The 61,966-nt window shown below is 43.5% G+C and overlaps 1 protein-coding gene across 1 annotated transcript; it reads left to right on the top strand.

Annotated features, from left to right (window-relative positions):
• The first annotated feature begins 1,944 nt into the window (after nucleotides 1–1,944).
• On the top strand, nucleotides 1,945–55,508 carry LOC138638181 (actin-like protein 6A). Its single transcript, XM_069727266.1, has 14 exons — nucleotides 1,945–2,079; nucleotides 11,410–11,486; nucleotides 12,092–12,230; nucleotides 25,759–25,859; nucleotides 34,449–34,546; nucleotides 36,271–36,365; nucleotides 43,796–43,902; nucleotides 43,992–44,081; nucleotides 44,168–44,229; nucleotides 44,306–44,420; nucleotides 45,444–45,524; nucleotides 45,845–45,937; nucleotides 46,063–46,152; nucleotides 55,104–55,508. The coding sequence occupies exons 1-14, from the start codon at nucleotides 2,070–2,072 to the stop codon at nucleotides 55,179–55,181; spliced, it is 1,236 nt and encodes a 411-aa protein (XP_069583367.1). The 5' UTR covers nucleotides 1,945–2,069; the 3' UTR covers nucleotides 55,182–55,508.
• The last annotated feature ends 6,458 nt before the right edge of the window (nucleotides 55,509–61,966 follow it).

Here is a 61,966-nt window from a genome sequence, read left to right as displayed (position 1 = left end):
GCACAGAGACAAGCCTGAAAATGTCTGGAAAAAGGCAAGTTGGAGTGATAATACCAAAATTGAACTTTTTGGCCACAACCATAAACGTTACATTTGGAGAGAGGTCAACAAGGCCTATAATTAAAGGAACACCATTCCTACTGTAAAGCACGGAGGTGGATCACTGATGTTTTGGGGATGTGTAAGCTACAAAGGCACAGGAAACTTGGTCAAAGTGGAAGGAAAAATGAAAGCAGCACGTTATCAGCAAATACTGGAGGCTAATTTGCAATCATCAGCTGCGTATGGGATGTACTTGGACGTTCCAACATGACAACGATCCAAAACACTAGGCCAAGTCGACCTGTCATTGGCTATAGACCTCAATATCATTGAGCCACTCTGGTAAAATTTCAAGCACGCAGTTTACGCTAGACAGCCCGGGAGTTTACTGGAACTGGAGGCTTTTTGCCAAGAAGAGTGGGCAGCTTTACCATCTGAGAAAATAAAAAACCTCATCCACAACTACCACAAAAGACTTCAAGCAGTCATTGATGTTAGGGGAAGCAATACACGGTATTAAGAAATGGGGTATGTGAACTTTTGATCACGGTTATTTGGATGTTTTGGGTTGTCATTATGATTTAAAGAGAGAAAACACAATAGTCTGATAATAAATGGCTTCACCCAACCACTAACCATGAGTGAGAAAAAGTTTTGGTGTTATCATTCATATTCTTTGAAAAAAGGCCAAGAAAGCAAACATTCTGCTGGGGTATGTAAACTTTTGAGCACAACTGTATACCACATGGTGAACGGCATAAAAAGTGAATGAATAAAATAAATTCTTAAACTGCTGTTGATGTCTTCATTCTGACTCGCAAAGATTGCAGTAAGGCTCGGCTCACATTTATTCTGCGCTTTACTCTGATCGCTTACACCGGGGTTTACATGTATATCTCTGAACTATGTGATTTAGACAAACCCCTAATGGAAAATTCACTGTAATGACACAGATGGAGGAACTCTGGTCTTGCCTGTGATACAGCGGTGTCCGTCTTTTTACACTTTTTTAGGCATGCACAAAAGCGCTGGCAATTTTTGCACCTTTGAAAAGATGGACACTGCTGTGCCAGACGTCGTCCAGAGTAACTCCGTTGCCTCGTTATAATGAATGGATCCCATGGGTATTTCATCTGATTGACAGATTTTTGAGAATTAGATGGAAATCCTGATGTATGTGCTCAGCATATAGCACAGGATAAATGTGAACTGATCCAAAATGTTCTGTACCCCAAAATGCCACCAATAAAAGTTTCAACTAAACCTACAAAAAAGACAAACCTCCAGTCAGGTCCATCATCTGTTAACCGAAATATAGGGGGTTTCCACGTTACTGGTAGAACAAAGGCTCTGTAAAAGTGTCATGGCTCATTGCATCCCAAAAGAAATCCATCAAAATTTGCACTCCTAAATACAAATGCCCCCTCCTTTCTGAGCCCCACAGTGTGCCTAAACCATAGCTAGTTGTCCCCATGCTTATCATTACTATAGCAAGGAGAGCCCGCTTAATTTACAGGTTCAACGTCTCCAGAAGCACAAGCTAGGCACAATGTATGGACATTATAATGTATTGTGAACTACAGTGGCATAATTGCAATTTTTCATTCTGCAACATTCACTATGTTTGACTCCATAGGTTTTCCAGAAACATAAAGTGAAATTTGTCAGAATTGAAAAATTTGACCAGGTCAGGAAAGTGAAAACAGGCCTGGGTGGTAAGGGGTTAAAAGTTTAGGGCAGACATGCTGAATATAGTCCGACTGCAGGGAGTGAAAAGAAGTTCAGAGCTAATAATTACATCATTGAAATATGTTTTTCTTCATCTATTAATAAATTACAGAGGTTCAAGGTCATTTTTCTTGATGACAAACTCTCTTGAAGTTCACATTATTCCTTGGGTCATGGGAATCTCCCTTTACTGTTATGGGCTAGGGCTACCTGTGATATATAATGGGTGACACACAGGTGTATGCAGGCGACTCACCTGTTCTCACACTGTACAGGAGGAAGGTTCTCTACAGCTAAAGATGAGTGGAGGTAAGAAATTGCGAAGGAGCAGCTTCTCTTTATAGGTAGCTATATAACCCACTGTCATAACTACTGTTTGAGGTATTCAGCCTTCTGATCAGCAGGTTTGTTTTTTGAGGAATAGCTGCTATGACAATTAATAAGGAAATCTGGTTGTTCATTAACGTCTACTCCTACATTTATTACACAAACCAAAATAATAGTCATAAATTAATGTAAAATACACTTCTCAACATTAAAATTTGAACACCAAGAAGCCATGGAATTATGCAAATCACAGGATTGATAGACATGTTAATAATCTGCAAATGATGAAAAAATGGAATAAAAATGTTCACATTTATTCAGAATTGAGTATGAGCGCCACACGCACAAATTTCCAAACTTGCACGCTTTGGCTGCTAGCAATGAGGTTATGAATGGTCTTCTCAGGAGTATTCTGCCACGCTGACTGCAGTTGGGTACACAAATCATCAATATCTGTTGCTGGCAGTTCTCTTTCCAATTGCCGACCTATGACATCTCAGATGTGCTCAATGGGAGACAGGTGGCTGCACGGTTGGGCCCCTGTCCTGCGCTTCCCTTATTCTTATTGAGGTCGGTTGACACAAGGTGAAGTTTTAATTCTAGAGACATGATAGGGCCGTCCTGATTGGGTACGCCTTGTTGTGGTGGGGTAACTCTTACACCTTTTGATCAAAATAGTGTTAACTAAGTACACTTTGTTATGTACATGTACTATTACTAATTACTGTACTTACAATAGGGTATATGGTCATTTTGTATTCTTTTCTTGGGTTTTGTCTGTGAAATCGCCACAGTGTGTGAATGTGCTGTTGCACATATACCAACTTATGCTCAGGCTTATTTCTTTGGTTTCAATGGGAGTCAAGTCTAGAAACGATGCAGACCGTGGTAGCATGTTTAGACTATGCTCTTCACTGTAGCACGAGAAATATGTGGCCTGGGGATATGTAACGCTGAGATGTTTGTATATCTGGAATGAAAACTGTAGAATTTCAGCTGCCGTACATTATGCCTGACCATACCATAATCCCAGGAATATAGGATTGGAGTGACGTTCCCTTATCAATGGCTGTTCATGGCATTGCCACATAGGCGAAACAAGATGTTTTGAATTTTTTTTCTTCCATTTTTTCATTATTTGCATATCACTAACATGTCTATCGATCCTGTGACCTCCATAAATTCGCAGCTTTTCTTGGTTTTACAATTAAAATGTTGGGGAGTGTATTTATCAGCTTTATGCCTTAAATTATGAACCTCTTTAAATTACTGAATTTGCCCAACATTCATGACGATGACTTCTACTCAATAATAATAATAATTTTTATTTATATAGCGCCAACATATTCCGCAGTACTTTACAATTAATAATAATAACAATCTTTATTTTTATATAGCGCTAACATATTCCGCAGCGCTTTACATTTTGCACACATTATCATCACTGTCCCCGATGGGGCTCACAATCTAAATTCCCTATCAGTATGTCTTTGGAATGTGGGAGGAAACCGGAGTGCCCGGAGGAAACCCACGCAAACACGGAGAGAACATGCAAACTCTTTGCAGATGTTGTCCTTGGTGGGGTTTGAACCCAGGACTCCAGCGCTGCAAGGCTAACCACTGCGCCACCGTGCCGCCCAATTAAGCGGGGACATGTACAGACAATAAATTCAATACAAGACAATTTAAACAGTGACATTAGGGGTGAGGTCCCTGCTCGCAAGCTTACAATCTACAAGGAAATGGGGGGACACAATAGGTGAAAAGTGCTTGTTATTTCAGGTCTGGCAATTATAATAAATAGGGATTTTCATATAAAGCTGCATGAGCCGGTCATCAGCCCGTGTGTTTAAGTGCAATAGTCAAGTATCAAGTGCAGTTATCGTGTGTATGGAGGGTGTGGAGGCAGATGAATAGTAGGGTGCATATTCAGAATGATATTTGGAAGGAGGGAACAGGGCAAAGTTAGTTTACTGAGTAGTTGATGTGGGAGGCTTGTTTTAAGAGATGGATTTTCAAAGCGCGCTTGAATGGTTCATTATCATATACTTGTAGATTGTGAACCTTCGCGGGCAGGGTCCTCCCTCCTCCTGTACCAGTTATGACTTGTATTGTTTAAGATTATTGTACTTGTTTTTATTATCTATACCCCTCCTCACATGTAAAGCGCCATGGAATAAATGGCGCTATAACAATAAATAATAATAATAATTGTAGTTTTGTGCTTGGAAAACATGACCCATGCACATCGGCTGATGTCCCATTCCAATGACCTGACTGCAACAACAAGTGACAGGCTTCAACGCTCATGTGACTGAAGAATATAATATCATCGCTTCCTATCCATGCAGAGAACATCAGAGTGGCCTACACTAAGGTCATGGAGCTGTTGAGCATAGCTTCTTATGTGATTTTATAACATTTCCTATATTTTGACCATTTTCTTTTTGTAAGACGAGCCATCCATTTAAGCTAGCCATACACATAACATCAGGAGTTAGTTTGTCAGCAAACATGGTGTTGCCTATGGCACTATATACTGACAATAATACCTAAACCTCAACAGAAACCTGATAGAACACCTATGTTTGATTCAAGTTCTTGGGGGAAGTTCTTCCAGAAAAATGTATAACAGAATTTCCCTCTCCAACCTTAAGGTACCTTCACACTAAACGATATCGCTAGCGATCCGTGACGTTGCAGCGTCCTGGCTAGCGATATCGTTCAGTTTGACACGCAGCAGCGATCAGAATCCTGCTGTGATGTCGTTGGTCGGGGCTAGAAGGCCAGAACTTTATTTGGTCGCTGGCTCTCCCGCTGACATCGCTGAATCGGCGTGTGTGACGCCGATTCAGCGATGTCTTCGCTGGTAACCAGGGTAAACATCGGGTTACTAAGCGCAGGGCCGCGCTTAGTAACCCGATGTTTACCCTGGTTACCATCCTAAGAGACGTCACCGCTCTGCTTTCCGGCCGCTGTGCTCACAGCCAGTACAGAGAAGCAGAGCGCCGGGGACAGACAACGGAAGGTAAGTATGAAGCGTTTGTTTTTTTTACTTTTAGGATGGTAACCAGGGTAAACATCGGGTTACTAAGCGCAGCCCTGCGCTTAGTTACCCGATGTTTACCCTGGTTACCGGCATCGTTGGTCGCTGGAGAGCGGTCTGTGTGACAGCTCTCCAGCGACCAAACAGCGACGCTGCAGCGATCCGGATCGTTGTCTGGATCACTGCAGCGTCGTTTAGTGTGAAGGTACCTTTAGCTGAAAACCTGCGTACTTAACTAATACAGGGATGTATGTTAATGTGGGAGATTGGGAAGATAACTATTAGCTGAACATTAGATATCACTTTTACCTACTTTAACTTGGACAAAGCTAATGATGCAAAGGCCAAGTTCACACCACTGTATTTTCGGTCCAAGTGCTGTCCGTGGAAAAAATAAACTTTGCAGAGACAGCACTATTCCAATGTTATTCAATAGGGCTTGTAAGACTCATGCTGGTGTGGTAGTTGGAGGCAGGTATATCTCGCCCAGGTGTTTGTCCTATGTGAATTAGGCCACTCAGTATCTTCAGGGTGCTAATGGGTTAATGATTGCAGGAATAAAAGATGACCAGCTGGGGGTTTTCAGCGTCTGCCTGGGGCACACAGATTGCCTGCCTGTGTGAGACAAACGTGAGTGAAGAGCTCTGCTCAAGAATTGTGTGATGTTAGCTGGGTGGGAGAAGCCCCCCCGGTTGTTGAGATAGCAACGTATTTGTTTAGTTAGTGCCGGACAGGCTAGGATTTATTTTTATGTTTTGTTTTGTTCATGTTGCTTTCACGTTAATAAATCTGACCTGAGGTCAGCCTGCTCAGAAACCTGCTGTACGCCTCAGATTCAATGCACAAACCACGTGACCTTTGACCCCAGCAAAGGCGATCCCAGAGTGTTTTGTCACATTGTGGTGGAGAATGCGGGCATACCGTGGCACAGGCGACAGCATGGAAGACGTGGTGAAAGCCTTAGTACAGTCCACTGCCGTACAGCAGCAGGCCACTGCCGCACAGCACGAAGCTAATCGCTTGATGGCCGCACAGCTGAAGGAGTTAGTGGACATGACGGTTGCAGACCGACAACTTCTCCAACAGGTGGCGCAGCGCCTGGTGAGCATGCCTGACGCTGACCCGGAAGCAGAGTCCAGAAGGATCCATGTGAGTCGATACTGGCAAAAGCTGACTGCAGAAGATGACGTCGAGGCATACCTGACAACGTTTGAGCGGACGGCGTTGAGAGAGAAGTGGCCGAAGGCACGATGGGCCGACTTGATTGCCCCGTTTCTCTCCGGCGAGGCCCAAAAAGCTTACCATGATTTGGACCCGGAGGTCGCTCAGGACTTTGAGAAACTGAAAGCTGAGATTCTGGCCCGGCTGGGTGTGACGACGGCTGTCCGGGCACAGAGGGTACATCAGTGGACATACCTGCAAGATAAACCGGCGCGGTCTCAGATGTTCGACCTGATCTACTTAACAAAGAAATGGCTGCAACCCGAGGTACTGACAATACCCAAAATAATCCAGCGGGTTGTCCTGGACAAGTACCTGAGAGTACTACCCCCAGCGCTGAAAAGGTGGGTAAGCCAAGGAAATCCCACGACAGCGGATCAACTTGTGGAGTTGGTTGAGCGTTATTCCGTGGCAGAAGGACTTCCCGACGACACCGCCAACCCCCGGTCTGTGCCTCCTCCTCGTGGAACCGGTAAGACTGTTCCAGGGACCACGGGTGAAGGAAAATCGCTTAAAACTGTGGGGGAGGAGTCCGGGACTGCTCGCACTCCGAGACCAAGAGTATTGGACGGTGGTCTCAGTAGGGGACCTGTTAGGTGTTTCCGCTGCCATGAGAAGGGTCATGTTTCTGCGAACTGTCCTGTTACCGCTGAACCCATGCAGTGCGACGTTATAGACTCTAGAAAACGCATGTCTTTGGTTACACAGCTAGTGAGTGTGAATGCGGGTCAAAATGATACAGTGAAACACCTGTGTGAATTATCTGTTGATGGGAAAAATGTTGTGGCATTACTAGACTCCGGAAGTGTGGTGACTCTGGTGAAAGCTAGTCTGGTGGCACTTCCGTCTGGTCTGTCTGACAAGTTTTCTGTGACATGTGTGCATGGTGACACCCGCTCGTACTTAACAGCGGTCATATGGATTTCTACTCCCTATGGGTCAGTGCAGCACAAAGTGGGACTCGTTCCCGCATTGTTACAGGATGTAATCCTGGGCAGGGATTTTCCCTATTTCTGGCAGTTGTGGGAGAATCAGTTGCTCCTTCACGGTAGCTGTACCCGTGAATCTTCTCCCATGCCATCTGGAGGTCCCGAGTCCCTAGAGGAGACCCCACAGGAAGATGTTGCTGGGGAGGTTAGTGAATCTAACCTTCAGTACCCCTTCTCCGTCATGGCGGGGGAAACGGAGGAAACTGAGGAACCTCAGCGAGAGGCGGAGGCAGACAGCCATCCGGCACCCTGCCTGCCAGATTTGGGAGTCCAGGTGGATGACTTCCACAGCGAGCAAATGAAAGATCCTACCCTGACTCCGGCTAGGAAAAATGTAAAAATGATAGATGGGGTACCCGTAGAACCTGACACTAGGCTAGCGTACCCGTATATGGTTCTTGAAAATGATTTGCTCTACCAGGTAGAAAAAAAAGGGGAAGACACAGTGCAACGGTTAGTGGTACCCAAACCTTATCGGCGGAAGGTACTGGATTTGGCCCACGGACATATAATGGGGGGACATCTGGGGGTACAGAAAACCACAGAAAGGATATTGCATTGTTTTGTGTGGCCTGGAATACATTATGATGTGCGTAACTATTGTGAGTCCTGTCCAGAGTGCCAAATCGCGGCCCCTAAATCTCAGTTCCGTAGCCCTTTGGTACCCCTTCCTATCATCGGGGTCCCTTTTGAGAGAATTGGGATGGATTTGGTTGGGCCCCTTCCCCGATCCGCACGTGGGCACCAACATATCCTTGTCATCGTAGACTATGCCACTCGTTACCCGGAAGCCGTCCCTTTGCGTAACACAGCTACCAAGATGATCGCCAAGGAATTGGTACAAGTGTTTAGTCGGGTGGGAATTCCAAAACAGATACTCACCGACCAGGGGACTCCCTTTATGTCGAGGGTAATGAAGGAGCTCTGCAGGCTCTTACAAATAGACCCATTGCGTACGTCTGTCTATCACCCTCAAACAGATGGCCTGGTTGAGCGCTTCAACAAAACCTTAAAACAGATGCTCCGGAAGGCGATAGACAAAGGTGGGAAGAACTGGGATTACTTGATACCCTATTTGCTGTTTGCCATTAGGGAAGTTCCCCAGTCTTCCACAGGGTTTTCGCCTTTCGAACTGTTGTACGCCCGTCGTCCCCGGGGACTGCTGGACGTCGCAAAAGAAACCTGGGAAGGTCAAGTCACTCCCTTTAAAACGGTGATCGACCATGTAACACAAATGCAGGATCGTATTGCCGCTGTCATGCCCATTGTTAGGGACCATATGTTACAGGCCCAGGGAGCCCAGAGGCAAAGTTATGATAGAGGCACTAAGGTCCGTACATTTGCACCCGGCGATAGGGTGTTGGTCCTAATCCCTACGGTGGATAGTAAATTCCTGGCGAAATGGCAGGGCCCATTTGAGGTCCGAGAAAGAGTTGGTGAAGTGAACTATAAAGTGTACCAGCCGGGTAAGAGAAAACCGGAACAGATTTATCATGTGAATCTGAAAAAATCCTGGAAAGACCGCTCTGCCCTAACGGCGGATCTGCCCCGTCCGGTTTGTTCACCTACTGTACCGGAGGTGCAGGTTGCCGAGACTCTCTCAGAACGACAAAAATCTGAGGTTAAGCAATTTTTGTTACAGAACCGACAGTTTTTCTCCGAAAAACCTGGCCGGACTAAGTTGGTGAAACATGAGATTGTCACAGAGCCTGGCGTCACTGTTCATGTGAAGCCCTACCGGATTCCGGATGCCCGCCGTGAAGCCGTCTCCCGGGAAGTGATGGCAATGTTGGACTTAGGAGTCATTGAGGAGTCGCACAGCGCCTGGTCCAGTCCAATTGTGTTGATACCTAAACCGGATGGCTCCATCCGGTTTTGTAATGACTTTAGGAAACTGAATGCAGTTTCTAAATTTGATGCGTACCCTATGCCCCGGGTCGATGAGTTGATCGACCGGCTTGGTAAAGCCCGATACATTACGACCCTGGATTTAACAAAGGGGTACTGGCAGATTCCTCTGGCCGAGGCGGCCAGAGAGAAGACGGCATTTGCTACACCGGAAGGTCTGTTCCAGTATGTCTATATGCCGTTTGGACTTCACGGAGCTCCCGCAATGTTCCAGAGATTGATGGATCGAGTCTTGAGGCCTCACAGACAGTACGCTTCTGCCTACCTGGATGACATCGTAATTTACAGCATGGACTGGGAAACTCATCTCCAGAAGGTACAAGCGGTGATTGATGACTTGCGAGATGCAGGTTTAACGGCAAACCCCAAGAAATGCCACATCGGGCTTGAAGAAGCCCGATACTTGGGCTACGTGATTGGCCGAGGAGTGGTTAAACCCCAGATCGACAAAATACAGGCAATTCAGGGCTGGCCACAACCAGTGAACAAAAAACAAGTACAGGCTTTCCTGGGGATTGCCGGCTATTATCGCCGGTTCATACCCAATTTTGCAGCCATGGCTACTCCCTTGACGGATCTTACCAAGGGGAAGGGTTCCGTCATGGTAAAATGGACCTCAGCTGCTGAAGAGGCCTTCCACAGCCTGAAACGGGCTTTGTGCTCTCAGCCCGTACTAGTGACTCCTGATTTCAGCAGCGAGTTTGTGGTACAAACTGATGCCTCTGATACTGGTGTCGGAGCTGTACTTTCCCAGGTGAGGGACGGAGTCGAACACCCGGTCCTCTATCTCAGTCGGAAACTGAATGTACATGAGCAGAGGTATGCGGTGGTTGAAAAAGAGTGCCTAGCCATTAAATGGGCTCTCGACTCCCTCAAGTATTACCTGGCCAGTAGGAAGTTTAGGCTGGTCACAGACCATGCCCCTCTCAAGTGGATGCACCTCCACAAAGACCGTAATAGTCGGGTAACCCGGTGGTTCCTTGCCCTGCAGGCTTACTCTTTTACGGTGGAGCACCGACCTGGGGTGCAGATGGGGAACGCCGATGCCCTATCCCGAGTGCACTGTTTCAAAAGTGTTCTTGCTCGACCGGAGTGGTCTGAGCAAGGGGGGGGGGGATATGTAAGACTCATGCTGGTGTGGTAGTTGGAGGCAGGTATATCTCGCCCAGGTGTTTGTCCTATGTGAATTAGGCCACTCAGTATCTTCAGGGTGCTAATGGGTTAATGATTGCAGGAATAAAAGATGACCAGCTGGGGGTTTTCAGCGTCTGCCTGGGGCACACAGATTGCCTGCCTGTGTGAGACAAACGTGAGTGAAGAGCTCTGCTCAAGAATTGTGTGATGTTAGCTGGGTGGGAGAAGCCCCCCCAGTTGTTGAGATAGCAACGTATTTGTTTAGTTAGTGCCGGACAGGCTAGGATTTATTTTTATGTTTTGTTTTGTTCATGTTGCTTTCACGTTAATAAATCTGACCTGAGGTCAGCCTGCTCAGAAACCTGCTGTACGCCTCAGATTCAATGCACAAACCACGTGACCTTTGACCCCAGCAAAGGCGATCCCAGAGTGTTTTGTCACAGGCTGTTCAGATTTATAGTTTTTTTTCACAAGGACAGAATGTCAGCATAACAATAATGTCACAATGCAGTATTCTCTTCCATATTTCAGATAAGATTCACTTATTCAAGTCTATGGATACGCAAAAAAAAAAATAGGACATAGGAAACTATTTTGGTCTTGTAAATTTTATTTACTGAAAATGAAAAAAAAAGATGCCATATGAATGACAATTCAGATGAAAAATCTTATTTTTTTCTGGATGAAAGTCAAAAACTTTTTAGACACTCATGTCAACTTTGCCTAAACAAAAGTGCATACAGGTGAAGAAGGTGTCAGCTAAAACTAAACAGTGCTATCTACACTCCACGGGTTGTGTGTGCTACTGCTCCTCAGCCCCATTAAGGGTGATGGAGATGATCTGCCAAAATTTCCTATCTGGGGCAACATAAATGGGATCATTTTGAATTGAGTGGCATTATTGGGGAAACTATGGTTCTTAGAGCTTAAATTAGGGATCAATCAAAGCTATAAATTATAAACGTAATACATAATATGATCCAAGTGAGGTTTCTGTGCAATTCTATATTCTAGATGAGGTGGAATCCTTGGTCTTTGATATTGGTTCATTTTCAGTACGTGTTGGCTATGCGAGAGAGGACCATCCTGAGGTGAGACATTTGTGTGAACCACTTCATTACTACAAGTTGATTATTTCCAGTAACATAGTTGTATAGTAAGAATGATTTACATGCTATTAAGAGGAAATGTATTCTACAATAATACATCTACAAAGAGCTGACAAAATAACAGGTAAGAATTATGCTGTTCTAGCAAAACACTGAGAAATAATGAAATTAAACCTAGAATATGAAAATATGACATCCAATGGGAGAACAATGTAGTATAGTCATTAGAAAATATCAGATATAGATCATAGAATGATAGAGTTGGAAGGGACCGCAAGGGTCATCTGTCCAACCCCCTGCTCAATGCAGGATTCACTAAACCATCTAAGACAGATGTCTGTCCAGCCTCTGTTTGAAGACTTCCATTGAAGAAGCACTCACCACTTATCGTGGCAGCCTCCTCCAGTTGTTGATCACCCTCACTGTCAAAACGTTTTTATAATATCTATCCTCTATCTTCTCCCTTTCAGTTTCATTCCATTGCTACTCGTGTTTCCATGTGCATATGAGAATAATGATGATCCCTCTACACTGTGACATTCCTGATGTAAAGCATGTCATTAATTATTGCCTTACAACTATTTCAGGTAGAGTTTCCTACATCAGTTGGTGCCGTAAATGATGCACAAGATGGGAGCGCACCATCGACATATTACATAGAGCCTAACATTCATGACATACCCCTGGAGAACATGGAAGCCATTACACCAATAAAGGATGCAATGAGTAAGTTGTCTCTCTCTTAAAGGTGTACGTTTTCCATTATGTACAGATTATACATGTTTCTATTTTATGTAATATGTTAGGTATACTGAGAAATAAAAAGATGCTTCTGAAGACATCTAGAACAGGTGCACCATGTTCTTGGTATTCTGACAAAATAGCTGCTAAAACGAAGTCACGTTTCATTAAAATAGAATTCATGAAAACCTCAACAGACATGCATCTAGTAGCAGGTGTATGTAATTTCTGATTTTTTTCATTGTGAGATCAGTTCTCATTTTCCACATTTTTGAGGGTAATAAAAACCCTGTCTCTTATGCTTCATTCAGTGGTCTGTATATCATGGCCCAAGAGCAGGCCATGATTATCAAACTGGCAACAAATCTTCTGACCCAAATTAAACAGACTCAAAAGACACATATAAAGGCTGTTGGGTTCGGATGAAAACCCAAAATCATTATCTCAGTAAATTAGAATACTTTATAACACCAGCTTCAAAAATCATTTTAAAATCCGAAATGTTGGCCTACTGAAATGTATGTTCAGTAAATGCACTCAATAATTGGTTGGGGCTTCTTTTGCATCAATTACTGCAACAATGCGGCGTGGCATGGAGATGATTAGCCTGTGGCACTGCTGAGGTGTTATGGAAGCCCAGGTTGCTTTGATAGCAGCCTTCAGCTCTTCTGCATTGTTGGATCTGGTGTCTCATCTTCCGCTTGACAATAACCCATAGATTCACTATGGGGTTGAGGTCAGGAGAGTTTGCTGGCCAATCAAGCACTGTGATACTGTTGTTTTTAAACCAGGTATTGGTACTTTTGGCAGTGTGAACTGGTGCCAAGACCTGTTGGAGAGTGAAATTTCCATCTCCAATAAACTTGTTGGCAGAGGGAAGCATGAAGTGCTCTAAAATTTCCTGGTTGACGGCTGCCCTGACTTTGGTCTTGATAAAACACAGTGGAACTACACCAGCAGCTGACATGGCTCTTAAAACCATCACTGATTGTGGAAACTTCACACTAGACCTCAACATCTTGGACTGTTTGCCTCTCCACTCTTCCTCCAGATTCTGAGACCTTGATTTAAAAATGAAAGGCAAACTTTACTTTCATCTGAAAACAACACCTTGGATCACTGAGCAACAGTCCAGTTCTTTTTCTCCTTGGCCCAGGTAAGATGCTTCTGTCATTGTTTATTGGTCATGAGTGGCTTGACTCAAGGAATGCGACACTTGTAGCCCATGTCCTGGATACATTTGTGTGTGGTGGCTCTTGAAGCAATGACTCCAGCAGCAGTCCACTCCTTCCACTCCTTGTGAATCTCTCCCAAATTTTTGAATGGCCTTTTCTTAACAATCCTTTCAAGGCTGCGGTCATCCCACCTTTTTCTACTGCGCTTTTTCCTTCCACTCAACTTTCCATTAGTATGCTTGGATGCAGCACTCTGTGAACAGCCAGCTTCTTTAGCAATGACCTTTTGTGGCTTACGTCCTTGTGGAGTGTGTCAACGACTGCCTTCTGGACATCTGTCAAGTCAGCAGTCTTCCCCATGATTGTGGAGCCTTTCGTGCACAGCGTATCATCTGCATGCGCAAAGCATGCAAAAGCATGCTTACGCCTGTGCATCATCTTGCGCATGACACAAACAAAAACGCTACATGTGCGTGCGTTTAACTGCGATTTGGCATGCATTTGTGTGTTATGCGCATGGTGGTGACGCCCAAGAGACCGGGATACCCAGCACCGGACCAATGGGGTCTGTCTCTTGAGGGGGATGTCACGGGTGGCTTGACCCGGTGCTGTGGCCTCAGGCAATGCACAGTGTAAGGGGTATCGTGAGGAGACAGGCACTTACTTGATCAGCAGCAGGTTCTCCCAGCGGCGATGATCCCGATCCTGGATAGATGGCTATTGTCCAAATGAAAGACTGAGGCACTGAAACGTTTAACCAGTTTACTTTAACATAAAAGGATTTACAACCAGTCCTGTCACCGGAGTCTGTATGGGAACTCTGAGTTACTTTGACCCTGCCGGGGTCTTCGCCTCTTATTGTACGCAGTTTCTGTGTGGCCCTGCTGCTGTATGTGAACTGGCTGCCGGCCCAATCTGTCCCCTCCGGGTCCTGGTTCGACGGGCAACCCGAGTCCTTTTATCGGCTTACCCCCTCCAGGAGTACCGCTGAACTCTGTGTCTGTTGCTGCGTCCGGCGCTAGTGAAGCTGATATCACCTCACGTTTTTCCGGTTGCTGTATTATATATAATGAATACAGCCACGGATCCGGTATCCGTCTTTGCGCCTGTTCTGGGTAGTGATTAATGCTACCCGGTTCTCACAATGTCCTTTTTCTCTGTCCCTCTTCTCCTCAGGCCGGTGATTTGGGCCTGGAAACCGTCATAGGGCTGTTAGAAATTCAGCTGTGTGACCTCTCACTTTCAGCTCCTTAGCCCAACTGCCAGTTCTTCTCTCAGACCAGAATGGATCAAAGGGAGTCTCTGGAGCTCCCCCTTCTGGCCGGAGGTGGTAGTGCAGTCTTGCTATTTTAGTATTTGTACTTACTGTCAGTAACTATTTTTGTGGCAAATACCCCTAGGGGTGCCACATTCCCCCTTAGTTAAGAACAGTACTCCGGGACTGTGGGACAATAACATTTTGAAATAACAATTAATATGTACAGAGTCTTAAAAATGAAAAGTTACAAAAACCACTCAAGGAAACAAAAATAGAGTTCTGTAAAAAGTCACTTCAAATAGCGTCCATTAACACAGTTCTACCCTTGAAGGTACTCAATATAAAGTCTAAAGAAAGTTCAAAAAGAGCAAAAAGCAAAGTTCAAAAAGCAGTCTTTCCGGAGCTTTGATTTAGTGCCTCCGGGCGGATAACAAGTTCAAGAATATGCAAGAAGTTCATACAGACAAGTCTCTGTAGGTACTGGGCTTAAACGTTGCAGACTGATAACAATGACTATACTACATTTTCTGTTTAACTATATACGGCATAACATATATACAATTCACATTATGAGCTTTATAGTTGGTAATCTGCATACCTGGCCGGTAATTGACCCTGGGTACTATGCTGTGATCTACGTAATAGCGGTATCTCTTCATGTGGAATACTACTGTCTACTGCGGATGTAGTATCTGCCCGCTCTGCTAAAGATAATTCCATAACTATGGAGTTGGCAAGTCCACCGTGAATGGGATTACTCTTTTCAGGAATCTGTTCTTCCTGGCCTGGAACCTCCTGTAGTACGGGGTCAGCCTCTTCCTGTCTTGGGACTTCTGGTATTGGGTTCGGTGTTGGATAAAAGGCCACCATGGGAACCACTACTGCACCATGGTATGTTAGTAGGGTTTTGGGAAAGTCTCCTATACAGGTGTGATACACTTCCTCTTCTTTTTCCTTTACTGGTTGAACCTGTATGGGTTGAATAACTTCTGGTTCTGGCTGGACAACGTCTGGCTCTTTCAATGCTTCCGGACATAATTTAAGATTGTCTCTTGACACTAGTACAGATGTTAAGCCTCCGTTTTTGCTAATGAGACACATTTTAGGATTATCCACTCTTGTTGGTAAAACTGTGTAGGGTACGGCTTCCCACTGATTGTCCAGTTTATTGGTTCGACGATTTCTCTTGAGCACTTGGTCACCCGGTCTTAATGGGGTCGCTAGAGCATTCTGGTTGAAAGTTCGCTCTTGTCTTTCTCTAGTTTGCTGAAGGCTTCTTTCCACACTCTCTTGCACTTGGCGATACTGCTTTTGCCGTATGATATCCCAATTGGAGTCTTGAACTTCTGCGTCTGGTTTCAGAATTCCCATTTCTAGATCGATTGGTAATTGGCCGGGTCTTGCACGCATAAGATAAGCTGGGGTGCAGTTGGTGGAGCTCACCGGGACATGATTATACAGATCCACCAAGTCAGGCAATTTCTCTGGCCATTGATTCCTTTCTGTCTCAGGTAAAGTCTTTAGTAGGTCTATTACAATATGGTTCATCTTCTCGCATAAGCCGTTTGTTTGTGGATGATAGGCCGTCGTCCTGATCTTTTTGCAACCATACATATTACAGAATTCTCTGAAGATCTCTGATTCAAAGGCTGTACCTTGGTCGGTGAGAACCTGTTCCGGATATCCATGGGGTCTACAAAAGTACGTTTGGAACGCTTTGGCTGCTGTTTTTGCTGTCAGATCTTTTACGGGTACTACTACCAAGAAGCGTGAATAATGGTCCACGATGGTCAAGGCATAGACAAGACATAGCCGGACCGGCTTGGTATTAACTTCACGTGGTCTATGGCTACAAGTTCAAGTGGTTGTTTGGTGATTATGGGCTGCAGTGGTGCTCTTTGGTTCTTTTGATCGTTTCTTCTGAGGTTGCACGGGCCACAATTTCTGCACCACTGTTCGATTGATTTTCTCATCCCGACCCAATAAAATCTTTCTCTTAGAAGTACTTCTAACTTTTTCCAACCAAAGTGACCAGCACCATTATGGTAAGCTTCGAGGACCATCTTCACATCTTGTTTAGGCACGATAATCTGCCAAACCAATTCATGTGTTTTCGGATTGGTGTACCTTCTATAGAGCTTCCCTTGATACAGGAACATTTTGCCTCTCTCTTTCCAGAGTTGATGCGTCTCTTCTGGGGCATCCTCATCGGGATATGCACTTTGCTCAGTTAACAGTTCCTTCACCAACTTCACAGCCGGATTGCTGTCTTGGGTGTCAGCCCATCTATGGTGTGCTAACGGATTAAAATTCACCTCTTGTTGTTTCTGATAGGTACTTGACTGATGATGTTTTGCCTTGGGATGATGGAAGGCTGGTAGTTCAATTTCTTCAAGCTCCCCCGTTTCTTCTTCTACATCTCTCAAGTGTGGCATCCGGGATAGGGCATCGGCATTTCCATTCTTGCGACCTGCTCGATACTTGAAGTTGTAATTAGATAACCGGGCTATCCATCGCTGTTCTAACGCACCTAATTTGGCTGTGTCCAGGTGGGTCAACGGATTGTTGTCAGTATAGACAATAAATTCTGCAGCGGCCAGATAGTGTTTGAAACGTTCCGTCACAGCCCAAACTACTGCCAGTAGTTCCAATTTGAAGGAGCTATAATTTTCTGGATTTCTTTCAGTAGGCCGGAGCTTTCTACTTGCAAAGGCGATGACTGTCTCCCGACATTCTTGCGTTTGTGACAGCACCGCTCCTAGTCCCACATTACTGGCATCGGTGTAGAGGATGAAAGGTTGATGGTAATCTGGGTATGCCAGAACCTCCTCTCCGGTTAGTGCCTTCTTTAGTTGTTCAAAGGAGTCTTCCCTTTCGTCGTTCCACTGGAAAGGAGGGTTTCGGTTTGAAGGTTTCTTCGTCTGCCCTACCAAGGCGTCTTGCAAGGGTGCTGCCAACTTGGTAAATCCTTTTATAAATCTGCGATAGTAACCCACCAATCCCAGGAATTGCCTCACTTCTTTTGCGCTGGTAGGTCTCGGCCAATCCCTTATGGGGGTTATTTTCTCGGGATCCGGTGCTACTCCCTCCGAACTCACGATGTGTCCCAGGTACTGTACCTTTGGCTTGAGAAGGTGACATTTGGATGGCTTGATTTTCATGCCATACCTGGATAAGGCTTCGAACACTTCTGCCAAGTCTTTTAAGTGTTGTTCGTAAGTCTTTGAGTAGACGATCACATCATCTAGGTACAGGAGGACGGTCTCGAAGTTCTTGTGTCCGAGGCAGCATTCCATCAGCCGCTGGAAGGTACCGGATGCATTGCAGAGTCCGAACGGCATGCGATTAAATTCACTTAGACCCATTGGTGTGGTGAATGCCGTCTTTTCCTTATCTCTCTCAGCCACAGGGACTTGCCAATACCCACTTGTTAAGTCTAAGGTGGAAAAATAATTAGCGGATTTCAAAGCAGTCAAGGACTCTTCTATCCTAGGCAAAGGGTAGGCATCTTTATGGGTGATGTTATTAATCTGCCGGTAGTCTACGCACATTCTCATAGTTCCATCTTTTTTTTTGACAATCACTAGAGGGGCCGCCCAGGGGCTACAGCTGTCTCTTATTACCCCGGCCTGTTTCATTTCCCTCAGCATATCTTTTGCACATTGATAGTGAGCGGGCGGCATGGGTCTATATCTTTCTTTTATTGGGGGATGGTCACCTGTGTGGGATTGTGTGTTCTACCCCTTCTATCCGTCCGAAGTCCAATGGGTGTTTACTGAACACTTGTTCATATTCCGTCACTAGCCTATACACCCCTTGTTTTTGATGGGTAGGTGTTGAATTTATGCCCACGTGTAGCTGTTGGCACCAATCCTCCATTTCTCCATCTGAGCCATTGCCTTCCACCTGACAGGTTGGTTCTAAGGGCTCAATGGTTGTGATGGCATTGTTGTCAACAGTATATAGCTTTGCCATTGTAGCATACCTTGGCAAAGTGACCTCTTCCTCTCCACAGTTCAAAAGTCGTACCGGCACTCGTCCCCGGTGTACCTCGATTATCCCTCGTGCTGTGAGTATAGTGGGCCTGCTGTCGGTGTACACTGGTTCTATTAAGGCTTGATAATCTCGTCCCTTAGTACCAATGGCTGCCCTACACCATACCAGCATTTCTGTTTTTGGTGGGATTACAATAGACGTTGGATCACTTACCCTCACACTGCCGATTTCTCCACCTGCAACTTCTACCTGTTGCCTTAACATCAATACTTTTATTTCCCTCCGGAGAACTCTCTGCTGGCAGGATTGGGCAGTTTCAGCAATTTGCTGTAAGACAGAAATGACTTCGGAAAAGCAGTTCTCTAACACATTCATTCCTATCAATACAGTTGGTTCACAGTTCCGCCGGTCAACATCAACAACAATTATACCCTGTTTCTTCAATTCTACTTTACCAATCTTTATGGTCATCTCCCTGAATCCTAGTTTCGGTACCAACTTACCATTACTGGCCCATATATCTAGTTCAACATCAGAGGGCCCTTTATCAATATCTGCATCAGCCCAGTACCTCTTATAAAGGATATACGGTATAGATGAAATCTGGGAACCTGTGTCCAGCAAAGCGTTGAGGGGCATTCCGTCCAGCACGATAGGGATAATGGGTCGTCCTCCGATGTACCTGTCGTGCCAGGGTGTTGGGCCTTGAAAGTTCATTCCTGCGAAGCGGCCCGCATTCCCAGGAGATTCCCGTTTAAATCACAATCTCGTGCAAAGTGGCCTGGCTGCTGGCAACGGCGGCAAATGGGCTGTCCATCCGGTTGGTAGCGGTCGCGGGGTCGTCCTCTCCATGTCGGGTATCTCCGGGGTCTCATCCATGGAACACCTTCTCTACGGTTTGACAACTCCATCTTGGGTCCTCTCATCTCCTGCATGGTTTTAGCCATTGAAGCAACAAAATCAGTTAAAGAGTCAAGCTTTTGTTGAAGAGCCTCATTAGTACTGGGCCCCAGGGGCTTAGCAATGGCCCCGGACATAGCTGATGTCACTGGTACTCCATGTTGTTGAGGAGCCTCTGCCATGAGTTGCGCAGGCTCCTGATCCCGAGGTGCCTCTGCCAGCTGGAGACGTATAACGCTCTCCTTTAATTGGGCAAATGTCAATTTAGGGTTCTTAAAAACAAGCATGCTCACATGCCCCCGGTGAGAAGGGGTGTAGAGTCCCTCAATAAATTGATCTCTTAGCAGTTTATCCGCTCCGGTGTTAAAAATGGGTTCAGCCAGTGTAAGTGATTTAAGGGCTTCCTGCAGGTTTAAGGCAAAGTCTCTCATGCCCTCATTAACTTTTTGTTTGCAATTAAAGAATCGTACTTTAGCTTTGCTGCTGGCAGTGGTTTCAAATGTAGCTTTTAATCCAGCAAATATGCGTTCAACAGTGCCTTTTAGATCAGCTGCCCATGCTGTGACTTCTCGCTTAGCATGGCCATTTAACTACATCATCAGGAGACTAACACGCTGAACTTCACCCACAGGGAACATGTCAAAATGGGCCAGCATCTTTTCTCTGAAATCGTCAAGGGTATTAGGCTCACCTTCATACATTGGAAGCCATGGGCCACCCGGGGTATATGGCATCAGCACCGGCATGATGGGCGCCACTCCTTGCACCGCTGCGCTACCGGACTCTCTATCGACACTCTGTCTTTCAGCTGCATTAGCGTCGCCGGGTGCTGCGGCGTCTCCGTGCTGCGACATACTGTGCCCCCTTAGTTATTCCAGACCCTTCCGGTCCTCCGCTTCCGTCGGGATAGTGTAGATTCGTTCCGCTGTGCAGCAGGATCGATTTTCCCCTTGCTCTGATGTCAGAGCGCTCAGCTTAATGCCGCCCACAATGACACGCCCCCTGCTGCTCCCACCCACCGCGCTCTGTAATGGCGGATTCTGAAGTTTTTCAGTTAGACTGGGGCTCAGGTGATGGCGTAGCTCAATTAACAGTCTCGCGCCTAACGGTTATGAAGTGATTACCTCAGGGGATGGCGGCCATCTTTACTCCATTATAACCAATGGGGAAAAGTCACTTTCAATAGTTTTCAATGGGGAATGGATTTTTCTTTAATAAAGTCAATTTTCAAGATTTTTCATCCAAGTTTTCACAGTTTTGGGCTCCAATCACGGCACACAATACCCGGTATACGGGCTGGCTAGATCCTGTTCGTGACGCCAAATTGTGACGCCCAAGAGACCGGGATACCCAGCACCGGACCAATGGGGTCTGTCTCTTGAGGGGGATGTCACGGGTGGCTTGACCCAGTGCTGTGGCCTCAGGCAATGCACAGTGTAAGGGGTATCGTGAGGAGACAGGCACTTACTTGATCAGCAGCAGGTTCTCCCAGCGGCGATGATCCCGATCCTGGATAGATGGCTATTGTCCAAATGAAAGACTGAGGCACTGAAACGTTTAACCAGTTTACTTTAACATAAAAGGATTTACAACCAGTCCTGTCACCGGAGTCTGTATGGGAACTCTGAGTTACTTTGACCCTGCCGGGGTCTTCGCCTCTTATTGTACGCAGTTTCTGTGTGGCCCTGCTGCTGTATGTGAACTGGCTGCCGGCCCAATCTGTCCCCTCCGGGTCCTGGTTCGACGGGCAACCCGAGTCCTTTTATCGGTTTACCCCCTCCAGGAGTACCGCTGAACTCTGTGTCTGTTGCTGCGTCCGGCCCTAGTGAAGCTGATATCACCTCACGTTTTTCCGGTTGCTGTATTATATATAATGAATACAGCCACGGATCCGGTATCCGTCTTTGCGCCTGTTCTGGGTAGTGATTAATGCTACCCGGTTCTCACAATGTCCTTTTTCTCTGTCCCTCTTCTCCTCAGGCCGGTGATTTGGGCCTGGAAACCGTCATAGGGCTGTTAGAAATTCAGCTGTGTGACCTCTCACTTTCAGCTCCTTAGCCCAACTGCCATTTCTTCTCTCAGACCAGAATGGATTAAGGGGAGTCTCTGGAGCTCCCCCTTCTGGCCGGAGGTGGTAGTGCAGTTTTGCTATTTTAGTATTTGTGTCTAGTGTCAGTAACTATTTTTGTGGCAAATACCCCTAGGGGTGCCACAGGTGACATCATTTTCCTTGCATACCAATGTTTTCCCATAGACAGTAATGCTTTTTTTTTAACGTAATCATCCACAATCGTCTGCATGCAAACGCATCCGCAAGCGAACGCATGCAAAAGCATGTAGCTGCGTACACCATGTTAAAGATACTGTATGTACGCATGACACATGTGGATGTATGCGGATCATACGCTGCGCACAGAAACGCTAATGTGAACCCGGCCTAAGGGACCTTTTTAAATGCTTAGGAAGCCTTTGCAGGTGTTTTTTTGTTAATTATTCTAATTTACTGAGATAATGATTTTTGGGTTTTCATTGGCTGTAAGCCATAATCATCATCGCTATTTACAGAAATAAACACTTGAAATAGATTGCTCTGTAATAACTCTATATAATATATGAGATTAACTTTTTGTATTGAAGAACTGAAATAAATTAACTTTTTGATGATATTATAATTTTGTGAGGAGCGTATATATATATATAATACATATATATATATATAAAAATATATATATAATATATATATATAAAATATATATATATGTAATATATATATATGTCTCTCTCTCTCTCTCTCTCTCTCTCTATATATATATAATCTTCTGCAGCTTGTAGCAGAAATTTTTCTGAAAGGGGATAACCCCTCTAAGCTAGCAGGTATACATCTAAGTGGAGATATAAAATCTGTATGCAGTCAGCTCCCAACAGTTTGGGTTTAATTAAGGTAAGGACGGGTTTTGGACTCATAAAATATGGAGCTTCTGTTCCTATAACGGTTTATTCTGAAACTGCTCAATACTGAATTTTGTACCTTGTTAGAAATAAAAATGGTGGCAACTGTTCTACCCCTTATTTATAGATATCACAGCACATACAAACTTGGATCTTCCTAAGTTCTCACTCAATACTTTTTCATGTACTGTATGTTTGAAGTTTCATCAGTGTTTGTCCAGTGATATTCATGCATGGAAAAAATAAATACATAAATTGATGTCATCTATGTGTCCGTGATTTTTCATCGTCACGCTAATAAAACTGACATGTCTCCATGATTCTTTTTGCGAATGGAGAGTTCTTGAAAAAATATGGACATGAGAACAGTTCCAAAGACTATAAGAGGTTCATGAGAGAACATGTACGTGAAAAACATACATCTAAATGAGGCCGAACACAGCTTTTAGTTTAGTTATCACTCATACCTACATACAAAACATCTCTTGTGTTTTCTCCTTCTTCTGCAACTTCCTACCTCTTTACATCCAGGAATCAGTCCCCAAATTACTTCAAGCACTCATTCAAAGCTTTCCTCTTCCACTGGATTTTCACTGAACCGCGATGCCCCTGGCTATCTGGTTGTGAAGGGGCCACAGTACTGATAGAGCCTTCATTCTCAGAATCAGTGGGGGTCCTTTTCATAAAATCATGACATACTGTATCCTACCAATATGGCATCACTTTAGAAGTTGGTGATACCTCATTACGTTATTTTATGATACTTTCGTTGGTTAACCAAAGGATAAAATGGTTGCTTGTATGACATTATGGCACAGCTAGTCAATAATTAGGCTATGATCACACACTGCGTTTTTGCTGTAAATTAGAAGTTGCTTTTTAAAGTACTAGCAAAAGTTATGAGATTTCAGAAAACTGCTGCATTTTTAAAAATTACAGCATGTCAATTCTTTTAGCGATTTTGTAGTGTTTTTTTCACCCATAGACAGCAAAGACTAGGTGCAAAAAAACATTGTCTTCAGTTTTTGCAGCATTTTTAGTGAAAAAAAAGCAGGTACAGCAGGATGTGAAACACATTTCATTTTTGTGATTTTTTTTTTTAAAGTTTAAACAATAATGTCTTGGTGTCCTCACCTGAGCATGGCTGTTAGGATTAGCACAGTTTAATTAAATTAGTGATATGTGTAAAAGTAAACATTGCCTGATCAATTTATGAAATTGAACAATATCTAACCAACTCAAGGGCTGACCAATGTGTAAAAGTAAACCATGCCCAACCATGTCAATGCTTTGGCAATGCATGCAAAGGATGGTTTGGTCTCCCCGAGGCCAATCATCTGTGCCTTTATAGCCTTTTTACTAGGCACTGCTCCTAATAGCCAGATTCCTACTCCACACTGATGAGGGGAAAAAACCCCGAAACAGCTGTCTGTGGATGGATACCATGCTTGGCATAGGTGGCCTTCATTTATAGGATGCTGCCCTTCCCGTGGTTGTTCCTTCCCGGGGAAAGGCCTGGCTATTCACTGCTTGCGTCGAGAAACACGTGATGGTGTCTCCGCAGCTTCTTTGCATGCATCTGCATATTTCCCATAAGGGATGGGGGCAGTGTTCTGGAATCACTGCGTTGAGAAACACGTGATGGTGTCTCCGCGGTGTTGGATGGTTTGGTCTCCCCGAGGCCAATCATCTGTGCCTTTATAGCCTTTTTACTAGGCACTGCTCCTAATAGCGAGATTCCTACTCCACACTGATGAGGGGAAAAAACCCCGAAACAGCTGTCTGTGGATGGATACCATGCTTGGCATAGGTGGCTTTCCTTTATAGGATGCTGCCCTTCCCGTGGTTGTTCCTTCCCGGGGAAAGGCCTGGCTATTCACTGCTTGCGTCGAGAAACACGTGATGGTGTCTCCGCAGCTTCTTTGCATGCATCTGCATATTTCCCATAAGGGATGGGGGCACTGTTCTGGAATCACTGCGTTGAGAAACACGTGATGGTGTCTCCGCGGTGTTGGATGGTTTGGTCTCCCCGAGGCCAATCATCTGTGCCTTTATAGCCTTTTTACTAGGCACTGCTCCTAATAGCCAGATTCCTACTCCACACTGATGAGGGGCAAAAACCCCGAAACAGCTGTCTGTGGATGGATACCATGCTTGGCATAGGTGGCTTTCCTTTATAGGATGCTGCCCTTCCCGTGGTTGTTCCTTCCCGGGGAAAGGCCTGGCTATTCACTGCTTGCGTCGAGAAACACGTGATGGTGTCTCCGCAGCTTCTTTGCATGCATCTGCATATTTCCCATAAGGGATGGGGGCAGTGTTCTGGAATCACTGCGTTGAGAAACACGTGATGGTGTCTCCGCGGTGTTGGATGGTTTGGTCTCCCCGAGGCCAATCATCTGTGCCTTTAATGCTTTGGCAATGTCTCAGGTAAACTATTCCCTACCAATTCAGCTCCCTCTGCTGTTTTTCATTTGTAATTGTGCATTTTTTAATGAAAGCATATTAACTATTTTTTCAGACATCAAATTTTTTTCCCCTAAATAATTTGATCAAATTTCCCTTTTTTCCAAAAATGTTTTATGGAGACACAGATGTCTTTCATTGGTGACCTAACACCTTGTATTGTTCATGCTTGTATGATGGAAGCAAAGCTGAAATTTGGGATCCTGAAAAACGCAGCAAAAGTGCAGTAACAATAGCAGTAAAACCTGCCTTTTGTCTGCAGCTCTTTTACTGCCAAGAGATCAGGTTTTGACTGCAGAAAAAAGCAACTAAAAAGTAATGTGTGAATGTAGCCTTTAACAGTTAATACAAGAAAACAAGTTGCATTCCGACAAACAATTCCTACATGGGCATAGAAGTTTTACTCTTTAGCAACTGGTTATAAATTGTGTCAGGAGGCTCCATTTAAGGCATAGATGAGACACCTACAAGATCAAGATTGCAGCGTTTACCATATATGGCAGGCAATGGCGCATAACGAAACCGGTTATATGACTTCTTTACTTACATGTTAAGAATTAGGACCGGATAACGCCTCCATTGGGAGAGATTACTTTTTTTATCTTTAACCGCAGAATAGGTAACTATTTATACAACCTACTATCAATTCTTTTATGACTTTGCCAGTAATATAAGTAGGAGCAATTCATTGTAACTGCCTGAGTGATTTCATAATTTTATTTTTAAAGGCATATTTTAATATCTAACCTAAATTTCTATTTGCTTTCTTTAGTTGATGACTGGGATGCTTTCCAGGCAATTTTAGATCACACATATGAAAAGTGTATCAAGTCCAAATCTAATCTACATAGGGTAATGATGTCTGAACCCACCGTAAGTAATTACTATTCAATCACAAAAAGTAATAACAGTATTAATATGCCTCTAGAAATAAATAAGCTCAAAACATTACTCTACTTTCTGTGTTACCTATGGATTTCATAGGTCCAAATAAAAGCCAGCTTTGTAAATGTTATATGAGGACGGGTGTACAATGCCTGGTACATTTTTGCAGATTGAAGGAAAATGGCACATCCACAAATCTCATTAAGAAAAATGAATTCTTTATTGATTTTCCATAAGTATTAGAGAAAAAAGATTAAAACTCACATGGCATAGTCTGAAAATTCACTGATGAATTTCTGGTGTCTCAGCGCTCTCTTTAATAGTGTGAATCAGAGTATCATGGGAAAATATTTATGCAAAATCAATAAAAAGCAAGAACTTAAAAAACAAAATGAGCATTTACCCTGTAATAAATAAATGAGTAAACAATAATAGTACATGTAAATAACATTGGGAACTTAGTTACACCTATTTTGATAAAAAAAAGGCATAAAGGTCATCCTACCGCGACAAGGTGTACTCAATCGGGACTGTCCTCTCCCGTCTTTAGAACTAAAACCTTACCATGTGTCAGTGACCTCAATATAGATAAGGGAAGAGCAGGACAGGGGTCTGGCTATTCAGACACCTGCCCATGGGAAGCTATATACAGTTAGGGCCAGAAATATTTGGACAGTGACACAAGTTTTGTTATTTTAGCTGTTTACAAAAACATGTTCAGAAATACAATTATATATATAATATGGGCTGAAAGTGCACACTCCCAGCTGCAATATGATAGTTTACACATCCAAATCGGAGAAAGGGTTTAGGAATCATAGCTCTGTAATGCATAGTGTCCTCTTTTTCAAGGGACCAAAAGTAATTGGACAATGGACTCTAAGGGCTGCAATTAACTCTGAAGGCGTCTCCCTCGTTAACCTGTAATCAATGAAGTAGTTAAAAGGTCAGGGGTGGATTCCAGGTGTGTGGTTTTGCATTTGGAAGCTGTTGCTGTGAGCAGACAACATGCGGTCAAAGGAACTCTCAATTGAGGTGAAGCAGAACATCCTGAGGCTGAAAAAAAAGAAAAAAATCCATCAGAGAGATAGCAGACATGCTTGGAGTAGCAAAATCAACAGTTGGGTACATTCTGAGAAAAAAGGAATTGACTGGTGAGCTTGGGAACTCAAAAAGGCCTGGGCGTCCACGGATGACAACAGTGGTGGATGATCGCCGCATACTTAATTTGGTGAAGAAGAACCCGTTCACAACATCAACTGAAGTCCAGAACACTCTCAGTGAAGTAGGTGTATCTGTCTCTAAGTCAACAGTAAAGAGAAGACTCCATGACAGTAAATACAAAGGGTTCACATCTAGATGCAAACCATTCATCAATAACAAAAATAGACAGGCCAGAGTTAAATTTGCAGAAAAACACCTCAAGAAGCCAGCTCAGTTCTGGAAAAGTATTCTATGGACAGATGAGACAAAGATCAACCTGTACCAGAATGATGGGAAGAAAAAAGTTTGGAGAAGAAAGGGAACGGCACATGATCCAAGGCACACCACATCCTCTGTAAAACATGGTGGAGGCAACGTGATGGCATGGGCATGCATGGCTTTCAATGGCACTGGGTCACTTGTGTTTATTGATGACATAAGAGCAGACAAGAGTAGCCGGATGAATTCTGAAGTGTACCGGGATATACTTTCAGCCCAGATTCAGCCAAATGCTGCAAAGTTTATTGGACGGCGCTTCATAGTACAGATGGACAATGACCCCAAGCATACAGCCAAAGCTACCCAGGAGTTCATGAGTGCCAAAAAGTGGAACATTCTGCAATGGCCAAGTCAATCTCCAGATCTAAACCCAATTGAGCATGCATTTCACTTGCTCAAATCCAGACTTAAGACGGAAAGACCCACAAACAAGCAAGACCTGAAGGCTGCGGATGTAAAGGCCTGGCAAAGCATTAAGAAGGAGGAAACCCAGCGTTTGGTGATGTCCATGGGTTCCAGACTTAAGGCAGTGATTGCCTCCAAAGGATTTGCAACAAAATATTGAAAATAAAAATATTTTGTTTGGGTTATGTTTATTTGTCCAATTACTTTTGACCTCCTAAAATGTGGAGTGTTTGTAAAGAAATGTGTACAATTCCTACATTTTCTATCAGATATTTTTGTTCAACCCTTCAAATTAAACGTTACAATCTGCACTTGAATTCTGTTGAAGAGGTTTCATTTCAAATCCAATGTGGTGGCATGCAGAGCCCAACTCGCGAAAATTGTGTCACTGTCCAAATATTTCTGGCCCTAACTGTACATGAATAAATAAAATGTATAGCTCAAAAAGGGGGTCCACACCCCTGTTTGTACAAAGTACAAGAATAGCCCCAATTGGGTATACCTGGGCATGGGCATTGCATCTATATAGCTGAAACAAGGTAAGGCTTTATTACTAGAGACTGGATAGGACCATCTCAATTTGTGTACCTTGGAACGGTGGGATGGCTTTTTTGCTTATTTTAAAAAAAATCAAAATAGTGTTAACTAAGTACCCTATGCTATTTACATGTACTATTACTATTTACTTACTACAGGGTATAAGCTAATTTTTTTCTTAGGGTGTGTGTGTAAAGCACATGTAGCACAAAAACCTGATTTAAGCAATAGGTCATTTTCCAATTATAGTTTGCCTTTAATCCCTTTACGACCTTTGACGTATCCATATGTGCAGGTCGGCTGGTACTCATTACAATACAAAGTGACTAGCACACTCCAGGGTGTTGTGATGCAAAAAAGTGGGGATTTATTACATACAGTAAATCACAAACGTTTCGGTCGATACTGGACCTTCATCAGTGTGCAACTGACGGTGAGTCAGAATAATAGGTGGCGCTGAGGCTTAAAAGAGCTGTCAGTACGCCGGGACACTAGGGATAAATGCGGTATCCACCGCTAACAGAGTGTGGCTGGTACTCATTGACCTTGGACGTATGGATATGTCATGGTGATTTAGCATGCACAAAAGCTGTGCGAGCACAAGCACTGCCTGGTATCAGCTGATTCTGACAGCTAACTCTTGGCACTCAGTGCTGGAGAGGGGACCGCACCGCTTCCGGCACTTTTACCCCCTAAATACTGCGATCGCAACATTTAGCAGGCATGCAGAAGAAGAAGGGAGCCTGCATCGTCATAACTGGGGCCAATCATTTTCATGGTGACCCGATGTCATCATGACGACATCCTGATCACCAGGCACTAACAAGTGCATGATCTAACTTGTGTCTGCAGAGATGACAGGTTATAAGCACTGCAATGCTCGTGCATTGCAATGCTTTATAACAGCTATCAGCCTGCGGAAAGTGAAAGTCCCATAGAGGGATTTAGTTAAAAAAAAAAAAAAACATTGTAAAACTATTCACAAAATACCCGACTTGTAAAACTGTCCCACCAATTAACCCCTTTAGTGAACACCATTAAAGAAAAAAAAAACAAGGGAAAAAAAGTGATGCTTTTTCATCATACTGCAGAACAAAAAGTATAATAAAGCGTGATGACCTTCTAGGGGGCATTCAGAGCAGAATTTCAATATTTGCAGATGACACTAAACTCTGCAGGGTAATCAATACAGGGGAGGACAATTTTATATTTCAGGATGATTTATGTAAACTAGAAGCTTGGGCTGATAAATGGCAAATGAGCTTTAATGGGGATAAATGTAAGGTCATGCACTTGGGTAGAAGTAATAAGATGTGTAACTATGTGCTTAATTCTAAAACTCTGGGCAAAACCGTCAATGAAAAAGACCTGGGTGTATGGGTGGATGACAAACTCATATTCAGTGGCCAGTGTCAGGCAGCTGCTACAAAGGCAAATAAAATAATGGGATGCATTAAAAGAGGCATAGATGCTCATGAGGAGAACATAATTTTACCTCTATACAAGTCATTAGTTCGACCACACTTAAAATACTGTGCACAGTTCTGGTCTCCGGTGTATAAGAAAGACATAGCTGAACTGGAGCGGGTGCAGAGAAGAGCGACCAAGGTTATTAGAGGACTGGGGGGTCTGCAATACCAAGATAGGTTATTACACTTGGGGCTATTTAGTTTGGAAAAACGAAGACTAAGGGGTGATCTTATGTTAATGTATAAATATATGAGGGGACAGTACAAAGACCTTTCTGATGATCTTTTTAATCATAGACCTGAGACAGGGACAAGGGGGCATCCTCTACATTTGGAGAAAAAAAGGTTTAAGCATAATAACAGACGCGGATTCTTTACTGTAAGAGCAGTGAGACTATGGAACTCTCTGCTGTATGATGTTGTAATGAGTGATTCATTACTTAAATTTAAGAGGGGCCTGGATACCTTTCTGGAAAAGTATAATGTTACAGGTTATATACACTAGATTCCTTGATAGAGCGTTGATCTAGGGAACTAGTCTGATTGCCGTATGTGGAGTTGGGAAGGAATTTTTTTTCCCCCAAAGTGGAGCATACTATTTGCCACATGTTTTTTTTTGCCTTCCTCTGGATCAACATGATAGGGCATGTTAGGTTAGGCTATGGGTTGAACTAGATGGACTTATAGTCTTCCTTCAACCTTAATAACTATGTTACTATGTAAAAAGACAAATGTAAATAAAAATGGTATCACTGAAAACGTCATCTTGTCCCGCAAAAAAAAGCAGCCATACAGCTCAATCAGCAGAAAGATAAGTTATAGTGCTCAGAAAAAAGTGATGCAGAAATATTAGTTTTTTTTTAAAGTTTTTATTGCGTAAAAGCGCCAAAACACAAAATGTAAATGTGGTATTGCTGTAATCGTACTGACCTGAAGAATAAAGTTATTTTATCAATTTTACCATATGCGGAACAGCATAGAAAAAACCTGCAAAAACAATTCCTGAATTGCTGGTGTTTGTTCATTCTGCCTTCAAAAAATTGGAATAAAAAGCGATCAAAAAATGTCATGTTCCCGAAAATTGTACCAGTAAAAACATCGGCTCATCTCGCAAAAAAACAAGCCATCACATGACTCTGTCGGTAGAAATATGGAGAATTATATTTTATAACTATATTATATAAATCTTGCTTTTGCAAAAAAAGGGTATCTTAGTGTGTGACAGCAGCCAAACACAAAATCCAGATATAAATCTGGTATCGCTGTTATCACACCGACCCGAAGAATAAAGTTGTCTAATCACTTATACCGCATGAGGAATGGTGTAAAAAATAATTAAAATCAGTTCTTCACCTACTGTTGATTTGTTCATCTGCCTCTCAAAGATCGCAGTAAGGCACAACACATAGTTATCCTGCGCTCTACACTGAGTGCTTACATCAGGGTATCCATGTAAATTTCAGACAGAACCCACAAAGGAAGATTCCCTATAATGAGGCAGATGGAGGCACTGTGAACACTGTCTGGTCTCTCATCCGGCGATGTCCGTCTTTTTAGGCATGTATAAAAGTGCTATCAGCCTCAGTTTTGTGCACCTCTGAATAGAAGTACAATGATGAACAGAGGCCAGACGGAGTCCAGAGTAACTCTGCTGCATCATAACAGTGAATGGATCCCTCAAGGGTTTCATCTGTCACGTCACTCAGAGATTTAGATGGAAGCCCCAATGTAAGTGGTCAGCATAGAGCGCCGAATAAATGTTATCCCAAATGTTATGTCAAATGTTACTAACAAAAGCTTCAAATCAGTTCACAAAAAAGTAAGTCCCAACTCAGGTCCATCATCTGTCAATGGAAATATATGTCTCCTTAACTCCCCCTTTCCCACCAAAAAAAATCCAGTGAACTCTGCATTCCCAAATCCAAATACGTCTCTCCCTTCTGAGCCCCACAGTGTGCCTAAACCACATTTAGCATTCACGTTTGGTATTTCTGTAGAGATGAGAACCCATTTAATTTATGGGTGCGTGATTCCAGAAGTATAAGCTGAGCACAATGTATGGGTACTGCAGCATACAGGTCACTACAACAGCAGTTTGCAATTTTTACTCAGCAACATCCACTGCTGCTTGTTTCTGGAAAACACATATGGAGTCAAAATCGTCCCTACACCTGTAGATAAATTCCCAAAGGGGTATAATTTTCAAAATGGGATCACTTGAAAGGGGATTCTGCTCTTCTAGCACTTAGGGGCTCTGTGTATGGGGTCCGCAAACTATTCTAGGAAAATTTGGGCTCCAGGAGGCAAATAGCGCTCCATCCCTCCTGAGTCTCACCATATGGCTATGGCCATATGTGGCTCCACCGTACAGCCACATATGGGGTATGTCTACATTCAGCAGAAATTGTGGGACAAATTTTGGTGCCATTTTTGCCTATTTTACCTTGTGAAAATGTAAAATCTGTGGCTAAAACTAAATTGTGGTGGTAAAAAATAATTAAAATTCTGTGACACACCTATTGTGTCAATATGATCACTGCACCCCATAGATTAAATCATTGAGAATTGTAATTTGTAAAATGGGGTCACCTATTGGGGGGGTCTAGTTTCCAAAATCGTGTCACTTTTTGGATGTTTCCACTGTTTTGGCACATCAGGGACTCTCCAACCATAACATGACACCTGCAGACCATTCCATCAAAATCTACGTTCCAAAATGTCACTCGTTCCTTTCTGTGGCCTGTTGTGTGCCCAAACAATAGTTTTCCTTCACATATGGGGTGTCAGTAAACTAAGGGGAAATTTTACAACACATTTTGGGGTCCATTATCTCCGGTTACCCTTGTGAAAATGCAAAATTTGGTGCTAAAAGAATATTCTTGTGGGAAAAATTAGATTTTTTATGTTTTTATTTTCACAGCTCAACGTCATAAACTTCTGTGACGTACCTGGGGGTTCACGGTGCTCACCACACATATAGATACGTTCCCTGAGGGGTCAAGTTTCCAAAATGATGGTACAACTTGTGGGGGTTTCCACTGTTTAGACACATCAGGGGCTCTCCAAACGCGACACAGCGTCCGTTAATTATTCCAGCAAATTTTGCATTCAAAAAGTCTAATGGTGCTCCGTCCCTTCTGAGCCTCGACGTGCACCCAAACAGTAGTTTTCCCTCACATCTGGGGTATTGGTGTACTCATCTAAATAACATTTTTGTAGGGAAAATATAACATTACCCACAGGACATAATCTAGAGCAGCATTTCCCCACAATTATAGAACAAAAAAAATATTTCTATGACATAAAATGGAACACATCTGAGCATTACACTCACCATAGAGAAAGCAAAGTGCCTGCCTGTAACCCAAGATTTGTGTAACTGATGGTGGCTGATGTGCCCAGACCTTTGGATAGGTAAAAACATTCATGCAGTAAGACTGATACAGCTGTCACCACAAAAATAAAGCATATTCACAGATCCATTTCTATTTTTTCGTCCAGCAGAAATAGCATGTTTTTCTTGCATGTTGCAACTATTTTGCTCCTATTTTGTATCCACTTTCTTTTCATCTGTTTCCTTCTTAAGAACAGATGCGAGATCAAATGCCTAAATTATTACTTTCCGTTGGCACAGCAATGAATCTCTTTATAAATGAATAAATGGATAAAAATGAATGTCTTCTGCTTTTCATCCAATTCAATAAATCCCCACCGACTTGAATAGCAGAATCTGATCCGCAAACACAAATGAAAATAAAACTCGTAGAGTTTAATGGAACGTACAAATCAGTCAGTTAAAAACAAAAACACACCAAAAACAGATTTTAATTGTTTCATTAAACTCTGTGGATCAGTGTGCTGTCTTGTTTAAAAAATGCACTGTGTGCGGATGATAAATCCGATGTGTGAACGTGCCCTTAGCAGACCACAGATGGTATAAAACAATGACAGTACAATGACAGCTTAGGTGCTGTATGACTAAAATGCAAAAACTGTTTGAGGCTGTAGGACGCTGTGTGATGAGTGTATGTGTACACAGCATTATTTAGACGCCGTCACAGTCGCTTCAGGAAAACAGCAAAAAAATTGCATGTCACTTCTTTTAACCACTTTAAGGTTTTCGAATTCTGAAGCTGAAAAAATAAGTGACACAACGAGGAACATGTGCAATCAATGTCGCTTTAACATTGCTGTGTATTCTTTTAATTTTATGGGATGCTTTATGGGGGATTCCGGTCAGAATACACCATTGGGGTTTGTGATGTGTGCACATACCCTAAGGCCACGTTCACACATTCAGTATTTCACATCGGTATTTGTAAACCAAAACCAGGAGTGGAACAATCAGAGAAAAGGTAGAACAGAAACACGTCACCACTTCTGTATTTTTCACTCACTCCTGGTTTTGGCTTGCAATTATTGAAGTAAAATACTGACCAAATACTGAGCATGTGAACGTGGCCTCAGGGTTTTTTCCTTTTTTTTTAAATCAGAAACTCTCCAAAAAACACAAGGAGTACAAAAGCCGTGAGTTTTGTTTGGAGAATTTTTTTGTTCTCAGAAAAACAAAAACAAAGTGTGAACCCTCCCTAATGTTGACTTCTATGGGTGCCAGGACAGTAGCTAAAATATTTTCTAAAGTTTGATTTTATGTTGGGTGAAATATTTTAATTTTCTTTTGCAGTGGAATACAAGAGAAAAAAGGGAGAGACTGACAGAGCTGATGTTTGAGCACTACAATATTCCATCATTTTTCCTCTGTAAATCTGCAGTTCTTAGCACGTATCCTTGTTAAGTACTGAATCGTGAATAATTTATATGTCCTACACTATTAACATGTGCAGGATGTTTACTAATGATCTGTAATTACAAAATTGTGTGTGATTTTGTCATTTATTTTTCTTGATTGCTTCCAGAAATAAAAAGTAAGACCTGTTTATTTGGGTTTTCCCTCGACTTACAGGGCATTAGAGGTAGGGGTGTAGATGATTAGAAAAACACTGCTGCTTTCTTCCAGGATCAGCAGCATACATGTCCAAGGTCAAGGTTTTATATTGCAACTCAACTCAATTCACTTAGATCTTCCTGAATTACAAATGTTTTTGTGGTTCACTTTTTTGTGCATTTTTCCCCTTAATATTGCAAGTAAACAATGAAGTGGTACATTGACTATTGACAGCAGGGTACATCTAGAGTGAAAAGTCTAGAAAATGTAACATACCATAATTGCAAAAAGGTAACAACAAGATAGCGCTCGTGACTACAGTTAATGGGTACCTGTCAGAAAAAAAAAGAAACAAAGAAAACAGTATTTACCTACAGACATAGAGGTAATCTGCAGACAATTACCCTTTAAAACAGTTTAGCAGTGTACTTAGAAATGTAGCTGCAGGGAGAAAATGAAGTTACATTTCCCCCTGCAGCTACTCATTTCTATTTATCAAGGCAGCTTATAGGCTAGTAACCAGTCAGCACTTTCTAACTGTGCGTGCTATAATCACTCCCTGCAGTGATGTCAGTCAAGGAGCAGGTGTTTACCGCAAATCAGTGTGTAGAGAGCACTGACTGCTCACTGCCCCAGCGCTGCCCTGATGTCTGGAAGAATGTGGCTGCAGGGAGATTATAACTTTATTTTCTCTCTGTAGCCACACTTCCAGTTAGACAGCTGCACATTTTTAAAATGATATTTACTTGCAGGTTTATGCCACGGCTGCAGGAAAATATTGTTTTGCATCCCACCACCACAAGGTGCACCCAATCGGGAAGGTCCTATCCTGTCTCTAGTATTAAAACCTCACCGTGTGTCAGCCAATCTCAATGTAGATAAGGGCAGAGCAAAGCAGGGGCATGTGTGTGAACAGTTGGGCTCCTGTCCTGCTCTATACTCACCATGTGTCAGCCCTTATCTACATTGAGATTGGCTGATACATGGCTGACACATGGTGAGGTTTTACTAGAGACAGGATAGGACCATCCCGATTGGGTGCAGTGGGATGGCTTTTACGATTTTTTGATCAAAATAGTACCCTATTTTATTTATATGCACTATTACTATTTACATAGTACAGGGTACATGCTTGTTTAGTTTTATTTTTTGCTTAAATCAAACCTGTCAGCAAAAAACATGTAAAACAGTATTTTCCTGCAGCCATAGCAGAAACCTGCAAGTAAATATCATTTTTAAAATGTACAGCTATCTGGTTGAAAGTGCGGCTGCAGGGAGAAAATAAAGTTGTAATCTCCCTGCAGCCACATGCTTCCAGACATTAGAGCAGACACCGTTAAACATCATCCCAGTATACACTGTGATGTCCAGGAACTACAGGACTCCTGACCTGAACCCAGTAGCCTCATATAAGCCTATGAGACAGTTGCGTTTCGTTCAGGAAATCACAGTGCGTCCTCAGGTCGGGTTTCCTGGACTGCTAAATTATACCTTACTCTTCATTAAGAAATCATTGCTAAATGTTCTTTGAGAAACTTTGCTTCTTGACTGCTGCAATTAGATTTTCTAACGGGCGATCTACTGCTTTGATCTTGGATAGTGGTGCCACATATACTACAGCTACACCGGTTCTTGATGGACGAGTAATTCAACAAGGTAAAATAGATTCTGGCATAAGAAATGTTACTTGTATAGTAATAAACCATAACTAGCCTTCTTTGTATTGGGAGGAGTGCTCTAATATAGCATTCAGAACTGGTCTGTAAGCAGCAGCCATACTGTCCTTATATTTATTTAATCTATTGCTCTTTTTATCAAACCTACACCAAAAGCAAAGATTTGCAAGACTTTTGGAGCATAAAACTTTGTGTTCGTCTTTCACCTTAATATTAAATACAAGGTGTGGGTCTGAAAATAAATTAAAGGATTATTACAATTTTCCGAGAATGGCGCCTTTATGTGTGCTGTTCCCGGGGAGAGGTGGTCGGAATTTCCAATATATTATAATTCCGACCACCTCTTTAATAAAAGCTGCAGGCATCAGGACAGCAGTTTCAAGTCAGAAGCAGGTGTTCTGAAGATATGCCATAAGTGTACAGGTTGCACTCAATATTCATTTCTCCTCCTTTTCTTGTGCCACCTATTGGAAGTAGCAATCCTAACAGTCAATTTCGATCTTTAACGATCCTTGTCACATGACTTAGGATAAAAGCCAAACCAGAATCTCAATTTGCAAATTGAGATTCTGGTTTGGCTTTTATCCTAAGTCATGTGACAAGGCTCGTTAAAGGGTTGACATTGATTGATAGGATTGCTACTTCCAATAGGTGGCACTAGAGTTCTAGTCCTCTTCCTCTCTGAAGAGACAATTTGCATATTTCCCAGAGGAGCATTGCGGCTTTAAGTCTCCTCATCTCGATATGCTTAACATGTCACTCTCCGCAAGGAGAAACGATACTTCTTGGATCCTCCTTTTCTTCAAAGAGGTATAACTTTTTTTAATCTTTTTAGTCAAAGGGTAAAAAAAATTAAATGAAAATATATAAGTGCACTATAATTCTTATGGTGTTCATTTTGTGGTAAAAATGACAAGGAAATAATGATTCTCCATGTCAGTATGATTTCAATGATACCAAACTTGTACAGTTGTTTATTTCAGTGGCTTCAAAAACTTCAGAACTTTGGTTTGTGTCACTGTTTTCAGAGACATCGCTTTGTTTTTTTATTTTTCAGTCGATGGAGTTCTGTCAAAGCTTGTTTTTTTTTTGCGGGTCAAGTGTAACATTTTCTTGGCATCATTTTTGAGTACATACTACTTTTATTGTTTATTATTGCATTTTTTTTGTTGATGGGGTGTTGACCAAAAAAAGTCAGTTTTGATTTTTTTTAAGATATTTTCCCTACAGGTTTATCAATTTTATGGACTTTTATGGACGTGGCAATACCAAATATGTCTATTTTTTTATTATTAACTGAAGAAAACATGAGTTTAGAAGCAAAGTTTTTTTTTTTTTCATTAATCACTTCTTAGTTCCCATAAAAGCCTTGAACCTGCTGGCTACGATTCATAGAAGTGCACAACATGACAGTGACAGGGTTGTCCGCAGACCATGGTTGTGGAAAAATGGAGGAGGAATAATGGAAGGATGGAACTGACACCCAAGCTGGATTGCATGGCTTAAATACCACTGTCAGTGATTGCCAGCAAGTATCTAAGATATTAACAGCAGCTATTGGAGCTCAGCTCCGATTGCGACTGTTACAGGTAGATGCTGGCTATGTAATGGCTTATTCACACGTCAGTATGTTGCATCAGCATTTGTACCTCAAAACCTGGGGTGGAACATACAAACATAAATAATAATGGGTAATGGGAGATTAGTCTGGAGATAAATGGAGGACAAAAATTATGGATGGCTTTGTAGGTCAATGTTAATAGTTTGAACTGGATACATTGGGGAAATGGGAGCCAATTAAGGGAACTTTAGAGCAGAGATGCAGAGGAATGGCGAACCAAGAGATGGATTAGTTGAGCAGCAGAGTTAAGGACGGACTGGAAGGATGGCCTGGAGAGGTGCGAGAGTGCTAGCAGGGAGGCCACAGAGGAGGATACTGCAGAAGTCAAGGCGGGAGGGTGTGCACTAACATTTTTGTAGAGTAATGGTTGAGGAAAAGACGGATTCTGGAAATATTTTTGAGTTGAAAGTGGCAAGAGCTTGGATGTGCGGATTGAAGGACAGGGCAGAGTTGAGGATTACTCCAAAGCAGTGGACTTGTGGTACAGGGGAAAGCATGATATAATTTATTGTGATAGATATATCAAGTAGGGGAGTTAGGTGAGATGGAGGAAAGATGATAAGGCCAGATTTATCCACATTGAGGAAGTGTGGGGAGATTGAGGATATGGCTGATAGACACTTAGGGATTTTGGATAGCAGAGAGATGACGTCTAGGCCAGAGATGTATATCTGAGTAGCATTAGTGTGTAGATGGGACTTTAAGTTCTCCCAGGCCAAAGGTATACATTGAGAAAAGTAAGGGTCCCAGAACAGAGCCTTGAAGGACATCAACAGAAAGAAGGTGGGATGAGGAGGTACTGTGAGAGCAGGAGATGCTAAGCGTGCGGTTGTAGAGGTACAGATAAGTCCATATATATTTGGACAGAGACAACATTTTTCTAATTTTGGTTATAGACATTACCACAATGAATTTTAAACAAAACAATTCAGATACAGTTGAAGTTTAGACTTTCAGCTGTCATTTGAGGGTATACACATTAAAATTGGATGAAGGGTTTAGGAGTTTCAGCTCCTTAACATGTGCCACCCTGTTTTAAGGGACCAAAAGTAATTGGACAGATTAAATCATTTTAAATAAAATGTTCATTTCTAGTACTTGGTTGAAAACCCTTTGTTGGCAATGACTGCCTGAAGTCTTGAACTCATGAACATCACCAGACGCTGTGTTTGCTCCTTTTTGATGCTCTGCCAGGCCTTCACTGTGGTGGTTTTCAGTTGCTGTTTGTTTGTGGGCCTTTCTGTCTGAAGTTTAGTCTTTAACAGGTGAAATGCATGCTCAATTGGGTTGAGATCAGGTGACTGACTTGGCGATTCAAGAATATTCCACTTCTTTGCCTTAATAAAGTGCTGGGTTCCTTTGGCTTTATGTTTTGGGTCATTGTCCATCTGTAGTATGAAACGACGACCAATCAGTTTGGATGCATTTGGCTGGATCTGAGCACACAGTATGGCTCTGAATACCTCAGAATTCATTCGGCTGCTTCTGTCCTGTGTCACATCATCAATAAATACTAGTGACCCAGTGTCACTGGCAACCATGCATGCCCAAGCCATCACACTGCCTACGCCGTGTTTTACAGATGATGTGGTATGCTTTGGATCATGAGCTGTACCACGCCTTCACCATACTTTTCTCTTTCCATCATTCTGGTAGAGGTTGATCTTGGTTTCATCTGTCCAAAGAATGTTCTTCCAGAACTGTGCTGGCTTTGTTAGATGTTTTTTTTTCAGCAAAATCCAGTCTAGCCTTTTTATTCTTGATGCTTATGAGTGGCTTGCACCGTGCAGTGAACCCTCTGTGTTTACTTTCATGCAGTCTTCTCTTTATCTTAGACTAGCTGAAGAGCCCGGCGTTGCCTGGGCATAGTAAATATCTGTGGTTAGTTATAGCACCTCACTTCTCTTATTTTCCCATCACGCCTCTCATTTTCCCAATCACATCTTTAATTTTCCCCCTCACATCTCTCATTTTCTCCCTCACACCTCTCATTTTCTCCCTCACTCCTCTCATTCCCACCTAACACTTGTCATTTCGACCTCACATCTGTCATTTTCCGATCACTACACTATTTTCCCTCACTCCTCTCATTTTGCACTCACACCTTTTCATTTTCACCTCACACCTCTCATTTTCACCTCAGTATATACATGTTTGTCATCTCCCTTATATATAGTATACACCTGTATGTCATCTCCTGTATATAGTATATACCTGTATGTCATCTCCCCTGTATATAGTATATACCTGCTGTGTGTCATCTCCCCTGTATATAGTATATACTTGTATGTCATCTCCTCCTATATATAGTATATACCTGTATGTCATCTCCTCCTATATAGTATATACCTGTATGTCATCTCCTCCTATATATAGTATATACCTGTATGTCATCTCCTTCTATATATAGTATATACCTGTATGTCATCTCCTTCTGTATATAGTATATACCTGTGTGTCATCTCCCCTGTATATAGTATATATCTGTGTGTCATCTCCTCCTGTATATAGTATATACCTGTATGTCATCTTCTATATATAGCATATACCTGTATGTCATCTCCTCCTGTATATAGTATATACCTGTAGGTAATCTGCTCCTGTATATAGTATGTACCTGTATGTCATCTCCTTCTTTATATAGTATATACCTGTGTGTCATCTCTCCTGTATATTTTATATATCTGTGTGTCATCTCCCCTGTATATAGTATATACCTGTGTGATCTCCTGTATTAGACCTCGTTAACACGTTATTTGCTCAGTATTTTTACCTCAGTATTTGTAAGATAAATTGGCAGGCTGATAAATCCCCAGCCAACAGGAAGCCCTCCACCTGGCAGTAAATATTAGCTCACACATACACATAATAGACAAGTCATGTGACTGACAGCTGCCGTATTTCCTATATGGTACATTTGTTGCTCTTGTAGTTTGTCTGCTTATTAATCAGATTTTTATTTTTGAAGGCTAATACCAGACTTGTGTGTGTTTTAGTGCGAGTTTCGTTTGTCAAGTTGTGTGTGTTGAGTTGTGTGTGGCGATATGCATGTAGCGACTTTTGTGAGATGAGTTTTGTGTGGCAACATGCGTGTAGCAACTTTTTGTGTGTCGAGTTGCATGTGACAGGTTAGTGTAGCAAGTTGTGTGCAGCAAGTTTTGCGCATGGCGAGTTTTGTGCGTGGTGAGTTTTATGTCTGGTGCCTTTTGAGTATGTGCAAGTTTTGTGTGAGGCAACTTTTGCATGTGTTGCAAATTTTGTGCATGTGGCAATTTTTCCGCATGTGCAAGTTTTGCGCGTGGCGAGTTTTCCATGATGTGAGTTTTGCACTTGTGGCGAGTTTTGCGTGAGCCTATTTTTTGCATGTGGTGAGTTTTGCGCGTGGTGAGTTTTGAGCGGCGACTTTTGTGTTTCGACTTTTATGTGGCGAGGTTGGTGTATGTGTGGTGAAATGTGTGCTGAGGGTTGTATATGTGTTCAAGCACGTGTTAGTGTGTGGCGCATTTTGTGTGTGTGTTCATATCCCCTTGTGTGGTGAGTATCCCATGTCAGGGTCCCACCTTAGCAACTGTACGGTATATACTCTTTGGCGCCATCGCTCTCACTCTTTAAGTCCCCCTTGTTCACATCTGGCAGCTGTCAATTTGCCTCCAACACTTTTCTTTTCACTTTTCCCCATTATGTAGATAGGGGAAAAATAGTTTGGTGAATTGGAAAGCGCGGAGTTAAAATTTCACCTCACAACATAGCCTATGACGCTCTCAGGGTCCAGACGTGTGACTGTGCAAACTTTTGTGGCTGTAGCTGCGACGCCTCCAACACTTTTCATTTCACTTTTTCCCCATTATGTAGATAGGGGCAAAATTGTTTGGTGAATTGGAAAGCGCGGGGTTAAAATTTCACCTCATAACGTAGCCTATGACGCTCTCAGGGTCCAGACGTGTGACTGTGCAAAATTTTGTTGCTGTAGCTGCGACGCTTCCAACACTTTTCCTTCCACTTTTTTCCCCATTATGTAGATAGGGGCAAAATTGTTTGGTGAATTGGAACACGCGGGGTTAAAATTTCGCCTCACAATATAGCCTATGACGCTCTCGGGGTCCAGACGTGTGACTGTGCCAAATTTTGTGGCTGTAGCTGCGACGGTGCAGATGCCAATCCCGGACATACACACACACACACACACACACACACATTCAGCTTTATATAGTAGATTTGGATATTGATACGCCGACCTCCTGGGGAGTGTTCACTTGGTTGGCTGTTGTGAAGGGGTTTCTCTTCACCATGGAGATTATTCTGTGATCATCCACCACTGTTGTCTTCCGTGGGCGCCAAGGTCTTTTTGCATTGATGAGTTCACCAGTGCTTTCTTTCTTTCTCAGGATGTACCAAACTATAGATTTTGCCACTCCTAATATTGTAGCAATTTCTCCGATGGGTTTTTTCTGTTTTTGCAGCTTAAGGATGGCTTGTTTCACCTGCATGGAGAGCTCCTTTGACCGCATGTTTACTTCACAGCAAAACCTTCCAAATGCAAGCACAACACCTCAAATCAACTCCAGGCCTTTTATCTGCTTAATTGAGAATGACATAATGAAGGGATTGCCCACACCTGTCCATGTAATAGCCTTGGAGTCAAACATCCAATTACTTTTGGTCCCTTTAAAAACAGGGTGGCACATGTTAAGGAGCTGAAACTCCTAAACCCTTCATCCAATTTTAATGTGGATACCCTCAAATAAAAGCTGAAAGTCTGAACTTCAACTGCATCTGAATTGTTTTGTTTAAAATTCATTGTGGTAATGTCTATAACCAAAATTAGAAAAATGTTGTCTCTGTCCAAATATATATATATATGGACTCAACTGTATGAGAAGATCCAGTAAAGAGCAAGGTCTCTGATGCCAAGGGAGTAGATGATTTTGTAGGAGGGAATGTTTGACTGTGTTGAAAGCAGAGGACAGGTCTATAAGGAGGAGTATAGAGAATTGTCTGTTAATTTTGACAATAAGTCAATGATAATTTTGGTCAGGGCAGTTTCGATGAAGTGATGGAGATGGAAGCCGGATTGCAGTATGTCAAAGAGCGAGTTAGATGAGAGATGGGAGGAATGCAGCTCAAGGAGTTTGAAGGTGAACGAGAGCAGCAATGTTGACCGATAGCTGGACGTAGAGGTCGGGTCGAGGGATGGCTTCTTTAGGATAGGTGTGATCGTTTGAAAGCAGAAGGGAAGGTACCAGTGGTTAGCGATAGGTTGAAAATATGGGTTAGGGCTGTGATAAGCATGGTGGTGAGGTTGGGGAGGAGCTGGGATGGAGTCAAGTGTACATGTGTGATTTGGAGAGGAGTTAAGTGAGCTCCCCTTCGGTGATGGTAAGGAGGAAGGTTATGAGGGAAGCGCAGTAGTCTTTTATACATAGGGGTTGTGGTGGCTTGGCAGTAAAGACATGCGAAGTCTGCCATGCCATGAATGTATGAGATGGGAATACAGTGTTAAGCTAGATTTTTCAGTATTCGCGCCAGTTGGCAACTCAGCCACAGGTGCTTAAACGTTCAAAATACAGTATATTTCCCTTACAAATTGTTTGATTTATTTCCAATTAGTCCTACTTAGTAAATTGAACACAGATTTGCTTAATTTATGCTACTGAGTGTTCAATGTCTGCAGTTTACTCGCAGTAGTCAGAGAAATTCACGACACAATATCTTCGCTATGGTATATAACGTGATAATAATATCAATTAGCTAAATTCTTTTGGATTACCTTTACTGTTTCCCTTTTCCAGGCATTGTAAGGTCACCTCTGGCTGGAGACTTCATTACGCTGCAGTGTAGAGAGTTACTGCGAGAGATGAATGTGGACTTAATCCCTCCATATATGATTGCTTCTAAGGTGAGAAGAATCCTTATACAAAATTGAGAAGTTTCAATATTGTCTTAAAGTATTAATAATGATAGTTTGATCATTGGGGGATTTTTCAGGAGGTGGTACCAGTGGGAGCACCGGCTATCTGGCAGAAAAAGCAAGCGCTGCCTCACGTGACCCAGTCTTGGCATGACCATATGTGCAGTGTAAGTACAACATTAATGTATGGAACAAACATAGAATCCAGAAAACTAAAAACTATAAAGAACTAATTTCTACCACTTTGTTGCAGAATGTAATACATGACTTTAAGAAATCTGTGCTACAAGTCTCCAGCACTGCTTACCATGAGAAGTAAGTCTGTCTTTAGTGTCGGCCATGTACTGAACATCTATGTTATTAATCAGTATAAACTCTTCCCCTCCTCCAGTGTAGCAGCCCAGATGCCGACAGTCCACTATGAATTTCCTAATGGCTATAACCGCAGGTTTGGAGTTGAGCGACTAAGAGTTGTGGAGGGATTATTTAATACTTCCGGTGTGAAGGTCGGTTTTTGTGCTATTTTGTTAATGGTAGACATAGTCATGGCTAGAACAGAATTGTATGGTTAATGCCTTTTGTCCTAGCATAGGTATTAGGCCCCCTGAACAGGACGTGTGGTATTAATTTGTTTTTCACGGTTATCACATGTACCCATTATAACCTATGCTACTGTGCACGTCTGTGTTCTTACATGGATCTGCATTTTTTTGTTAATTTGACCATTCCTCATTCTCAGAAAATAAATACAAAATTTATTGCTATGAAATTTGGAGACGTTGTCAGTAGATTATAGAATAAAAGAACAATTTACATTTTACTCAAAAATATACCTATAAAGAGAACAATCAGACAAACTGAACATTTTGCACTGGTCTCTTAATTTTTGCCTGAGCTGTATATATACCAGCAGAGGGCCCAGGATGAGGACATGTAGCAGAATGGGTGATAAATATACTGTACCAGAATGGGGCAAGGATTAGGGACACACAAAACAGGATGGAGGGAGTATATATATATATATATATATATATATATATATATATAGTAATATTTTCAGCATGGAGGGGGAACCCCTTTCCAAATCTTGCACCGGGGTCCTTCAGCCTCTAGTTACGCCACTGGCTATACTGCACTTGAAAGCTGCAGCTAATGACTGTTAAGTGGTCTTTTGCTGTATACCATTGAGGCCAAAGATTAACTGCACTTGTCATGTCTGGTAGACAGCACTGGTGCCAAGTACACGACGACCAGTGGAATGGTAGAGGATTCAGCACAGGTTTTTTTTTTTTGTATTTTTTTAATCACATTCTCCACTTTTTTCATTTATGACTGAGTTTTTTGGAAGTTGTAATTGGTATAGAACGACAACAGCTTTTTCTTGCTGATGCACCTAAGAAGCATACAAGACCTTTTTCTGTATGCGGTTATTGATCTCTAACACTTATCTTACAATCACCAGTAAATGTGTCCCTTTTTTGTGTTTTATGTAAGGCATAAAAAATAACTGCAATATGTTCTCTCTTCAGGGCTTGGCTGATGATACCACGCTTGGAGTTAGCCAAGTAGTGTTAAAAAGTGTTGACATGTGTGATAGTAAAATTAGTGCGGTAAGTATAAAACTGAGAAGTAAAAAGTCATCAATATGGACATTATGTGCCAATAACAAAACATGACTGATTCCTATGGGGCCATAGCAGTTACTCTCGGATGGCAGTAATATGGGGGCATTTTAGTCAGTAATTACATGGACAACACCCACAGCTCCCCATGCATCTAGTGAACCAGACGATAGGTTCCTCTGGTGATCTATCACGTAAAACTAAATATTAAAAATAAATAAATGAAAAATTTGTAAAATATAATGGTAATTTTGCAAACTGACTATGCTACCAGCAAATGTAAAATAATAATGCATTTTATTTCATAGAAACTGTATGGCAACATCATCGTCACAGGCGGAAATTCCTTACTACCAGGATTCACGGACAGACTCACAAGAGAACTCTCAAATAAAACAAAGGTAACATTTACGTTCTGTGGATAGAGAATCGCTTTCCAGGACTCGGACATTGATTGCCTTTCCCCAGCTAATTGTCCAGATTATCCATATAGGAGGAGAACCATAATGAAATGTTTCTATTACAGAGCATAAAACTGAAGCTGGTGACAAATCCGCTGGTAGTAGAGAGGAGGCGGCTCAGTTCATGGCTTGGCGGCTCCACTCTTGCTACTCTGGTGAGTGAAAAATACTTGTTTAAAAAGTATTATGTGACTTATGAACGCAACATCAAAATGCCCAGCACTGGGCCTGGTGCCACATGGATTCTCCCTTTAGTGTACTGAACCACTGTCCCACTAGATCTGGGTATACCTATATTATTTGCCTATAATGCTTTTTTTAATCTATTGTTTTTGCATATCTACTAGTGATGAGGAAACGTGCTCGGATAAGATGTTATCTGAGTATGCTCGAGTGTTAATGGAGCGACTTCGGCATGCTCGAATACGATGTTCGAGTCCCCACGGCTTTTAGACAATCCATGCATGTGCTGCAGTGGTCGAACAGCCGCGGGGACTCGGACATAGTATTCGAGCACGCCAAAGACACTCGGTTAACACCTTATCCGAGGACGTTCGCTCATCAATAATATTTACCCAACTGGACGTGGTTACAAATACTTATTTTCAGTAACTGAATACATATACAAAAACTGTAAATGAATAAGGTCATTGGCCTATCTACACGATCATTCTGTTTCATTTGCTTAGGTTGGCCAAAAAAAACTCCACTGGTTATTGAAAATGCATACTTGTATAAAATCCCACTAACAAGTCTGTATACGGCTCCAGCCTGACAGGCACACAATGGGGCAGCACGGTGGCTCAGTGGTTAGCAATGTTGCCTTTTAGTATTGTGGGGCCTGGGTTCAAATTCCAGCAAGATAAAGCCCCAATGGGGATAATGATGTGGCGCTATACAACCAAGTAAAATAAATTGAAAAAGCAAAATCTCTATAACATCTTTCTGCCTTTGCCAACACCAAGACTGGCCAACTGGAATAGTGTAATATGTAGACAAACCTAGAATTAGCAAGATATACTTGATAATGTAAATATGGTATGGTCATGAACCAGATTCAAGTGTAAGAGCCTAAAAGGAGATACATCCCCAAACTATTCAAAATTAAACATTAATCTTTATTGAATGAATGGAAAAGCAGGGTAACAAGGGCAAAAGGGGATATTACACAATACATGAAAACAATAAACTCATCAGATGGTGGGAGGTATGATATTTCATAATATTCAAATACTCTGAGGCTTTGACAAGGGAAAGCCATCGGCGAAACGTGTGTTGGGAATACGTTCCTGGTGTAAGGTTGTTGTATACATATACAACCATAAAGAAAAAGTGCATGCATAAAAAAATGGGATCACCACATCAATCTTTAGAGTACAAAAGTAACAATTTTTATTGAAAACACCACACAAAAAAAACATTAAAACCAATTAAAAACCAAACAGCATGGGTAGAGGTTTAGGGTCCACATAAATATAAGGTAAATACCAAAAGAACACTTCACAGCCAGTTACAATAGAATACATGTCAATATAATCAAATCATGATAGCCCGATAGTATATGGTATATGCATGCTGTTATTCTCAAACAATACCAATCCCCATAAGCATAACAAATGACAGGATACCTAACCAGAAACAGTATTAATGACTGAGGAGGGAACCTAAACTGTACGTTAGTCACACGGAGATCAAATACCCCAAACAATAAGTATTCAGCAGAGTTTACACCCAAAGCCCTATTTTCTTACCCCAACCCTAACAGAAAGGTAACCCCTCAAATATTGCATAGTAAGCTCTACCAGTGTTCAGACCCATGCGTATCGACGCTTGAAGCGTCTTCCTCAAGGTCAATGGTACAATGGTGGTGTACTACCAGTGTCTAAATAGGCAAATAGTTTATTGTTTAACATACCAGGTGTGCAGAGCAATGGCGGCGCAGGCACATAGATACATGGGTCCGGCGTGTTGCAGAGACTATTGCGTAAGTGCCAACATTCCCAGTTACCGGAAACCAGCGAGTAATACACAGCGCATGCGCGATCGGTGCTAATTTACTGTGGCAGTCCAGTACAATAATATCAAGAAATTCCGGATCAAAAGGCACGATCGCGTAAGTTGTTTATGCGAGAGGTGATAGGTATACCTGTAGTTCAGGAAAACCGTCCCTACAGAAGGTAATATTCCCCCTAAATCAGGTTCACAGTATTGAGAATGGGTTGTCACAACAACACCCATATAAATCGCATTAAGTCCAGCACATGCGCAGATCCAAAAAAGGGGGATATTGGCTGTGCGACCACATACAGCAAGATCCAGAGTTCCGGATCAAAAGCACGAATATGTAAGTTGTTTATGCGATAGGTGATAGATGTACACGTAGTACAGGATAGCCGTCCCTACGGAGGAATAGTATACATATACTATTGTAGTATATAGTACATACAATTTTTATTCATTTATTCTTTTCTGACAATGTATTGATTGCGCATTATATCACCTTTATCATGCTATTATTTATTTAGATATGTATTTACTATTAACCATGATGATACTTGAGACATAGAGAGGAATCAGGATTGCACTTTATACACTGGGTACGGAATACTTATGACAATGTGATATTTCAGTTTTTCTTAAATTTGCAAAAATTTCTACATTTCTGTTTTTTTTCAGTCAAGATGGGGTGCAGAGTGTACATTAATGTGAAAAAATGATCTTTTTTGAATTTACCAAATAGCTGCAATGAAACAGAGTGAAAAATTTAAAGGGGTCTGAATACTTTCTGTATCCACTGTATGTAGTCCCTGATGACATCTATTTTGTTTATATACAATATGCTCTTTATTACTTACTTACTAAAAATAGGGATTTTTGTGTACTCACCGTAAAATCCTTTTCTCTGAGCCACTCATTGGGGGACACAGGACCATGGCTGTTATGCTGCTGTCACTAGGGGGCTGACACTAAGTTGAGACAAAAAAAGTTAGCTCCTCCCCTGCAGTATACACCTTCATGCTGGCTTCCAGAGACCCAGTTCAGTGCAAAAGCAGTAGGAGATTAATAACAACATATTACATAACATTAGAGTATAACATGTCAGAGAAAGTCAAGAACCAAAAAGGTAACGAGCCATAAGGCTAACAGGGTGGGTGCTGTGTCCCCCAATGAGTGGCTCGGAGAAAAGGATTTTACGGTGAGCACACAAAAATCCCTATTTCTCCTTCGCCACATTGGGGGACACAGGACCATGGGACGTCCCAAAGCAGTTCCTGGGTGGGGAACAACACAACCAAATAACTCTGTGTACCATCTGACTATAGATGTAAAACGGCCGCCTGCAGAATATGCCTGCCAAGGGCCGCATCGGCGGAAGATTGTGGACATTGTAGTGCTTTGTGAAAGTATGCAGGCTAGACCATGTTGCGGCCTTGCAAACCTGCTCCGCCGTCGCCTGGTGCCGAATGGCCCAGGAAGCACCCATCGACCGAGTAGAGTGTGCCCTAACCCCCACCGGGATAGGTCTGCCCCTGACCCGATAAGATTCTTGGATAGCCAATCGGATCCATCTGGCTATCGTGGCCTTAGACGCGGCTGAGCCCTTTCTATGACCCTCCTTGGAGGACAAAGAGGGAGTCCGATTTGCGGAAGGGAGCAGTCCTAGAAACGTACCTCCTGAGGGCCCGTACCACGTCCAAGGTGTGAAGGGCCTTTTCGACCCTATGTCCCGGCTGTGGGCAGAAGGAGGGAAGAATGATATCTTCATTAAGGTGGAAGGATGAAACCACCTTAGGGAGAAAAGCCGGAGATGGGCGTAGGACTACTTTGTCCTGGTGGAAGGAAAGGCGCCCGGCAGGATAGTGCGGCCAACTCCGAGACGCGCCTGATAGATGTTACTGCCACAAGGAACGCAACCTTCCAGGAGAGGATGATCAGCGAGACATCCTGCAAAGGTTCAAACGGAGATTCCTGAAGGACGCTCAGGACCAAATTGAGATCCCAGGTCTCTAACGGTATTCTGTAGGGGGGTACCACGTGGGATACCCCTTGAATAAAGGTCCTGACTTGCAAGTTAGCAGCAATCTTACGCTGGAACAACACCGATAATGCTGAGATCTGACCCTTGAGGGAACTGAGCGCCAGGCCGGAATCCAAGCCGGACTGGAGAAATTCCAGAATGGAGGGAATGGAGAAAACGAGAGGAGGGCGACTGCGGAGCCTGCACCATGAAAAGAAGGCTGTCCAGGTGCGGTGATAGATGCGAGCGGAAGATGTCTTGTGAGCGTTGATCATGGTGGCGATGACCTGCTGGGAGAAACCTGCTTGAGTTAGGATCCAGGTTTCAACAGCCACGCTGTTAAACATAGGGCCCCTGAGCTCTGGTGGTAGATCGGTCCTTGGCGAAGCAGATCTGGGCGGTCTGGTAACCGCCAGGGGACGTCTGATACGAGATGAACGAGCTCCGCATACCATGCGCGACGTGGCCAATCCGGGGCGATAAGAATCACCGGAACCCCCTCCATCTTGATCTTTCGGATCACTTTCGGCAACAAACGAAGTGGAGGGAACACGTACGGGAATTGGAACTGGTGTCATGGGGATATCAGTGCATCCACCCCGATGGCCCGGGGATCCCGAGAACGTGCTATGAAGTTGGGGGACCTTGGTGTTCAGTCTGGACGCCATTAGGTCCACGTCCGGGCTTCCCTAGCAAAGGCAGATTTGTTGAAAAACCTCTGGATGGAGTTCCCACTCCCCTGAGGCGAGACCCTGATGGCTGAAGTCCGCCGCCCAGTTTTCGACGCCTGGAATGTGCACTGCACAAATGGTGGAGTGGTTGGTCTCGGCCCAACAGAGAATGTGGGAGACTTCCTGCATCGCCGCCCTGCTGCGGGTACCCCCCTGATGGTTTATGTACGCCACCGCTGTGACGTTGTCCGATTGAATTCGGATTGGGTGGCCCGCGAGCAGGAAGTGAAAGCGTCTCAGGGCAAATCTGATAGCTCGGATCTCCAGAATGTTTATGGGAAGTTTCGACTCCCGAATCGTCCAATGCCCCTGGGCAGTGTGGTGGCGAAACACCGCTCCCCAACCGAGGAGACTGGCGTCGGTAGTCACCACCAGCCAATGGATCGGGAGAAAAGACCTCCCCTGGTTGAGAGATGATTCCAAAGTCCACCATTTGAGTGCTTGCCTGATCCGCGGGGGCAGAGGACATGGCCGGTCGAGGGTTAAGGGACTCCTGTCCCAATTGTCTAGCAGGGCCTGTTGGAAGGGATGGAAATGCAGTTGAGCGAAGGAGACCGCTTCCATTGCGGCCACCATCTTCCCCAGGATCTTCATGGCAAACCGAATGGACTGTGGACAAGGGCGACATAGCGTCCGGGCTCCCTGCTGAAGCGCTTGGGCCTTGGACCGAGGAAGTAAAACCAGCCCCTTGGACGTGTCCAGGATCATGCCTAGGAAAGAGACCTGTCGAGCTGGAACAGGGGAGGACTTGTCCAAGTTGATTAACCAGCCCAGGCGTGAAAGGGAATCTAACGTAATGCGGACGCTTGCGTCGCAGGCATGATAAGACGGACCTTTTATCAGTAGGTCGTCTAAGTATGGCAACACTCCCCAGGAGTGTAGAATGGCCATGACGGCCGCCATGACCTTTTCTGAATACCCTGGGCGCAGTGACATGACCGAAGGGTAAGGCCGTGAATGAAAATGGTCCTCTAAGATGGCGAAACGGAGGAACCTTTTATGTGGCGGGAAGATTGGGATATGAAGATAAGCATCTTTGATGTCTATTGATGCTAGGAACTCGCCTCTCTCCATCGAGGAGATGACTGACCGGAGGGATTCCATCCTGAAGTGCCGTACTTTTACATACTAGTTTAGGAGCTTCAGGTCCAAAATGGGGCGCACCGTCCCGTCCTTTTTTGGCACGACGAAGAGGTTTGAGTAAAAACCTCTGAATCTCTTGTGTTACGGAACCGGAACAATGACCCCGTTCTGGCGGAGGGATTCGATGGCGCAGTGAAGAGCGCGAGACTGAGCTCCCAAACCTGGGAGACAAGAGGGAAAAAACCGTGCTGGAGGGGAGGCGGAGAATTCTATTTTGTAACCAGAAGACACCAAGTCTCTGACCCATTCGTCGTGGATGACGGAAAGCCAGACGTGTCAAAAAAGAAGCCTCGGTGGTGTCGACTGGAATGCCCCCTGAGTCATTGTGAAGGAAATCTGGAAGGCCTGGAACCTGGTTCTGGGTTGTCTAGGTTTTCCTCGCCAGGACTGATTCGGTCTGTAAGAAGGCCGAGAGTCTCTATCTGTGCGTGTAGATCGTTCTGATCTGGATGATGCTGTGGAGTTGGACCAGAAAGGGCTACTGCGTAAGGGGCGAAAGCGAAAATGCTGTTGGCGCTGAAAAGCAGCTTTAGGCCTGTGTTGAGGGAGGAACTTGCTTTTCCCTCCGGTAGCATCGGAAATAAGCTGGTGCAATTTTTCTCCAAACAGACGCCCGCTCTGAAAAGGAAGGGAAATTAGGGACTTTTTTGAGGAGGAATCCGCACGCCACTCTCTAAGTCAAATAGCTCTCCTGATGGTGATGGCGTTTGAAGCCGCGGTTGCCGCACAGTCCGCTGCGTCTAATGACGCGTACATGACATAATCTGCAGCCATAGCGATTTGGTTGGCGAGGTCCGCCGCCTCAGACGGAAGAGCCTGGTCCTGAATGGATTTTGCATGGGCATCTGCCCAGAAAACCATTGCTTTGGCGACCCATGCCGCAGTGAAGGAGGGAGATAGAGAGGAACCTGAAGCTTCATACACTGAGCGTGCCAGAGAATCTAACTAGCGTTCTGTGGGATTTTTGAATGAGGCCCCGTCAGGTACTGATAAAAGCGTTTTGTTAGCCAAACGCTATACCGGAGGATGTACCAGTGGTGGTTCCGTCCAATCTTTGACCAGATCTGCGGAAAAGGGATACTTTGATTCCAGGGCCTTTTTACCCGTAAAGCGTTTATCCGGTCGCTCCCTGTGCCGCCGAACTATCTCTAAGAAGTCTGGATGGGAGGCGAACACCTTATGGGATCGCTTGGTTCTCGTAAAGGAAACTGCATGATCCGGAGCTGAATTAGGGTCATCATTAACCTTTAGCGCATGATTGACAGCCTCAATGAGGGAGTCAACAGTTGATTGGAACTCCGGAGAATCCGGGTCCAGGGACGCCTCAGACTCATACTCAAAGTCGTGATCGCTTCGAGACCCTGGAGAGGGTGAGCGAGAAGTGGAGCTACCAGAGGCTAAATGGCATGGTGAATGCTCAGGAGAGATAGTGTGGATCCGTTTTTTGGATGTCCGTACTCCTTTCCGGTAAGGGCAGCCCCTGCTGGCCGATGATTCCCTTGTTATAGAGGGGTCTCTTAACCCAGGAAAAGGAACGCCCCATTCCCCAGAGGGGACATGAAGGCATTCAATCACTTTGGCTAGCGAAGCCATGGATTGTGACAGTGACGCGGCCCACTCAGGGGGGCTAGATACACTGGGGTCGGTAGCGGCGGAGGGCTCCTGGGCACATTGGGCATCACAGGCAGGGCAGAGAGGGGAGCTTTGAGGCCGGGGGAGAGGCGCCTGGCAGGTGGAAATAGGTGGTATGTACCTTAGTGGCCTTTTTAGCCCTTGACTGCGACATGTTGTACCCCAATGAGGAAAAGCGGCTGCTAGTGGAAGCTGAGGGGTAACGCTGCAGGGAAGCACTTAGTGCCGTCTCCTGTGCCCCGCAATCAGATAGGTGGCGCTGAGTGGGAAAAACCTACGGAGCTTTGGAAAAGCCGGCCAGCGCTGCTGTGGAGGAGGAAGATGGCTGCCGAGAGTGTGTGGGTAGTCTCGCAGGGAGCGAGAAGCGCCAGAAGCGTGGGCAGAGCCGCAGGAATGATGCGTGAAGTGGGCGGAGCCTACCGGGATGCGGCCTACACTAGGCCGAAGCCGGGGACTAAATTTCTGGCTTCGGCCGGCGCGCACCCGCGGACTGCAGGGAAAAGAATCGCGGAGCTCTGGGGGGAATCCTGCCGCTACAGAGCCCTCCAAACATCTTGTGACCGCCGGAAAAAAATGACCCAAGGTGCACTTACCCCAAAATGAAGGTGCCTGGGGCAAATAGGATGGTGCATGGTTGGAGGAGCCTCCATCCACCATCCCCATAAAAAAAGGGGGGTGGAGAGGAACCGTCTCCCTCCTTCCATCATCCGCTCGTTTTCAGTGGTGATGCAGTAGGGGCTGCACGGATGCCACGGTGGAAGAGTGCCTCTGAACAGCCGAGGGTGAGACCTGGTGGGCAGGGCAGATGTCCGTTAAAAAAGGCCTGACTGCAGAAGAGGATACTGGAGGTGACACACCAGTGCTTATCTGTAAAGCAGGGGGGAGATCGGTGCTCTTGAAGGGGCCTGTCGCCCCAAAAGTCAGCTCAGGCAGTGGCATCCCACGTCGCAGGAGAGGATACGGAGAGGTAAAACTCCCGTGCTTGCCTGTTGTTGGTTCGGGGAGATCGGAACATGAAAGAATCCGTCGCCCCTTCGTCCAATCTTGCCTTGCGCAGGCGTGTACTATGGAGGACAGAGAATGAACTTCAATCCAATATTGCAGCCAGCATGCAGCCAGCGGGTAAGGAAAGGGTGAATCAAACACCCAAAAACCCCGCCTCCATGGCTGAAGATTGTTCCCTCCAAATTCAGGTGACAGTGTCCCTTTAAATCCAGTGTGCCTCCTACGGACACTAAGCTTGAACTGGGTCTCTGAAAGCCAGCATGAGGGTGTATACTGCAGGGGAGCAACTAACTTTTTTTGTCTCAACTTAGTGTCAGCCTCCTAGTGACAGCAGCATAACACCCATGGTCCTGTGTCCCCCAATGTGGCGAAGGAGAAAATGAGTATTTGAATATTACGAAATATCATACGTCCCACATCTGATTTATTGTGTAATATCCCCGTTTGACCTTGTTACCCTGCTTTTCTATTCATTCAACAAAGACTAATATTTAATTTTGAATAGTTTGGGGTTGTTTCTCCTTGTAGATTCATATATGCCGACAAACCTAGTAATGGTTCTTATCTGATCTTACAGGGAACCTTTCAGAGCTGGATAACAAAAAAGGAATATGAAGAAACAGGAAAACAATGTGTGGAGACGAAATGCCCTTAACTTGGAATTATGGAACTTAAGACACAAATTGAACTAGTAAACTGTTTTATTGCGTAATTTACCAGTTATGAATAGATGACATACCATAATGACTTGTGATTTACCAAGCAGGCTAACCCTCAGGGTGAATTCCTTCACTGCAGATTTTGTTGTAGAAAGTTCTGCAATGGGTTCATTCATCTGAAACAATCCAAAACAGATGAATAGAACTCACTCATTCACAGAAATATCTGCAACAAAACCAGCAGCATGGGAATTCACTATAGAACGTGATTTTACTGAGTACCATATTTTTTAAGACTATAAGACGCACCTAGGATTTAGAGGAAGAAAATAGAAATAAAATTTAAGCAAAAAATGTGGTCAACTCTGTCCTAATATCCCCCATCCTGGTGTGTGTGTATGTATATATATATATATATATAGTATATGTATATATATATATATATATATATATACATATATATATATATATATATATATATATATATATATATATATATCCCCATCCAGGTGTACATGGCCCCCTCATCATCATTCTGGTATACATGGGCCCCTCATCCTCAAGCTGGTAGGCATGGCCCCATCAGAAAAACATAAAAAACACCACAAATCCTCCTGCTCCTTTGCAGCATCCTGTTGTGATGCCAGTGGATGATTTATGCTCATAAGCAGCGCATGGCAGTGACATCATGCACTGCTTACAAGCTGAGGACAGCTGCCGAAATACTCACTGCTCCCCACGCCCGAGACTATGGGCATGTGGAGCAGTGAATATTCATTGATCTTTAATAGCAGCAGTGTTAGCCGCAGCCGCCGGCTTGCTGCAGAGACTGGCTGATCACGTGTGCCCGCTACTGAAGAGAATGAATATTCACTGCTCTCCACTCCCATAGGCGTGGGGAGCAGTGAATATTCATTCTCTTTAATAGCAGGCACAGGTGATCCCCCAGCAGCTGCAGGAAGCTAAAGGCTTTTAAAATCAATGAATATTCACTGCTCCACAGGCCCATAGTCCCTCCCACCTCAGCGCCAGCTTCTGTGCATAGAGGTGGGCGGGACTATGGGTGTGGGGAGCAGTGAATATTAATTTCTCTTTAGCAGTGGGCACAGTGGTTAGCTGCAGCAGGAGGCTCCTGCATCCTGTGACCCGCTGCATCTTCCTCACCTCCCCATCCACAGCAGGTACATCGGGCTGTAAGACGCACCTCCCATTTTCCTCAATTTTTGGAGGAAAAAAAGTGCGTCTTATAGTGCAAAAAATGCAGAGTGCAAGTTCCCATCTGGCATATCATCAGGGGTATTTCTGTACCATAAAGTGCAGTTTTCATGTCTAACTCACCCCATACCTAGCAGATTACAATGCTGTAGATTTCATGTGCGTTAGGCAGGTCATTTCCTGCAGCAAGAAAATTAGATTTTGCTAAATCTCATTCATAAAGCTGGTACTGAATCCATTGTAGAAAATGTGTGGCATTTATGCGTCCTTAGAAAATACCTTAATTTTACAGTCATGAGTTAAGGGATAGCTTTTGCCTTCAGCAATGTGTAAATAATAGTGAATTGATTACATCCCTACCTTGATTGGCAAGCATTTAATACTTGGATATGTATATAAGATAGTCAAGCTCAAATATTGCGATCCCAGCACGGTTGGGTTTCATGAACGTGTAAATTAAGCATTAATGAAACAGAATATTTTAGCAGTGTATGTTAGTTCAACCATCAAATGCATAGACAGAGTAGCGGGTAACATAAGTGACTGCACAGACCTGTAGGTGCTGAAAATGTTCCCTTTGTTGGAAGAAACTAAAAAACCTCAAATAAATCTTGTTGATGCATTAAATATTAAGTATTTGTCTGTATTTTATTATATGTATCAATAGAAAAGTTTTTATTCTATTTAGGCCTTTTGACTATTAACAAACATTGCAATGAGGATGTGAGGAACAGTTTGAACACCTCCTTAGTTGGTAGAGAGGAATTTCTAATCAGTTTTAGCCATGGCCAGACTAGCCACATTTCTTATCTCCGGATGCTGGTGACCAAGTGGATCTGTGTTATCTATTGGACTGATCGTAGTAATGGAACGCAGCTTATGAGATGATCGGTTCATGCCCCTGTGGGATATCTGCACTATTACAGTATGTACAAAACGCTATCTAATCAATGATGCTGATATGCGGTAGAATAAGAGTATACATTATGAACTTGGTCTAATTTTCTTTTTATACATTTAAATGTTTATTTTCTATCATATCATCTGAGCAATACCAAGAATTCAATTGATTGATGCCCTAGCTTTTAGTTTCAGATTTTAGAGACAAGTGTTTTCCTCCAAAATGAAAATCTGAGTCATTAGTCGTTTTCTTTTCTTAAATGGAAGCTTTACTTACCCTCCCCGGATCCAGCACCAAGTCTCCTCCGCTGCTTCCGGCGTCTGTTGTTGTCTGCAGTACTGACGTCATATCGACAACATGGCAGCTAATAAGTGAGCTCATTGTCTGCGTGAGCAGAGCAGCTAAGCTCAGTTATGTGCATCGCTGTCACAGGACATCAGCTCTGCAGACAAAAAGCGTCACCAGAGCCAGCGGCGCAGACCCCACGCTGGACCTGGGGAGGGTAAGTAAAGAGCTAGTTGTTTCTCAACTACTACAGGAGCTTATACACTTTCAGAAAAATGTTCCCATAACACATCTTAGTCTGTAAGGAGACATAAAACATGTACAATGTAGTAGTGCAGTAGTTGCATACAAGTATTATATACTTATACATGCACTCACATAGTGTTGGGTTTATCCAGCCAACAGTTACACTGCAAGAAAATATTTTATCTTCTGGTCTGATAGTAACACAAATTCTGGCACATAGTAGTGCTCTTTATACTGGCACTGACCACACAGAGAAACCTTATATAATGTAGTACTTTGGCGTCTGGAAACCTACACATTAGTAAGTGCGGTATAGATCAGATGTACACATTGTGAGGAAGACGCATCCATAACATGAATAACGCTAATGCTCACCAGTGACTGATAGCTGGATGCATACAGATACACAGTAGCCGGTCAACTGAGAAAAGCAGGGAAATGTCCCTCCAAGAACACATCTGACATCATCCATTGGGGCAGCACGGTGGCTCAGTGGTTAGTACTGCAGCCTTGCAGCGCTGGAGTCCTGGGCTCAAATCCCACCAAGGACAACATGTGCAAGGAGTTTGTATGTTCTACCTGTCCTTGCGTGGGTTTGCTCCGGGTTCTCAGGTTTCCTCCCACACTCCAAAGACATACTGATAGGGAATTTAGATTGTGAGCCCCATCGGGGACAGCGATGATAATGTGTGCAAACTGTAAAGCGCTGCGGAATATGTTAGTGCTAAATAGGGATTTTTGTGTACTCACCGTAAAATCCTTTTCTCTGAGCCACTCATTGGGGGACACAGAACCATGGGTGTTATGCTGCTGTCGCTAGGATGCTGACACTAAGTTGAGACAAAAAAGTTAGCTCCTCCCCTGCAGTATACAGTCACGGACAAAAATTTTGAGAATGAGACAAATATTAATTTTCCCAAAGTCTACTGCTTCATTTTTTCCAATGGCAATTTGCATATACTCCTGAATGTCAGAATGATCAGCTTAACAGCAATTACTGTACTTGCAAAGTCAATATTTGCCCAGAAAATGAACTTTAACCCCCAAAACACATTTCAACATCATTGCAGTCCTGCCTTAAAAGGAGCAGCTAACATCGTTTTAGTGATTGATCCATTAACACAGGTGTGGGTGTTAATGAGGACAGGGCTGGCGATCAATCAGTCATCATTAAGTAAGAATGACATCACTGGACACTTTAAAAGGAGGCTGGTGCTTGGTATCATTGTTTCTCTTCAGTTAACCATGGTTATCTCTAAAGAAACACATGCAGCCATCATTGCACTGCACAAAATGGCCTAACAGGGAAGAGTATCGCAGCTACAAAGATTGCACCTCAGTCAACAATCTATCGCATCATCAAGAACTTCAAGGAGAGAGCTTCCATTGTTGTCAAAAAGGCTCTCGGGCGCCCAAGAAAGACCAGCAAGCGCCAGGACCGTATCTTAAAACTGTTTCAGCTGCGGGATCGGACTACCAGCAATGCCGAGCTTGCTCAGGAATGGCAGCAGGCTGGTGTGAGTGCTTCTGCACGCACTGTGAGGCGGAGACTCTTTGAGCAAGGCCTGGTTTCAAGGAGGGAAGCAAAGAAGCCACTTCTCTCCAGAAAAAACATCAGGGACCGACTGATATTCTGCAAAAGGTACAGGGAGTGGACTGCTGAGGACTGGGGCAAAGTCATTTTCTCTGATGAATCCCCTTTTCGATTGTTTGGGACATCTGGAAAACAGCTTATTCGGAGAAGAGGTGAGTGCTACCACCAGTCTTGTCTCATGCCAACTGTAAAGCATCCTGAAACCATTCATGTGTGGGGTTGCTTCTCAGCCAAGGGAATCGGCTCACTCACAGTCTTGCCTAAAAACACAGCCATGAATAATGAATGGTACCAGAATGGCGCCCAACAATGCCTTTTCCAGCATGATGGAGCACCTTGCCATAATGCAAAGGTGATAACTAAATTGCTGATGGAACAAAATAGAGATTTTGGGTCCATGGCCTGGAAACTCCCCAGATCTTAATCCCATTGAGAACTTGTGGTCATTCATCAAGAGACGGGTGGACAAACAAAAACCAACAAATTCTGGCAAAATGCAAGCATTGATTATGCAAGAATGGACTATCAGACGAGTAAATTTAAGTACCTTGGAATATGGGTATCTATGCCGGTCACTGATTATATACATGAGAATCTGACTCCAATCTTGGGTGCCCTCAAGGCAAAGGCGGATGCTTGGCTTAAGCTGCATTTATCTGTGGTAGGTAGGGTGAATCTTATCAAAATGATTCTGATGCCGAAAATGCTGTATATTCTCCACAATGCACCGGTTTGGATACCACGTGGGAAATTTAGACAGATCAACTCTCTGTTTAGGAATTTGATATGGGGGAGGCAGCATCCGCGTATCAAACTGGAGACACTTCAGCGACCCAAGGATGATGGGGGGCTGGCATTGCCTAACCCTGAATTGTACTTTCTTGCAGCCCAGAGTCAGCATCTAAGGGGCTGGGCGCATGAAGGGTCATCTGGAGCGGTACAGCGGTTGATGGAAGTGGTGACAAAAAGAAGGCCAGTGGTGCAATGTTTGGAGGATGGATCCTTGGAGAGTCTGGGAAAGTTACATCCGACTGTGCTGTTGATACGCAAGCTGTGGAGTAGATTGAGGCACATACATGGGATCACGGACTTGACTAGATACTCGCCGCTATGGCATAATAACAATCTGAAAGAATTTGAGGCATTGGGGGTACTGATAGAGTGGCTGGGCAAAGGGATTCAGTATGTATACCAAATAATTGAGCAAGGTGAACTGAAATCATTTTCCCAATTGCAGGCGGAATTTGGTCTCGAGACTGCAGGGGAGTATCAGTATTTGCAGATGAGGCATGCCTTTGGAGCTCAGAGTAGGAACGGAGGTATTAGGATTCAAAGGGATATAGTACTGGAGTATGTGTGTAATGATGGGACGACTGGAGGAGTCATATCCACGCTGTATAGGGATCTGTTGCACACTTTCCTATTGGGGTTTCCAATAATTGCTAGAGCTAAATGGGAAAGGGATCTGGGTCCAATGGATAATGAGACTTGGGAGTCGGTGTTGGAATGGGTCCCAAGACTGTCGCTGAGTGAACCGTATAGACTGTCACAGCTTTATGTGATACACAGAGTTTATAAGTCTCCAATGGTGCTATATAAGGCAGGATTGCGTAATGACTCTGAATGTCCGAGGTGTAGGTCTACGGATGCAGATATTTTACATATGATGTGGACATGTCCGAGGTTGGCTGCCTTCTGGGTGGTAGTTTTGAGTCGTATGGAAGGTGCGTATGGGTGCACGGTGCCAAGGGATCCAGTTGTCTGTGTGTTGGGATGCGTGGATGAGATTGGAGTGGATAAACACCTAAAGATAGCTATTGCCAGATTGCTATACATGGCTAGGAAGGTGATAGCTCGAAATTGGATTAGGGAAGAGCCGCCGTCAAGAGGAGAATTCCTCCAGTATGTGAAGCAGGGCCTGACACTGGAAAAGGGGATTTATAAGAAGAGAGGGAAAATTGAAACGTTCAATAAAATGTGGTCTTCATGGATTGCTATGGGATAGTAATGTAAAGTGTGGCTTATACGATTGGTTGAGGGATTAGATACTCTATTGTCTTAATGATGGAAGTAATTAACAAGATGAGCTGCTTGGTGGGGTGGGGGTGGGGGGCCATGGGATTGAAGGGGGTTGTTTGAAGGGGGAGGGGGGGGGAATACTCTGTATTGAAAATGTGAATGTAACATGTTAATTGTCTTGTTATTCTTAATAAAAATTTATTTGAACAAAAAAAAAAAAAAAAAGAATGGACTATCAGTCAGGATTTGGTCCAGAAGTTGATTGAGAGCATGCCAGGGAGAATTGCAGAGGTCTTGAAGAAGAAGGGTCAACACTGCAAATATTGACTTGCTGCATTAACTCATTCTAACTGTCAATATAACCTATTGGTACTCATAATATGATTGCAATTATATTTCTGTATGTGATATAAACATCAGACAAACACTAATAAAAACCAGAGGGCAACAGATCATGTGAAAATATAATTTTGGTGTCATTCTCAAAAATTTTGGCCATGACTGTACATCCTCATGCTGGC

This window comes from Ranitomeya imitator, chromosome 5 (genome assembly GCF_032444005.1).
Source record: "Ranitomeya imitator isolate aRanImi1 chromosome 5, aRanImi1.pri, whole genome shotgun sequence".
Classification (NCBI taxonomy): Eukaryota; Metazoa; Chordata; class Amphibia; order Anura; family Dendrobatidae; genus Ranitomeya; species Ranitomeya imitator.
This window is presented reverse-complemented; position numbering and strand designations above follow the sequence as displayed.

What these genes read in the sequence shown, in the direction of transcription:
- LOC138638181 (XM_069727266.1), top strand. An exon ending in AAATCTGCAGTTCTTAGCAC is followed by an intron (nt 34,547 to 36,270) that starts GTATCCTTGTTA and finishes TGCTGCAATTAG; the next exon opens with ATTTTCTAACGGGCGATCTA. An exon ending in GGCATGACCATATGTGCAGT is followed by an intron (nt 44,082 to 44,167) that starts GTAAGTACAACA and finishes ACTTTGTTGCAG; the next exon opens with AATGTAATACATGACTTTAA.